We start from the raw sequence: 59,044 nt of genomic DNA on the forward strand, positions 1-59,044 counted from the left end.
GCCTCGTCAGAAATGGTCTAAGTAGAAGGGCAGGTGTCAAGGAGCCTTTATTAAAAAAGGGAAATAGAAAAAAGACTGAGGTGTGCCAAATTACACAAGCACTGGACTGAAAATCAGCAGCAACAAGTCTTATAGAGTGGTTAATTGAAATTGAAGTTTTTGGTTCAAATTGCCATCACATATGTATGGAGGAGGTCAGGAGAGAGGTGCAACAATGAGTGTTTACAGCCATATACAAAACATAGTAGATGCTATGGAGGCTATGGAACACTCAGTGGAACCCAAAGTGCCAACATCACCATTGTTGAAGCAGTGTGGGATCCTCCTGAGAGCTTTGAATGTCCTTTAAGAAGCCTGGAGAAACATTCCTGAAGACTACTTACAGACATTACAAGAAAGCTTGCCTATGGGAGTTCAGACTGTTGAAGAATAAAGGTGGTCATATCAAATATTCACTTTCAAGCTCAATAAAATTTCTCCCTTTTTGCCTTGTACACTATAATTCCATGTATGTTTGCAAGTTTCAATAAATTGCTGCACCTAGTTTACATTTTCCTAGCAAAGTATTTTTAAAAATGAGGGGTGGCTCAAACCTTTGCACAATACTTTAAGAGTTCTGCAGGTCAGAATCACTGAGGCCAGTGTGTTTTCTGAAAAAAGCATTAGAAATGATTTAATGCCTTTGCTGTAATCATCTTGACTGCAGGGGTCTATAAAGAGTACTCTGCACCTTCTGACTTGGTTATTGAAAAAAGGTCTGCATCCTATTTCTCTTTTACTCGCTGACATAGTTTCACTTTATCATTTTGGGTCATTAAATGTGGACTGATGTGAAAATGCAGATTTTTATATTAAATCTATAAAAAAAATCACAAAAAAAAAACGAAGCAGTCTGAATGTTACACAAAGGGTATTTTATACAGCCACCATTAAAACATTAACTTCCATCACAGTGTGGTTAAACAAACATGAAAAAAAAGAATTTAAAGTTATGTATATTTAATAAGAAACCTTTCAAAAGAAACAGAGTCTTCATGCTCATGGTACGAATTCACCACCGAAAAGGTTCATGGCCTCTCTAGCAGTGAAACTGTAATGCATATGCCTGCCAGCAGAGTGTGGAAAGATAAAGTTTTTTTGTAATTAACACCACATGATACTTCATCTCCATTCTCTTTTCCTCCCCTGCGACGGGAAACTGATAGTATTCAATAAGTGAAAGTAATATGACCTAAGTGAAGAGAGTGAACTGACCTATAAAGGAGACTTGGCAGGGGGGGCAAGAGAGAAGAAGAAAATGCCGCCTTTCTGATGCCTTGGAACAGAGGAGTGGAAAATGAAGAGTGAGTTACATAACGCATGAACTGAGGTGACTTTCGTCAGGAACAAACATATTCAAGCACACAGGGAAGCCGCTCACTCTGGCATAAATCTGAGTTTTAACTGCAGCTGCTTTTATTTAGTCTGAATAAGTAGTGAGAGTATTAAAGTAGGACGATCACAGATACCTTTAGTGAGACTGAGCAGTGTGAAGCATTGGTTTTATTGTCACGTCACTGCATTTATTTGCAAAACTTCCTGAACATGGTAAAAAAAAAAGAAAAGAAAAAGAAACTAAATACATGCCTTTGAGTGTAGGCCATTAGAAACCACACACACACACACACATGCAGTGTAGAGATTGCACCAAATGACTGTAACTTTCCATTTAGTCTGGCTTTCTATTTTTTTCCAGAGGGTCAGCTCCAGCCGAGCTGCGTTTTGGTGAAAATATTCCTGCTTTACTCATTTTAATTTGTGTACCAGATCTGCACATAACACTAATGAAAGGACAACAAGTCCAGCTACTTTTTCTGCACATAAACATTAATGTCCTCCTTATTTTTACAGCACTGCGTAGCAGAGACAGATCCGGTACAGCTCTAATGGGTGGAGCCAGGCACATGTCAGAAGCATGAATCACTGCTGGTTTGTGTTTGTGTGGTTGCCTACATGCCAGTGTGTGTGTTTGTGTGCATGTGTGAGTCATACAGTGTGTGGGTCTACCCTTTAAGAGGAGGCTTTCCCTCTCAGTTTGACAACAGTCTCTCCTAGGACCAAGCTGGTGACACAGACGCGATCTCTCTTCACCTAGGGCTCTAAGGTGAGTAGTGATGGGAAGCGGGGTGTGAGGGGAGTGAGTTTTGAGGAAGGAAATAAAAGGAAATGGTAGCATTCGGCCATGATACAGAGCGTTATAAACGGGAGACATCCTGAATGATACTCCAAAAAAGACAGATTTAAAGAAGCACCGTTAAGGTTGATCTAATATGGGAAAAGTATTTGCTACAACTTTAGTAAGTAGCTCTGAGGATTTTTTAACGGTGACACAGTTGACGTTTCTTCCATGTGTGTGCAAACATGAAACTTATACTGCATGCAGTTTTTAATGCCATTCTTTTTTTTATGTGTAGTTCCAACCATGGCACGTCTCGACCAGGTCATTCCAAACATTGTGGATATATTTATGCAGTATGCTGATGATGGTGAAGGCAAAAAATGCCAGCTAAACAAAGAAGAGCTCCAGAAAATGTTGGAGGAACAAATTCAAAGCCCCGAGCTGAAGGTAAACAACTGAACTTCATTTGTATGAGACATCAATTAATAGAGAAATACAAAGCTTTTCTGTTCATGAGCTTCATTGTGTTAACTGTATGTATGACTGAATGTATTCTACAGGATAAAATTAATGCAGATGATATTGAGGAAGCCATGCAGTTGCTGGACAAAAACCATGATGGCGAGGTCAACTTCCGTGAATTTTGCCGGTGTATTTGTGTCCTTGCCAAATGCTACTACCAGAAAAAGAGAGGCAGGGGTGGCAAGAGAGGCAAGGGGAAAGATGACAAAGACGAGTGCGATCAAGAAGACTGAGGCAGCTACAAATATTAATATTCATTTTGTAGCGTTATGTTTAAAAACGTCTGGTGCATGTGATGGATACAGTACATGTATATCTGCAGGCTACTGGGTTTTGACCATTGAGCTTTCTCTGTGTTTAAGTGTGCATAATTTCCAGATTTGTCATCATCATCTGTATAAACTTGATTTCAAAAACATTTCCATCGCATACTGAAAATAAATAAAACCTATTAAGTCTGAACTGGCCTTATTCATCTATGCATGCAATTACCTCATGTGTAGTGTCTGGGTGTTCAGTGTCATTGCAGGAAAGCATTGGCTCATCACACTTTAAACAGATATCCCTCACTTTGCTCTTCAGTCACATGTCACTGTCAGTCAGAGCATGTCTTATTAATTCAGAGTTAAAGCTTCATCTAATATATAATTTCTATGCAAAATAAGTGAGGGAAATGAAAATGTATGTCTGTATTCTTCTTATTTTTTATGTATTTGTTTCAAAACAGCTGTTTTAAACCATGAATGTCTCATGACAACAGACATCGCCCAGAATGATCAGAATTTAAATCCCAAATTTTTACCTTCATCTTGATGAAAAAAAATTCTTAGTACTAGTATTTACTATAAACAGAGCAAGTGAAATTTGGGGGGGACTATTTTTATGCTATTTCTCAATAGATTAATCCGTAAAGTATTTGACAGAGCTGCATCTCTTTTACCCTGCCATACATTAAGTTAAGTTACAAGTTTGAACAGCTCTCGTGAGAAAGCTGTACAGTGAAAATAGGTTAAGCAGGACTCCTGTGTTCAAAAGCCTCACGCAGTATAACTGACAACAGGAGTAGGATATCAAACATCCACGGTAAGCAGAAATATTTCAGTCACTGAAGTAAAGTTTATTTAATCTATGCATTCCCCCTGTTTGCTGCCAGGTGGAGCAAGTGTACTGCGTATGTTTGATAGATACAAGCATCCACCACCACTTTTAGTCATGCAAGCAACATCAAAGTTAAAACATGCATTAATTTCTGGATCAATTTAAGCCTCCAGATATCGAATACTTAACATATCCATGGATTATCTAGTTTACTGTATAAGTGATCCCAGACACCTGGCTGTAACTGCTGGATAACTATAAGTTGTGTAAGGAAAAACATCCCTAATCCAAAACATTTCTGAAATAAAATCAGGGTGAGATACAAAGATGTAAGCTCCGAGAGTCTGCACAAATTTGTTGAATTTATGTTTCAGAACAGTGTTTTTTTTTTTGTTTGTTTTTTTAACTATTTTCTACGAGGTTGAATAAAACTAAACACAGTTTCTGAGCAGAGAAAGTTGCATCCTTAGTGTTTATGTGGACTTTGAGATGCTGGCTCAGATAATCAATAAGTACTCTATTTGCATATACTTGTTTGAAATCTAAACTTTACCTCAAATTATGGTGCCTCAAAAATTATTATCATGCCCGCGTGCAGTCTTAAGGCATGGATATCATACTTTTGGTCCAAAGGCATTAAAATGAAAGAGGCTAGCCAGAGAATATAAATGTCATGCTGATTTCGTGTGTGAATGTAATTAATTGGCACAAAACTTGTCTCGAGCAAACCTTAACATCCTGCACATCCTGCTATCTATCTATCTAAAGACAACCCAAGTAGTTTTTAAGTGAAGATTTCATTTATAAAATTAATTACCTCCCCTAAACCCCTGGTAAAATGATGACTTAAATGTTATTAACCACATTTTTTTGAAAGATGAGCTCAATTTCACTTGCAACACCCAGACCCGTTTACTGCCAGACCTGTTAAGAAATCACTTAAACATAATCTGCTTGATGAAGCGAAGTAGGCTAAAAGATCTCAAAAAGCAACAAAACATGACATAATCTAAAGAAACTAAAGCACAGATGGGAAATAAAGACTGACATTGATCAGTCAGGAAAGGGTTATGAAGCCATTTCTGAGGCTCTGGGACTCCAGTGAATGATGGTGAGATCCATTATCTCCTTGAGAAAACTCGGAACAGTAACAGACCCTTCCCAGGATCAGCCCATCTCATGAAATAACTCCAAGAGCAGATGAGCGACATGTCCAGAAGGTCACAAAAGAACTGAAGAACTGTAGGCCTCACTCAGCTCATTTAAAATCAAAGCTTTTTATGATTCTTTAAAAAAAAAAATTATTTCAGTTGTTACAGACGGGACAGACATGACTGGGAGATAGGAAAGGAAGAAAGAAAGAAAGAAAGTGAGGGAGGGAGGGAAAGAAAAACAGAGGGGAAGAGGGACAGTGAGAAAGGGCACTTAAAAAAATTCACCTGGATCACCTGTTGAGAGAAGAAAAAAGAAAAAAAGAGAAAACAAGCAAAAAAGAGAGCAACATAATAAACACAACACCATTGCAATAATCTAGCTAAGTGTAAATAACAGTAAATACTAAATATTGAATGTTATTGTGCAGCACACAAGACCGACAGCACACAATGTGCTTTGAGGTAGCAGCCAAGAAAGGTGTAGTTTGCGTCTGTGAACACCCGTGTGCACACCTGTGTGGATGAGCACGCTTGTATTCAAAAGGTTTCTCCATGTAACAATCTGCTTGAGGGTGTGGGAGCCATAGCCCCATCCCCCAGGGCATGAAGCAGGCATAGAGGAGATCCAGGCCCCAGACATCCAGAGGCCAACAGAGTGTGAGAGCTCAAGGAGGACTGTTGGAGGGGCAACTGCTCTCTACCAAAAAATCCTGAAGGTGAATGTCCAGCCATCAATTCAATGCCCTGAAACGCAAGCTCACTTGCATCATACAGCAGGGAAATAATCTGAAACACACTAGGAGGCCCACCTCTGAATCACTGAAAAAGATAAAAGGAAGGTTTTGAAGCTACCTAATTAGTCCAAGTCCAAAATAAAATCTGAATGAGAAGCGTTGGTATGACCTTAAACAGGCCACTCACGCTTGAAAACCTTCAAATGTGCCTGAAATGAACATTTCCCCAAAGTAAAGTGGGCCAAAATGCCTCCACAGTGATGTAAAAGACAGATTGTCAGTTATCACAAATCCTTAATTGCAGTCATCATCAGGTTTCACAAAGAGCCTGGTAAGGTGGGTTGGCTTTTCTCCCATAATAAATTAAATCATCATTTAAAAATTGCATTTTGTATTTTCTCAGGACATCTTTGCCTAATATTACTATATTCTTTTGATTATATGCAATCACAGCAATATGTACATCAGATTCCCCCTTGATTCTGAGATCGGTAATACAGGAAACAAAGGAAAATGTTTTTGACAATAGGTTATGCATGCATGCATAAAGTACTGCCACTAATATCATCCAAAGTGCTGGTAGAAGCTCATATCCATCCAAGATATAAGGTGCACTTGTTCCACCTGGAAGAAGTAAAGAGATTGCATGCATAAAGTAATATCTGCAGGCAGTCAATACAGCTGGCTGCTGGCAGATTTTTAAATCAATCAGATATACACGGCACACTTGCTCCACCTGGAAGAGAGTAAGGAGAATGCAGTCAAATTATCATATCGGCAGGAATGCCTTCTACAGTATGTCACTGTTTGAGTCCATTCACACCGCCACGGTTCACTGTAAAATAACTAAACTATGAACTCACTCACATGCATTCTGGCCTTACACTTCATCTGCTGCAAATTTATATTGAATTTGCGTCTTTTACATCATTGTGGAGGCAACCTTGGTGGAAGTTAAGAGGTTAAGGATCCAGTTATAAGCTTACATATATCTCACTGTTATTTACTGTTCTATGTAAAGGCATCCAAACACTAACATAATATTTAAAATATAACCACTGGATGATTCCCTGATTGATGAGCTAAGAAATTACCCCTTGCATTGCACGTGTTGAAAAGCCAGACCATGTTTCCAAAAGCGATTTTATGCATTACATAAGCTGTTGTACAAGTTCTTTCATGATTTGTTCTTTGTGTAGAGATAAAACAAGAGAGTAAATGTAACAGCATTTATTTTGATTTGTTAATTGTCACTTCAGACAACGAACATCAGTTATACTCAAACACGGCGTATACATAATATTATGTTTAATCTCAAGAGTTGTACATTCCTTGTTAAATGAAGGAGAAATAAATAAAAAAGTAAAATGTTGAATAAACGTGTGATTAATCATTGTGTATTAGACCCAAATGTTCCAGTTAAAAGCATAAAATATTTGACAGACCTGGCTTAGCTGTTGTGAAGCACTCACTTTCTCATTGTACAGATTGCATATGTACAGCTGAAGTGTTTATCTCACAGAACCATAAATCATCTTTATGAATTCAAACACAATATCAGAATATTGATCCAGCGTGTTAAAAAGCCATCTGCCTTTCACTGTCGTGTCCCAGTTAAAGAAAGAAAAGGTTATATTGTTAAACATCAGATTTATATTTTTTTTGTGCCATTCACAGCTTTTTGTGATGGCGCTGCATTTTGGCTACTTGAGACTCACTGTAGAGCATTTCAGTCATTTCTAGATTGGTTAAAGTGTTTTTGTCTTCAGCAGACTGGAGCATAAGCACTGAACTTGAGGAACCAACCTGCCTCAGCTACACTTGGATGATTTGTTCAAAATGTTAGATTGGTGTGATGGACACATTCTTCTGTGAAGCTGCATTTAAACATTTCTCTAACAGTCTGATTCAGCTCTGCTTCCTTCAGGACACACACTGGAAATCTTTGATACATTGTGTGATACCTCTTTAAAAAAGAAACACATCTGTCTAGCAGAGGATAATCTGTTCTATCACTACACTTTACACGCTGTCTTACTGAGTCCCTTTAATGTCTTCTGACATTTACTGTGCTTGTCTTTTTACTAAATTTAGTCAGCTATTTCTATTCTGGTACAGTTTGCTTTATAGAGCTATTTTAATACATGAAGCCACTTATTGTATTACATTCAGCTGTTTCACTTTATGTACTATTCATTTATTTTCACTTTTATTGTACAGGGTGGGCCATTTATATGGATACACCGTAATAACATGGGAATGGTTGGTGATATTAAAGTCCTGTTTGTGGCACATTAGTATATGTGAGGGGGCAAACTCCTCAAGATGGGTGGTGACCATGGTGGCCATTTAGAAGTCGGCCATCTTAGATACAACTTTTGTTTTTTCAATAGGAAGAGGGCCATGTGACACATCAAACTTATTGGTAATGTCACAAGAAAAACAATGGTGTGCTTGGTTTCAACGTAACTTTATTCTTTCATGAGTTATTTACAAGTTTCTGACCACGTATAAAATGTGTTCAGTGTGCTGCCCATTGTGTTGGATTGTCAATGCAACCCTCTTCTCCCACTCTTCACACACTGATAGCAACACCGCAGGAGAAATGCCAGCACAGGCATCCAGTATCCATAGTTTCAGGTGCTGCACATCTCGTATCTTCACACCATAGACAATTGCCTTCAGATGACCTCAAAGATAAAAGTCTAAGGGGGTCAGATCGGGAGACCTTGGGGGCCATTCAACTGGCCCACGACGACCAATCCACTTTCCAGGAAACTGTTCATCTAGGAATGCTCGGACCTGGCACCCATAATGTGGTGGTGCACCATCTTGCTGGAAAGACTCAGGGAACGTGCCAGCTTCAGTGCATAAAGAGGGAAACACATCATCATGTAGCAGTTTCAAATATCCAGTGGCCTTGAGGTTTCCATTGATGAAGAATGGACCCACTATCGTTGTACCCCATATACCACACCAAACCATCACTTTTGTTGTTCCAACAGTCTTGGAGGGATCCATCCAATGTGGGTTAGTGTCAGACCAATAGCGGTGGTTTTGTTTGTTAACTTCACCATTCACATAAAAGTTTGCCTCATCACTGAACAAAATCTTCTGCGTGAACTGAGGGTCCTGTTCCAATTTTTGTTTTGCCCATTCTGCAAATTCTGTGCGCCGATCTGGGTCATCCTCGTTGAGATGCTGCAGTAGCTGGAGTTTGTAAGGATGCCATTTGTGAGTAGCTAATATCCGCCGAAGGGATGTTCGACTGATGCCACTCTCCAGTGACATGCGGCGAGTGCTACGCCGTGGGCTCTTGCTGAATGAAGCTAGAAGAGCCACTGATGTTTCTTCATTAGTGACAGTTTTCTTGCGTCCACATTTTGGCAAAGCCAACACTGAACCAGTTTCATGAAACTTAGCAAGCACTTTGCTAACTGTAGCATGGGAGATGGGTGGTCTCGTATTGAAATCTGCTGCAATGACCCGGTTACTGCGTTCACCAGATGTCAACACAATTTCGATCCGCTCCTCACGTGTTAACCTCTTCGACATGTCAATGGCTGTGAACAAAGAGAAACTTGTAAATAACTTATGTTAAGTTATGTTGAAACCAAGCACACCATTGTTTTTCTTGTGACATTACCAATAAGTTTGATGTGTCACATGGCCCTCTTCCTATTGAAAAAACAAAAGTTGTATCCAAGATGGCCGACTTCTAAATGGCCACCATGGTCACCACCCATCTTGAGGAGTTTGCCCCCTCACATATACTAATGTGCCACAAACAGGACTTTAATATCACCAACCACTCCCATTTTATTACGGTGTATCCATATAAATGGCCCACCCTGTAGTATCTAGTTAGTGAGCTCTTTATTGCAGCACATTCAGTTTTTAACAGGTGAAATACACTAATATATCGTAAGACCTATTTAAATAGTTGGAGGTTGACAGAATTACAACAAATTGTGAACAAATAAACATCTTAGCGAGTAGTGGCCTGGCTGTGATAGAGGAGGATGTGCTGTGGAGTAAGGAGGAGAAAGGAGAATAGAGGATGCAAAAGGGTGCAGGTGATGGATGATGCAGCATATAAACTGGTTCAAAGGAAGGTCAAAGAAAAAGGAGAGACAGGACAAAAGCAGTGATTTCCCAAGATGTCTTTTTTATTAATTTATTATTATTAGTTTATTATTACTGTATTTAACCAGGAAAGATCTAATGAGATTTAAAAAAAAAAACATATTTACAAGGGTAACCTGGATAAAAACAGCACTAAAAATACACCACTCATAAAATGTTATGAATTATAAAACATCAGTGATCTCCAACATATATAAACAAAAGAAAAGTCCAACAACAAGTTCAGCAGTGTAGTCAAAAAGTCCATCAAAACATTTACATGCAAATCTTTGGATATGTAAAATGTGAAGTATTTGTTTAAACTCACTCAGAGAAACAAATCCTTAAATGTGGCTCATTCTGCTGCTGATTTCATACATAAGGGGAGACGTACTTGAAGCCTTTTTTCCCCAACTCAGCGTGAATCCTTGGCATCGTCACTAAGAACAGATTGTTTGAATGAATGTAGTAAGATCCCAAACTTTTCTAGATAATATAAGATGTAAGTAATATACTATTGCATACATTAAGCTTATGTTTCACTTTCAGAATGCAGGTTCTTTGGTTTTGAAAGTCTACATGTTTGACCCTTGCAGTGCTGTGCATGCACAGCCAGTTTTCTTTTTCCCATTGGTTTAACTGTGGTTTACTGTGTTGTGTGACCTCTGGAGGAAACGTATTTTTCCCCGCACAATACGTGAAAATGTAAGCACTCTTTTTCTTTTCAAAGGAAAATGTAAAACCTTCAGCTCTTAAAAATCTAAAGAGTATTCACTTTGGAACATAATGGTATTCAGTTATCCTCAAAAAGTGTTATTCTGGTACTTGAGCAATTCTCCGTGTGTGTGTGTGTGTGTGTGTGTGTGTGTGTCTGCATGCGTCAGGGTTACACAATGTCAAAGACACTTTTCATTTTAGATGTGCTGACTTATTCCCTGACACAAAAAATTTATTTTGACAAAATAATTAAATGTTTTTAATCTTACATTCCATTGCTGGTTATCTATTATATTTGTTGCAAATATTAGCTGTTTTGAGAAATGCATTTTTATCAGAATCAGAATACTTTATTAATCCCTAAGAAGATACCCTAAGCACTCCTAAGAAAAAATGCGAGAAAACGAAAAAAGGAAAAAAAACCTCATGCAAACAGTCATGGTGTGGACACCTCTGGTATTTTATGCATGTAAATTGTACTCTCCTTAGAAATAAAACATGGATTTAAACGTGATAGACTGTCAATTAAAAATGCCCTACACTGAGGAAAAATCTGGGCACATTTGGTATCTGTGTGGCAACATATTGGGTTTGTTTAATAATCTTATAAGTATTGGTAACCATATTATAAGTGTTGTGCCAAAAAAGTGATCGTATGCCAAAAAGTGCTTTCTGGTATTTCCATGTGTGTCTATTTTGATTAACCATCTGCAGACAACACAATTTACTAAGTATTTATATTTAAATTCAAGAAATGACCTGTTTCGCAAGTATCTTTATGATAGTATTATTGTACATACTCTATGTTCTACATTATAATCAATCCAGTCTTTTTTGGCCACTGAAAATATCTTTATATAACTGTTATATTTGTTGCAATTTCTGCTGCCCTCTTGGCCAGATCTCTCTTGAAAAACCCATTTTTAATGTCAATGAGAGTTTTACAGTCATAAATAAACTATATATAAAAATATAAAAATCGCTTTGGCCAAAGACTGATTGCATCTTCTAACGTATTACAGAAATGATCTTTTTGGCGTAAAATGGCTTGATATCATTCACAAGAGATGTTTGACATACGTTGCACAGATAATAAGCCAACAAGTAATTTTCAACCATTTAAATACAGACAATGACTTTTTGGCAGATGATCACTTTTTGGCAAAAGACTTGTAAGACATGACTTAATCTCCTGACCCAGAAGGCGCCCAGGAGACATTTTTAATTTTATCTTCAAAACACTTTGAATGACTGTAGTGTCTGGGGATGATCTTGCCACCCCTATTGCCACACTAGTTTTGCAAATGACAATGTTATTTTTTAAAATAAGCAAGCATTTTAGCCTAGCTACCATTAACATTGAATATACATTCTAAAACTGAATATAGTGCTCAAATAGTGTTCAAATTTGTTCATGACAGTGCAGATCTGACATTTTTTGTCAATTTAAGCATGTAACAATTTGATTATTATTTTTCATTAAAAAAAAGAGTATGAAACTTAGACATGTATTTCTGACGATTCACCTCATGTTGTGTAGCTTTCTGGATTTTATACTTAATGGGATACATGCTTATTTACTTTTTATTATTTTATATTATTTGGGCCAAAGCCAAAAAGAAAGTTGCAGACTATGTTTATATGAAACGTGTGTATACTTACTGCATTTGATGTATTTTAACCATATGTAATACAGATGTTACAGAATGTATCACGTGTAATTGATTGTTGTTGATTTTGCCACCCCATTTTCCATCCTAATCTCATGAAACCCTAAATAAATTTCTCTAGATCCGCCCCTGTGTAGTATTTGAAAGGTGCTATATAAATAGACTTGCCTTTTGTAAATATGCCAAAAATGTACACGTTTACAAAAAGTGCTCTTTCTGTTCTACAAAAACGGGGGGGGGGGGGGGGGGGACCACTGTAACTACAAGGATTGATAGTTTAGACCATGATTTAAGCAGTGACATGTGTTCTCAACATCTCAATCTGGGATTTATCAGTGAAATATTAAACAAAAGCGAACTTAGGAGTGATGAGATTTCTTGTGGGGTCCGTGTTAAGTCTGGGAATCACATTTTAGGAGACTCAAAGTTACGGTCTGATCTCTTTCTTCACTAATTTAGTTTAAAAATTGCAGACTTTTGTTTGCTCTCGACACAATTACGTGCACTACTCAAGTAACTTAACGGTCAGTCTAAAAAAAGCGTCTCTGATGGTCGACATGGAACGCCTCCCGCGCATCCTGCTACGGTCTCGCGAATCATCGTAAGATTTCGGCTTTTTCCGGCTTACCTCATTCAGTTAGCTAGCCAAGCTGATTAGCCTGCTACTACAAGCTAATGTTTGTATGATATTTAATGTTGTAGCCGAATCTGATTGGATGATACAGTGAGTGCAGAAAAATGGCGGACGTAGCGGGGCAAGAAATTTGTTCCCCGGTCCCTCCGTCACCTCACCCTTCTTCTCGTAACGGCTCCGGCAGCGGTAACGTTACACCGGGCACCGGCGGCAGCTGCCAGACCGCAACCACCGTTACTTCAGGCCCGCGGCTGGTTCGGATAGTGAAGTCGGACTCCGGCTATGGGTTCAACGTTCGGGGGCAAGTAAGTGAAGGAGGGCAATTACGGAGCATCAACGGAGAACTGTACGCCCCACTGCAGCATGTTAGTGCGGTCCTTCCGGGGGGTGCCGCCGACAGAGCCGGCATTTCGAAAGGGGACCGGATTCTTGAGGTGTAAGTACTGTTTTTTAGCTTCTCTCCAAGCTGCTTATAACGTAAGTGATGAAAATGACCTGTTTCACTTTCCGGACGATCACGCAGTGAGCTCAAGGCAAACGTGACTTTATAGCATCATTCAGTCAAACTGGGAACACCAAGGTGCCAGTGTGTGCATGCACTGTGACACCGGTCCTGCAGAAGAGCCGTTCATCCCAATGAAAGGAGTGTCTGTGTGTGTCAGAGAGAAACGACCCGGGGATCATTAGAAATTCACGTCACACTGAAATCTATTCCTCTCATCCACTGCATGCCAGATATTTCCAACTCACTCCTGTGCACATTCACATCATCCTAAGCAGATGCAGTGTGGGTCATTTATCAATGAAACACTTTGTTTACACGAATCATGAATGGTAAACCAGCTCACATCTTTAACATCAGCATCACTGAATTAGATGTTACTTAGCACTGAGGATTATTGCACCTGGTTGATTTGGCATTGAAGTGTTCAAGTGTGTGTTGAACTGTTGTTGTGTGGAGTAACACACAGCATCAGCATCAGTACTCATGCTTCAGTGTGTCTGTGTGCATGGAATAACATGATGCAGAGAGGGAGGGATGCCTTGAGTTCAGTTCTGATTGGCTTTGTCCTCTAAAAGTCACTTTCTGATTGGCTGGCTTTTGCACACTGCTGTGTCAATGGATGGCCTGCAGTAACCTGGCAGTTTGTTGACCCCATTATTTCTGTGTGCAAGCATGTGGATGTGTGCGTGATCATTTCATTATCATATACAAGATACCCTTCTGCTAGTATTATTAGCATGGTATATAGTGGTAATGTAAAGCTACAGTAGACTTACTAAATTTACTAGCCACATAGTATCCCTCAAGACCAGAGTGTACATAGTACATTAAAAAACTAAACTTTAACAGTGTGGGACAATAATGAAAACATGAATCAAAATGCAGGATCACACAATGTAAAACTACTACTTAGAAAAACATGAAGTGAGCTCAGAAATCAAAGACTCAACAGGAACAGAATAAATCAGACTCAGGTTTAGAATAACAAAGAAATCAAAACAGGAGTCAAGAAGACTAGAATAATAAAAGCCAAACAGCAACCCAAACACAAATATATGCACTACGAATCCTAACCTTGAAAAACCACACAAAAAAAAAGAAAACTGGGACCATGGCAGTCTGAGGTTATATGAAGGTTGTAAGGTGGCACATTATGATGCTGAAACTAACCATTAGAAAAAACAGTAAAACTGTAATCACCACGTGGTCATCGAAAATCCTCGGTTGGCGACTTAAATGTTTTTTTCTCTGACCTCTGCTGTCAACAAAGCATTTCAGTTACTGGATGTCTGTTTTGAGATGCTTCTGCCTGAAATCCTGAAAGAGCTACAGTTTCTGAGTAACTCAAAACAGCCAGTCTGGCGCCAGCAGCCATGCAACATTAGTGACTTGATTTTAACCAGGTCCTCTTCATCGTGCTTAATTAACATGTGATTGGCTGGTTAAACATTTGCTAGTTTAATACAAGTAAGTAGTAAAGTGAGTCTAAGCACTCACATTCACACTGGAGTGGCTGCATACTAGCTGCAGCATCTCGAGTATTTTTATTTATTTGCACTATAAACAGCTCCTCCTCTCAGACTTAAATTCAGTTTGTGTTATTTAGCATAATTATTTCAGCATTCTGTTTTATTATAAAGGTTATATATATTGTTTAAACACTTTTCAAGGTGTCAAATGCATTTTAATTCGGCCTTTAAACTATGTGTGAGGGGTTGAACATTTATACATGGAGTACAGTACACTGCATAGTGCATAAAGTCACTTAATAAATCCTTAAGCTGCCGCAAACAAAATGAACACATACTAGTAATTTAAATTATAAAAGCAGAACTGGAAATCTGTCACATGGGAAGGGTGTCTACTGTAAAGTGTTTATCATAGTCAAAAGTGCTGATAGTGGCGGTGCAAAGGCCTCTGTGTCAGGTCCTTATTATATCATCATAAAGCTGCAGGAAGGAAAGAGCTGCCAAAATGCTTAGTCTGCATTTTTTCTTGTAGGACACGTTTGCGCTCTCTCCCACTCCACCTGCAAGATTGTTATATTTGTGTCCTCCATATTAGTCTTTTCTTACTTTTACCTACATAATCATCATTCCCAACTTTGCTATGTGTGCACTGGCTCAGAATGCCTTCTTTATGTTGAGTACATGTGTGTAGCTATTTTGTTCCACTGTAGGTATAATAGAGCTTATGTTCATCGGGCTTCAACCCTCCATCTAAATGGCAGCATGGCAAACATAACAGATATGTATTCATTCAGTTGAGGCATTTCCTGCATTTCCTGTCCTGGCTTGTTACCATCTCAGTGGTTGTCTTTAATATAAGTTAGTGAAACATTTGTGGGCTTCTCACAACATGCTTGTTTATGAAATGTGAATTAGGACACTCAAACCTTTTGCATACTATCAGGCTGCCTAAAAGATGTCACCCTGTGGTGATGTGTTTGCGTTGAGTGTTTTTTAAGTCAACTAAACCCTAGAATTGGGTTTTATTTTCTGCTCAAAGCTCAAAGTGTATTTTAACAGCATATTAACACACTTTATCCTGTATTTATCACAACATGTGTTTTCACATTAGATGATCAGAGCTCATCTATGTCTACTTAATGTGAAAATTTGCCCCCAAACCACTGACTGTGTTACATTTAGGTTATGCAAATATCATTTACAGCACTGCTGGCTTCTGTAGTCTTTAGAAAATGTTCAAATGAAGTTTGGCCTGATTCCTCATTCATTGTAATATTTCCAAGCTGTTGTTTAAGTCCTGGAATGTAAAACACAGAATTATTTATTGAATCTCATTCAGGCCTCGTTCAAATACCGCCTTTATCTGCCAGCCTACGCTGGAGCTTGTTTTAAAAGTGTGAGAAATATCCAGTGGTGTCGCTGAGAGCTTTTAGACGAGGCGACATGGTTGTTTTGGAGCAAAGTTAACTATGGGTTAGGCTGCTACAGCTCTGTCATTCACTCTGTTTGACACAACTGCCAAAGTGCACACACCCAGTGTCGCTCACTTTCAGCAGCTGGGCTTATGACATAACCAAAGGTCTCATTTCTGAAAGAGATGATGCAAAAGTTCTACAATGTGCGCACCAGTATTTCTTATTTGAACCCTTTTTTTTTTTTTTTGCTGTTTCCCATTTCATTCAGTATTTTTATATTGTTTAGCAGTTCAAATAATTCTTGTTATTTTTTGAATCTTATAATTTCATGTGTTAAACTTCTACCCTGAGAGAAAAGAAGCAAAGTACAAGGCACTGATAAATTGTGTCTGAATATAACAGCCCTGCAGTCATGAAGCACTTAGTCATTTCTCATTGGTGTTAACAGCATGCCGTCTGTGTGTTGATTCAAGTCTCTGGTAATTAAAGGCTGCTGTTTAGATTATTTGATTGCATTAATTTATAATTGCATTTTCACTATTGTATTTCCTAATTCAGTGAAAAAAAGCTACAGCTTCAAAATGTGCTCTTTTATGCTTATAAAAAATAGAAAGTTAACCTTAAGAATATTAAAAAAGAAAATGCTTGCCACTCTAGTATATAAATCTCTTTATTCAACAGCAATGGGGTGAACGTAGAAGGAGCAACACACAAGCAGGTGGTTGATCTGATCCGGGCCGGTGAGCGAGAGCTGGTGCTGGCCGTGCTGTCCGTTCCTCCCCAGGAGGCCGACTGCCTGGATCCCGGAGACGACGGGTCAGCCCAGTCCTGTTACGACTACTCCGACAAGCAGGCAGTGCCCATCTCTGTTCCCAGCTACAAACACACTGAACTCAACCATGAAAAGTTTGTGGTGGGTACACTCGTGCAAAAACACTTGGATGGATAAAAATGTTTTTGTAGTTGGACGCAGCCAGTCACAACTCAAGGCTTATGCGATTGTTACATTCATGAGATATTTATATTCAGGTCTGTGAGCAACCTAATGTTCTGGATATTATAAATACCATTCTGTTGACTAAAGATCACTGCCTTTTCATTTTCATTTTTCCACTTTAACTCTTCCAGGTGTATAATGTGTACATGGCAGGCAGACAGTTGTGCTCCAAGCGTTACCGGGAGTTTGTGATTCTACACCAAAACCTGAAGAGGGAGTTTGCTAACTTTACTTTCCCCAAGCTGCCTGGAAAATGGCCTTTTTCCCTGTCAGAGCAACAGCTGGACGCACGACGCAGAGGCCTGGAGGAATATCTAGAGAAAGGTGAGGAGAAGGAGAATCAGGCTTTCTTCATAGGGCTAGCACACAAACAGTTCACTCACTTACAGTTGCCTTCCATATTGTTTGGAACAAAGATACAGCTTTGTAGTTTTGCTTCTGAACACCACCACAGTTGATTGTAAATCAAACAATCGACATGTGATTATTAAAGGGGTTTTCCAAAACATTTGCATGACCTCTTTAAGGATTACACACATTTTTATAAAAAGGACACCATTTTCAGAGGCTCAGAGTTAATGTGACAATTGACTGCTAAGCAGTTTTATGCCCAGGTGGTGAAGTCACTGATGTCACTGTATAATGACTTTTATTTCACTTACACACACACTAAAAAAACTGGATCTAATATAATGTGTGTTTCATCTGCAGTGTGCTCTGTCCGAGTCATTGGAGAAAGTGACATCATGCAAGAGTTCCTGTCTGAATCAGATGAGGTAAAAAAATAAAAATAAACGTGCCTTTTTGCCCGTTCCCCGCCTGTGACTCACTACGCTGTGTTTGTCTTTCTGGCTGTCTTTGCTGTGACCTAGAATTATAACGGTGTGTCGGATGTGGAGTTGAGAATAGCGATGCCAGATAAAACCACACTTACTGTCAGAGTTCGCAAAAATTCAACTACAGACCAGGTCTATCAGGTAAACCCACACAAACACAGTCCTGTCCCCACTATAATCACAACATTATTTCAGTTTCTCACTCTCATTCTGTCGCAATCTCTCGCGTTCAGGCTGTTGTTATGAAGCTAGAGATGGACAGTGTAACAGCCAGCTACTTTGCTCTGTTTGAGGTCATCAACCACACCTTTGGTGAGTAAGGACAGTTAACTCAAACACAGGTTGCATTTTTGCTAAAGCATAGCACAAATGTTGCTGTAGTTGCTATCTGTGATCACTAACAAGTGACAGAAAAGAAAATATCTGTATGCAGCCACCTTTTTTATAATCATCTAGAAGCAAATACCTTATACATGAATAAGCATGCTCATAATATAGTTTGTAAGGGCATTTATAATGATGTCACATTCATTTGACAAAGGTTAGTGTGTTGTTTGTGCCTAATTTAAAAAATGAAATAAAACTACAGTAGTAGCATTTCTGTTTAATGCACAAAGTTCTCTATGACCAGTGTCTATTACAGCAAGGACAAATGCACCACAACATTAGCAATAACCAGTCATATTTGATGAGAATTAAAGTTTTGTGTAAATCCACTAAAGTTTCAATTTGTTTCTTTCTTGCAAGGAATAAATCAGCAAATTCTATCCCCAGTGATGTGAAGAAAGCCATCCCCGTTTTATTTTTAATCAGCTGAAGAGCTGATAATTACAAGTGTATGCACTTGTACTGTTCTTCCCCACCCCTTCCACACCCACACAACACCTTTTTTTTCCAAACTCTAGGAAGGAAATTGTTTAGCAGCACGAAGGAATCTTCCACAAGTAAAAAGAAGCATTTGTTTTAACATCAATCACATTTACTTCAGTGTTTGCTTTAGAATGTTGGAGTATAATGTAAAGTTACACTCCTTATGCTGTAGATGTAGATAACTCTGGCCTTATTTATTCTGTCTCAGAAGGCTCAGAAGTGTCATCTGTTTCTTGAAACAACCCTTAGCTTTGGTTTCACAGTAACATCGCTGTCTTTGGTTTTTGACCTTGCTTTGCCTTTCTTTTTTCCTTATTTGTGTTGCATTGTTTTGTATGGCTTGGTTACTGTTACAACATTCTATCACAAAGCAGAAAGTAACAAGCCTACAACCACATTAGCAGCTCTTGAAACTTCATTAATAAAACCTATTATGAAGAATTTTGTTTGTTTGTTTTTCATGCAAATTATCGTTATTTTATTAAGAACATTTCTAATGGCTCGCCAGTCCCCCCCCCCCCCCCCCGTGCTTGTATTAAATTTCATGGCGATCATTCCGGCAGTTGCTGAACAAAAGACACTTGTCAGCCTTGTGGTAATGCTAACGGATCACTTGATTTACTGCTGTACAAATGTCTGTCGAACTGACTGACACACTGACAAAGAAACTGACCTTCCTGTGCAGCTAGCCTCACAAAAATTACAGCACAGGTTATGGGATTTTATTGACATATCCAATAAAATGAAATTGTATAAACTTAAATGAATCCCTATTGATTTTTGGTTCATAGATGGTATCCATCTTTGTGGAAGAAGTACAGTTAAGTCTTAGGAGGTAGGATTTGTGCTGTTAAATGTTCTACAAATGAAAGCTTTCTTCTTTCTTTCATGTCTTCTTTCTTCTTTAGTACGTAAGCTTGCCCCCAATGAGTTCCCCCACAAACTGTATGTGCAGAACTATACCTCAGCGATCCCAGGAACCTGTCTCACCCTACGCAAGTGGCTCTTTACCACAGAAGAGGAGATTTTGCTTAATGACAACCAGCTCGCTGTCAACTATTTCTTTCACCAGGTGCGTACACACTGTGTATTTGTCTGCTCTGTTTGGTATGCTTAGTGGATTTTGTATTTAATTGTGTCTCCTGTCTGACCTCTTTGCAGGCTGTGGATGATGTAAAGAAAGGCTTCATTAAAGTTGAGCAGAAGTCTTATCAGCTACAAAAGCTGGCAGAGCAGAAGAAGATGTCCATGGTCAGCCTTTTATATACAGCACACTACTGTTTGAGAGTAACATGCACATACAGAGACACTGTATTCTCACTATATCTGTGTGTGTCGTCCACTTTGTCACACTGCTTCATTCTTATTTCACTGAGTGATTTACTACAGTGTAAAAAGGAAGTAGTCTAAGAGCGAGTGTTAGCTCTAACTGGAGTGTCACAGACACACATTCTTGCCAGCAAAATGTGCTCGCTGAAAGTGAATAAGTGAGTGAGCAACAGTGAATTACCACCAATTTGAAGAGATTAAAGCTGCTCCAGCAGGTAAATAATCACATCCCGTTTCTAAATCAGTCAGGCTACAGAGAATAACTGCACTCTGCTTTATAGCCTTAAGTGTTTTTTCACAGTTAAAAAATGCACCCTGCATCTAAACTTCATTCAGCTGCAGAGCATCCTCTTGTTTTTCAGTTTATGAAAAATATTTAGCTCACATTGCCTCTTCTCCCTCTTTTTTTTCACAGTACCTGAGTTTATTGCGAACTTGCGAAGGCTACAACGAGATCATATTCCCCCACTGTTCCTGCGACTCTCGACGTAAAGGCCACGTGATCACGGCCATCAGTATTCACCACTTCAAGCTGCACGCCTGCACAGAGGAGGGGACGCTTGAGGCAAGGCCTGCTCTTTGCTGTGTGTGTGTGTGTGTGTGTGTGTGTGTGTGTGTGTGTGTGTGTGTGTGTGTGTGTGTGTGTGTGTGTGTGTGTGTCTGCCTTTTCTATACCTCTTGTGTAACAGGGTGAGTGTACTGAAGCCTTCGTGTTGTTCCAGAATCAGGTGATTGCATTTGACTGGGGGGAGATGCAGAGGTGGGACACGGATGAAGAGGGCATGGCCTTCTGCTTTGAATATGCACGAGGAGAGAAGAAGCCACGCTGGGTCAAGATATTTACTCCTTATGTATGGATCACACACAGATCAGTGCATACATATTATGTTTATTTGTTAATACTGCTACAAATGATAATAATTTTAAAGAACTCTAAAAGAAAAAGTCCAGGATGAGGAGAGTTACTGCTATATTAAGAAGGAACAGATCATGGTAAATGGTAAATATGGTCTCTGCAGATGTTTTATTGAGTAGATTGACACCACTTGTATGCCTTTACAGTAAATAAGAGGATGACACAAGCAGCCAGTAATTTTATTTTATTTTTTAAATAGTGGTAGTAGTGAGCCTAGTTCACTTAACACATTACATCATAGCAAACTTCCCTGTTTGTATGAATCAAATCAGCCAGATACACCTGCTAATTAACCAAAAAAATGTTTGAAAAGACAGAAGCCCATATTTAATTGGAAATAGTACAAAAACATACCTGGTGCTGGCACTGAGAAGTTGTATCGAATCTTGAAAAATCATCATTTTAAATTTAAGTCCTTAAAAAAAAAGTTAGTACAGGTGCTTGTTTACTACTGTGTTACATCACATCTTCTTTCACCAGCACTTAAAGCCTTTGGGAACCAGTTACTGTTGCTTTATAAAGTGTGTTTATGCTGAGATAAGTTAACCAGTTGGTGGATGTAAGTTAAACTATATTTACAGGCAAGTACAAGAAGGTGGTATCAAAGTTCTTATCAAACTCCTTGTAAAGAAAAGAAAGAGACTTAGCACTCTCATTTCTACTACTCTTTTAGAGCAGCGATGTTAGGCTCATTTTATATGGTGGGTGACATGCAGTCACTTTGATCTCAATTGGGCCGAGCCAGTAAAAATACAGGATAGATGTGTAAAATTAGAGAAAAAGGTATAGTGGTTCACTGCACTGACTGTCGTGTAATTATAAAATATAATGGTTTTGTTAATTTACTGCTGACTAATTAATAGTTGAAAAACAGGACCATTTATGTCATTTAATTATTTATCTGTTAATTACTTTAATTTAACATGAAAGCTAATGGGGGTGGGCAGTTTGTATCAATAGGAAAAGCTGTAAAACTTATTAAATACAGTTAAAAACTTCAAATCTATGCACTCCTTCAAATTTTCTAAAGCTGTTCAGTGAGTCAGATTCTAGTCTTCGCTGGGCCCATTCTGACCCTTGGGCCTTATGTTTGACACCACTGTTTTAGAGAGAACTGTATAAATGCCAGTCTAAATCTGTGCTTCTCTTTGTCATTGTTTAGTTTAACTACATGCATGAGTGCTTTGAGAGAGTCTTCTGTGAGCTGAAATGGAGGAAGGAGGTAATGCCCATCTGCTTCTTTACAGAATAATCTGCTCTAATACAAGCCGTTTACTTCTGTCCTGTACTTACGGCAATAATGCATCTGTGCCTTCAGGTGGAAGAGGAGGCTACAGACAAGGACAATAAGAACTGCAGTAAAGATGGTATGTGTGGCAAGGTAAGGCTTTGCCTGCCTCTGTCCAGTTTAATACCAGTGATAATCCTTTTACTTTTTTGTTTTGGTGTTTTGTTCAGTTTCTTTTCCTTCTGTGTCTAAGCTTGTGGTTTTTACCCCTGGTTTCTGTTTCTATAACAGAATATTTTCCAGCTGCTGAGGCACAGAAGGGATGGGGGCACCTAGGAAGGGAGATTGTTACCTCGTAACTACATCGCCGTCACCACCTCAGCTCAGTTTTGGCCCTGACCTTCCCCCCATACCCACCAAAAATCAGCTGTTAACTACTCGGACGTCATTTAAACTCCATCAACTTCAACATGAGAAGCTCCTCCTTACATGCAAACCAACAAGCATCTGCTGATGAACACGTTGAATGAACAGACGCATAAAAAAAATAAACTAAAGACTTGTGTACCAGAACTCTTGAATCCAGCACATCACGACCATGCATTAAGCAGTGCTCCGTTGAAAAGAAACGAGCTGCCAACAGAATCAAAGTGACGGATTCATGCGAGCCTTCCTCTTATTGGCAGGGACTTGAAGTGGAATGTGACGTGCAAACGATCGGGGTTTTGAACCTCCTTTTAAGAAGTCCTACTTGAAAAAGAGAGCTGATAAGATTGGTGGACAAAGAAAGGAAAGTAAAAGTTGTTAGCTGCCTTCAGAAAGGGGACCACAAGATCACATTAATCACTGATTCGGAGGGCTGACCATAGGAAGACATTTAGCTTCTCAGTTTATGGATTAGAGCCTCAGTGTCCTGCGTCTCCATGCGTGTTATTAATACATGCAGAAAACCCCATCAGCTAAGAGAGAAGGGGCAAACCAGAGTCAAGCCCTGATAAAGTAAGTTACAGCTGAACCACATCACATACATTAATTTCCATGTGTTGCGAACTGCATTTGCATTAATAATGTGACAAATGAGAGAAGGGATGAAGAACGCAGATTTTCTTTATAGGCTGTTTGTTTGTTTTTTTCATATTTGGGTGCATATCAATCCTTAGACATATGTTGCACTTTATCCAGCAGTATTATTGACCTCCAAATGTGCATAGTATAATGTAAAAGGGCAATAGATGGAATTATAATGGAATAAGTACAGGTATACGTTTATCACTGACTATGGTGGGGTTATATACTGTGTGAGTGTGCAGAATTGTGCATTCAACTCTTAGGTATTTATAATCTTTTTAATGAACACGCCATGCAAAATGTTTAAGGCCATCGTGGAGCAGCGGTGATGCGGAGCTCCGCTCAGACATGTCACATCGTGCTTTACCCAGAAGAGGCAGCAGGGGTCCTTGTCCTCCTGCCTGCTCTTGAGCATGCAGTTATTACTTTTTTTTTCTGAGAGCTCCCACCGGATTTATAATGGGCCTGTAATTCAAATGGCCTTTCTATGCAGCACTATTTATCTGTGTAGCTGGTGCTTTGCTGTTGAATCACTTATTCTCTGCAGATTCGGGTTAAACAGGATGACAGTCTCCGAACAAAAAAGCGATGGCTTTATCCTTCGACGATTTGATAAAATAAGGATTACAGTGCGCAGCCCGTAGAGACATCCTACCAGCCGATGATTCAAAAAGGTAAAGCTCAACACTTTAATGCCATCTCTAAATGAGCCCAGTTCAAGTTCCAATTAAGAAGATGTAATCAAAACAATTATGCAGTGAGATAGAACCTAATTATTTGATGATGCAATACAGAGCCTGACAAATAAACAAAAATTACAATTCATTGCATCATTAAAACCTGGCGCTGCGATGGCTGAAATTAAACATTTATTATTGCTTAGTGCAATTTTGTGATCTTGCATCCTTATTAATGAAACTTAATTTGTTGCACTTTTTTCATTTTGAAAGTTACCAATGAGTCGGACAAATATTACATGGTTGTTTCTACGCCAGTTGCTTTTACAAGGTGAGAGAAGAGTGGCATGTTCAGTTATCATTATCTTAATAGAAGTATTTTTAAAAATCAATATATTGAAAGCTGAGATTTGTTCTTAGGTTTAAATTAAAGCTTCTTCTGAGTCAACAGCAATTTTATAAAACAATCACGTTATAGGTTGTAGAAACAGAATATGATGCCACTGGCTTAATAGCATTAATATTAAAGATATCTACAAGCCAGTAGGGAGCTTTAAATTTACATCAGTGAGTCTACCTAAGAGTCCTCATTATCATGATAGCGCTGTTAACGGAAGCATTTTGGGGTGATTAATGAGCTTCAGCACACCTTTGTGAGGGTAGAAAGGAGGTTTAATTGAATGTGTTGAGCCTTGAATTGAGAGATTGAATGTGTAGTCCTAAAGGCTGAACACATTTCCCCAGGATTCGTGTCTGCTTACTGAACCATGTCTGACACAGTCGATTGTCTGGCATCGCCTGATCTGCCCACCTTCAAGCCCGTGGGCTCACCCATCCACCCCATTCCCCCTACACACACGTGCACACACTTTCTCATGCTGACTGAAGTTAGATGTCACGTACAGTTAGATTCGATTTTAAATTCAGCTGATGAGCGTCACACTAAGAAGGGGATGGAGAATGACAACCTACAGAGCCTTTGACATGTCGAAATGTAAAATTTAAGCAAGTGTTTGGTTACATCGCTTACTGTAATAAATTGTAACATATTCTTTTAAATAAACCGATTTATTGATGCAAAGTTGGTTCTTGTTTATTTGCAACTAACGTTGTGTGTTTGGAGCTGAGTCAAGGAGTGTGGAAATCCCAAAGTAACAGACAATCCCCACAGTGGGCAGAGCCAGATTTATCCTATAAAGTTGATTTTACACCTGTACCCGTGTCTTTATTCCACTCTTCCTCTTTTCCTCTTCTCTCCTCACCAGCTTCCTCTTCTTTCCCCAACTCCAGCATCTTATAATGAGATCTGGGAGACAATTACCCAATAGGCAGCGAGATAGCCGTTACATATCGACCTGCATCAAGTGTCTGCACCCAGTAATTAATAGGTATTGATTGCTGCTGGTGAGGTGGTGACTGAAAACTATCTTGGAATGGGTGAATTTTGAAAAGCTAAAATCTTTGGGCTGAAAATCTGTCCTGAGAGACCACATGGAAGAATTCAGACCTGAGTGCTGATTAGTTTCTGAGGAAGACAGTTCACAAAAGAATTAAGCTCTATTCTAATAGTAGATCCACTGCTGATGGGAGTGTAAACTCATTTTCAGCTTCTGTGCATTTATTGCATGTGAAATTAGTTGTCAAATTTATTTAAAAACACAAAAAGACCCGAGCTCTTCTCTCTTCATCTTCCCTCCAAGGAATTGCATCTCCCTGCTTGCAACACACCACAAACGTGTTGTGAAGCTTCTTTTGATTGCTTGAAAATGCTTTTTGCACAGCTGGAGCAGTGCCAAGTGTTGTTCTCTGTTATAGAGAGCTTTTTAACGGCCTCCAGCATGAAAGATTACAGGCTGGCCTAAAATAAAAAGGTGAGCTGTTTCTGAAGGTTTGATCACCTTTTGTAAACTATTCACCAGCAGGCCTGAAAAACTTACTTTTAATGGGTAAGCACTTGTATCTCACAACCCTGATACATCCCACCCACATAATATGATGGCTCTGATGACTGGTGACATATAATGGAAAGAGTCACTTAGGTATTTAGCTAAATTGCTTAGTTTCGGTGATAATTTAAGTTCAGTTTTTTAAGTCAAAATTTCAGTGAACTAAATGACGTCTTAAAATTGGAGGATGATACGGCTGGTAGTATTTCAGAATCTGCAGATCTAGTGGAATTTTCACACACAACCAACTCTAGGGTTTACAGGGAATGGTGTGAAAAAGAGAAAATATCCAGTGAAAATGCCTTGTTGATACCAGAGGTCAGAGGAAAAGAGCCAGACTGCTTTGAGCTGATATGAAGGCAACAGTAACTAAAATAACCACTTGTTGCAACCAAGGTGTGCAGAAGAGCATCTCTGAGGACACCACATGAAGTAGATGAGCTACAGCAGCACTCATTTCGATTTTAGGGTCAGAATTTGGTGTAAATACCATGAAATCGTGAATCCACCCTACTTTGTATCCACAGTTCTGGGTGCTGCCTGTGGTGTAATGATGTGTAATGATATTTTATGACCATCTTCTCATGGCTGCTTCCAGCCGGTTCACACACAATGTCACAAAGCTCAGATCATCTCGTGTTTGTTGAACATGACAATGAGTTCATTGTCTCCACAGTCACCAGATCTCAATCTAATAGAGCACCTTTCTGATGTGTTGGAACAGGTGATTCACATCATGCATGTGCAGCTGACAAATCTGCAGCAACTGTGCGATGCTGTCACGTCGATATGGACCAAAGTCTCTGAGGAGTGTTTCCAGCACCTTGTTAATTCTATGCCGCTAAGAATTAATGCAGCTCTGAAGGTAAAAGAGGTCCAACCCAGTAAAGGCAAGGTGTACGTAATGAAGTGGCCACTAAATGTACATTCTGAATTATAGATAAATTTTGATATATAAAATTCAACACTTTAGAGCTAAAATATTAATAGATGAGCGTTGTTACAGTGGCTAAGTGATCACCCTTACTGTCTCGTTGTCTAAGTCTGTGTGTGTGTGTGTGTGTGTGTGTGTGTGTGTGTGTGTGTGTGTGTGTGTGTGTGTGTGTGTGTGTGTGTGTGTGTGCATATTGCATATTCTCGCTGCACTGGTGGGTTTCTTCAGTTTACATCTAAGTAAGAAGGAGTGAGCTTCTGTGGAAAACCTATTATGGGCTGGCAACCTGACAGCTCCTGCTTGTCATGCTGACTGTGGCAAAAGCTGATTGGCAAATGAGTGAACTATAAAAATAAGTTTCAGCTTATTTGATTTCAGCAGCTTTTTCACATTTTGATCAATTAAACTTTATTAAAATACAAGACAAAATTGTACTTCAGCGATTACGCCATCCTTTTAGATTGTCTCCCTGCCTTATTTTTCCCACATAAGCAAAAAAATTGCAAAGCGAGAGCACTGCACAAGCAGCCGTAAGTGAACAGTTTGTGTGGAAGCGATCTGAAGCAACAGAAAGAGACAGCTTCAGGACCATGCGTGGTTACTGCATTAGGTCTGCAGCAGAGCCCTTACTTTACCACTCGATGTGTGCGTGGGTTTGTGTTTGCGCTGCTCTTGGTATCTGTGGATGTGTGTGTGTGTGTGCACGCAGGTACGCGCGACAGCTGCAGCCACAGATTGCAGTGGCCCCTTGATAGACACGACGCGTCTTCTGCATCCCGCTGCATCGTGCTCGTCTGTTTGTATGACTCAGTGTGCATCTCCTCCCAATAAACAGATCTGCATGAGCTGTCGACACAAAGCAGGTGGAGGAAAGAGCCAGTGAAGGAGGAGAGTATCTCAGATTTATTACCTGCGCTGTAGTGCATCTCTCAGCCGCCCAGTCTTACAGACAAAAGGAGTTCAGTAGGCCGTTGAAATACACAGAGATTTCTCCAATAGTGAACTAGCCTACAGCACATAGAGGACAAGTCAAATTAATAGCCTCGGGGTAAAGGTGCGAGTCTGGCTGTGCCAAGACACCAATTTGCCAAATTCAATCATCATAATGTGCTTGCATTATTTCCCAGTCAATCATTTTAAACGAGAATTTTTGCCAAGATCATCACATAAATCCCAGTGAGGACATCCTCTTCCAGTTCTGAATAAACATCAAGTCACCCATAAATGCTAGACACAGTACAGTTCAGCAGCAGTATAGAGGAGAGGGAGGAGGAGGAGGGGACGTTTGTTCTTCACGTTCTTCCTTCCCCTGTCTCATTAACGAGCAATCAGTTAAAAAACTTTATTGGTCTCTTGCCGCTTTCTCAGCACATTTTTTTGCTCCCTCCTCTGTTTCTCTCAACCAAGTCATGAGACCACCTTGTTCTATTCGTCGTCTCTTTCATTCTGCATCCTTTCTGTCGGTGTCTCTCTGCAAAGCCCTCCCTTCCTGCGACGCCCTCTCTTTTTTCCTTTTGCCCTCTCTATTGCTGTGCTTCATTACCTCTATCTTCCCTTTTCCTCTTTGGCTGTTCCCCTTCTCCTTCACTCCCCCTGTCCTCTGTTCCTATGTCGCTTTGAAAACTTGGACTGGGAGGAGACGAACGAGCGAAAAGACTGAAAATTTGATGCATGTGTAGAGAATACAAAAGACAAGATTGTTTATTTCTGCTGCCATTATTTACAGCTCAGTCTGTCACAGCCCTGGTAATAAAGTGTCCAACATCATACATTACATTTAAAAATCACAATCACAGGGACTGCATTTTTCTGCATACACAACAGCGCGAGCGTGGCAATGGATGAGCGAGAGTATGTGCATGTAATTAAATAAAAGCCTTGGGAAATTTACATGACTAATCATCAATTCTTCCTTTGCAGTCTGAATTTTACTGACACCAGAGCAGATAAACTATAATATTACAAATCATGAACAAAATAAGGAGTTTTGAAACATTTCTTTTCAGTGCAGTAAGCTCTTATAGATAATCAAAAAGCATCCTCCTTAACGACAAACAGAGGGCATGTTTGAAACATCACGTCGATCCAGTGTGTAAGTTTACACAAACTAAAATGCAATAGACAGAAAATATTCCTTTGACAGTATGCGAGATATGTTTTTTAGCACTTCACTACCATCTCAAGCAAACACAGTTGCTAAAGAAGATGCAGAAGTTCATCCGTAGTGCCTCTTATTCATCACATTTTTTGCAGGCATAGACATCCTTCTAAAAGAAAACCTTGAAAGAAAATGAATTCAATTGAAACCCATACACCACCGTGATACTGTTAACACAATATGGGCACTGCAGATTTAAGAAATAAGAGTTTTCACTGATACTCATTACACAAAGCTAGGCTTAATGTAGCCCTGAACTTTTAAACTCTTACATAAGTTCTGCTTTAAAACCTCTATGTCTAGTTTCTCTTGACTGGGCAGCTTCAAGTCATTTTTTTCATGACAGCTGTAATCCTATTTTACAAATTTAATAAAGTCAGGCTGTGGGATAACTATCTTTAAGGCATCTATTTCACAAAAAGCATTTATTTCTAGACTAAATATATGTTAGTTAGTCCACAAACCATCATTAAATAATGAAACAAAGCACTATAACAGTGTTGGAGGCATGATGAGGTCTACAGTATACAGAATAAAGGACGAAACTGACATGTCACGGTCCACTCCGGATTACAAAACATGAAATACTCGCTGTTTACTTCCGACTGTCTTAGAGAGCAATTGTGCTTCCAGCACATCCATATCTGTGTCATCTCTTAACACCTCCTTGGTCTATCAAATGTCTTTTATTGCCTCTTAGAGGAAGTCTTTTGAGAGTGCTATTCCAAAGTTGGGTGCAGCCATAAGGATAGCGATGGTACAGATAATGTTGAAAACACTGAATCCAACCAGGCACAACCGGTCGATGACCGCTGCGGCAAACTGCCACTGCTCTGCCAAACTCAACTGTCGGTCCTGCTCACGAACACGTTCAACTAAGAACTGCACCTCTGCCAGAAGAGCCTGCAGCTGGTTGTCCACTGCCACAGATCGAATCATCCCACTGTGGGCATGCATCACAGCTGATCTCCCGGTCCCAGCCTCTAAGCCGCAGACTCCAGAAGCTGTGGTTGATTGGTCAGGGTCCAGGCACACTGGAAGTTCCTGTGTGGGGCTCACAAACTTAGAAGATTGGTGGTGGTGATGAAGTGGTATATCGCTGACTGGTCCCCCTCCTGCTCCCTCTCCTTCTCCTAGTTCACTGTTACCCCTACCATGACTGGTGGTTCTGTTTCTCTGGATCGGTTCCAGCTCTGCTGCGGTGTGGAAGGTCTGGAATCCCATGTAAGGCAGATGCCCATTAGGCTGGGGTTGTGGGTTGGGACTGGGATCTCTGTGAATGGGATTAGGGAGGATGATAGCCTGAGAGTTTGGACGGTGAGGCAGTGAGTGTGGCAAAGGGAGGTTGAGCTGTGCCAGGCTGGCCTGCAAGGAGTTCAGGCCCTGTGGGAGGACGGAGGGCGCTGGTGTGGGGATGGTGGTGGTGGTGGTGGTTGGAGAGGACAGGGTCTTGCTTTGGGAGTCTGCCTGACTGTTGGAAAGAGTAGGCTCCACTCCCTCACCTGGACGCTTCATTCGCAGAAACCAGGGAACCCACTGCAGCAGAACTAAATTCACCTGAAAGATACAGACACAGATACAAATTGAATGAAAGGACAGGGAGTCACACACATAAACACACTTCAGATAAATATGTATTGTATTGTGTATAATATCTCACTCACTGTCACAACTTACCCAGCGTGGCATGTGTCCACTGTCGGGGTTATGGTGATGGAACTGGAGGACGATGACTGTGGCTACCACTGACATCCCAACTATCACCATGGTGCTGGCGAAATACTGACCTGAAACACATGTGAGACTTTGCTACTAATCTGTTGGCTATAAACAGGATTATCACCCCCCAAAATCTTCAACACTGACATGCAAATGCACATGCAGTCGGAAAAAAAAAACCTGACCTATCAGTGGTACAGAATCTGAAGTGGCGGGCATAATCTCTGCAACCATCAGCATGAAGACAGTCAGAGAAAGCAGAACTGTGATGCCTGGAGGCCAACACAAGACACCGGGGAGTCGTGGGTTGCAAAAAAAAGAAAAGAAAAAAGAAAAAGCCCTTAAGAGAAGAAAATACATGAGTAAACTTAGTAGAACTGTATATTTGGTATGCTGTACTTGACTTCTCGCCATAATCATCGGGCTTACTGACACTCCCAGGAAAACTTATTCGATTTTACTGTTTTTCATCTTCCCTCTCATCTTTTCTGCCTTTGTCTTTCCTCCCTTCCACGACATCCCTCCTGACACTGTACAAAGGCTCTGACTGAAGGTTTTCCAATATTGTTAACAGAGAAAGACTGCTGGAAAAACACTGGAGTGAAATAAGCCATTGCCTTCTCAAGAGGAGTGAGGAATAATACAGTGGCTTGCAAAAGTATTTGGCCCCCTTGAACTTTTCCACATTTTGTCACATTACAGCCACAAACATGAATCAATTTTATTGGAATTCCACGTGAAAGACCAATACAAAGTGGTGTACACGTGAGAAGTGGAACGAAAATCACACATGATTCCAAACATTTTTTACAAATAAATAACTGCAAAGTGGGGTGTGCGTAATTATTCAGCCCCCTGAGTCAATACTTTGTAGAACCACCTTTTGCTACAATTACAGCTGCCAGTCTTTTAGGGTATGTCTCTACCAGCTTTGCACATCTACAGACTGAAATCCTTGCCCATTCTTCTTTGCAAAACAGCTCCACAACTGCCCTGTGACAGCCTCGGAGGTTGTCTAAGAGAATACTGGGAGCAACAACACCATGAAGTCCAAAGAACACACCAGACAGGTCAGGGATAAAGTTATTGAGAAATTTAAAGCAGGCTTAGGCTACAAAAAGATTTCCCAAGCCTTGAACATCCCACGGAGCACTGTTCAAGCCATCATTCAGAAATGGAAGGAGTATGGCACAACTGTAAACCTACCAAGACAAGGCCGTCCACCTAAACTCACAGGCCGAACAAGGAGAGCGCTGATCAGAAATGCAGCCAAGAGGCCCATGGTGACTCTGGACGAGCTGCAGAGATCTACAGCTCAGGTGGGGGAATCTGTCCATAGGACAACTATTAGTCGTGCACTGCACAAAGTTGGCCTTTATGGAAGAGTGGCAAGAAGAAAGCCATTGTTAACAGAAAACCATAAGAAGTCCTGTTTGCAGTTTGCCACAAGCCATGTGGGGGACACAGCAAACATGTGGAAGAAGGTGCTCTGGTCAGATGAGACCAAAATGGAACTTTTTGGCCAAAATGCAAAACGCTATGTGTGGCGGAAAACTAACACTGCACATCACTCTGAACACACCATCCCCACTGTCAAATATGGTGGTGGCAGCATCATGCTCTGGGGGTGCTTGTCTTCAGCAGGGACAGGGAAGCTGGTCAGAGTTGATGGGAAGATGGATGGAGCCAGATACAGGGCAATCTTGGAAGAAAACCTCTTGGAGTCTGAAAAAGACTTGAGACTGGGGCGGAGATTCACCTTCCAGCAGGACAACGACCCTAAACATAAAGCCAGGGCAACAATGGAATGGTTTAAAACAAAACATATCCATGTGTTAGAATGGCCCAGTCAAAGTCCAGATCTAAATCCAATCGAGAATCTGTGGCAAGATCTGAAAACTGCTGTTCACAAACGCTGTCCATCTAATCTGACTGAGCTGGAGCTGTTTTGCAAAGAAGAATGGGCAAGGATTTCAGTCTGTAGATGTGCAAAGCTGGTAGAGACATACCCTAAAAGACTGGCAGCTGTAATTGTAGCAAAAGGTGGTTCTACAAAGTATTGACTCAGGGGGCTGAATAATTACGCACACCCCACTTTGCAGTTATTTATTTGTAAAAAATGTTTGGAATCATGTATGATTTTCGTTCCACTTCTCACGTGTACACCACTTTGTATTGGTCTTTCACGTGGAATTCCAATAAAATTGATTCATGTTTGTGGCTGTAATGTGACAAAATGTGGAAAAGTTCAAGGGGGCCGAATACTTTTGCAAGCCACTGTATGCAGCTAGAGAACATATTTTATCTTAGAAGCAGATTCACCTCTTGTTTTTCATTATCTCCCTTGCTTATTGTCAGACTGTGCCTTGTCCCTGCTCCCCTGGTCACTTATTATTCCTCACCCAGACTGATTTTCTCCCCAGAGTTGGCAGGCAGCAGGAAGACCAGCAGGGTCATGGAAGAGAGGAGCACACAGGGGATGAGGAGGTTGAGAGCGTAGAACAGGGTCCTTCTACGTAACGTCACCACAAAAGTAACGTCGGGGTACGGCTCTACACAGCATTCATAGAAAACCTCATTACGACCTCCTGGGACCTCTGAGAAAAATTAGGAAGCATAGAGATATAGTAACTGCGTAAGCGATGAGAAAGCAGGGAAGCAAAAAATAAAGAATATCAGAAAATCAATATAACTAATGAAATGTATTTTGGTGCATCCACTGTATTATATTTGTGACTGTGTGTGGGGAAAGCTGCATGTATATCCAATACTGTGCAACAGTCTCGAGTCATTTCTTTATATTTTGCTTCCGAGAAGACAGACTTTCTTGAATTCTTTTTTAAAAATCGACATGAGCAATAGTTCTCTCCTCTCTCTGAATGTCTTTCACATTTTTTTGTTTGTTAAGCCACTTAACACAGACCTGGGAATCATTCAAGTGTAAAAAAATGTGCCTATCTCAAGGGATGAACCAGTGTTGTGTCTACACTTAACAGCAGACAAGTTAGCTAAGAATTATTTTAAATTGTATTACTTTATTAGACACTAGCGGCCTATTGCAAAAAATATTGAATTTGTTCTAATTTCTTTATTTCAATCTAGGAAACATGCCAAAGATAACACAGTTTGACAGGCATAAAATAGTGTTTTTACACCCACAAGGTGATTCCCAAAGTACTATTAGCTGAAAACTTGGCATATCTGGGCAAGGTGGGCAATGTGTCCTTAATAAATTTGAGGAAACTGGACAAGTGGAGGACAAAAAAAGAAGTGGGAGGTCTAAAAAACAATCTACCAGAGATGAACGCTATCTGAAAGTCATGTCCTTAAAAAACAGTAAAAAAAAAAAAAAAAATGCAGCAAAGACCTGACACAGTGCCTGAGATGTATCTGGCCATTCCATTGATGCATCTACTGTCATCAGAAAGCCTCAGTGGAAGGGAGGCTGTCAAGAATCCATTCTTAAGGAAGGGAGACAAGGAGAAAAAGGCTGAGGTATGCCAAACTGCACAAGAACTGGACTGAAAATCAGTGGCAACAGGATGGAAGGATGACTTCAAATTTAAGTTCAAATCATTGTCAAGGTCAGGAGAGAGGTACAACAGTAAGTTTCAACAGCCATCCTTTAAACACAGCCGAGGCTCTGTCATGGTTTGTGGCTGCATTTCAGCCAGTGGTGGTGTTAAAACTGATGGAAATATGAATGCAGAAAAGTACTATCAGAATTTGATCCATAATGCAACTCATCTAGAAAGCATCTGATAGGCAGCAACCTCAGTTTTCAGCATCAAAATGATCCAAAACACACTGTCAATGCAGTAAAAGGATACCTGGATAGAAAAACACACACGGGAACACTATCAGTCATGGATTGGCCTCCCCAGAGATTGGACCTCAACATTATTGAAGCAGTGTGTGATCATGTTGACAGAAAAGCAAATAAAAGGCAGTCATCATCCAAAGAAGAGCTTTGAATGTCCTTCAAGAAGCTTTGAGAATTACTCCTGGAGACACTTAAAGAAAGAGTTCAGGCCATGCTGATGAATAAGGGTTGACTTTGAAGCTCATTAGAATTGCACAAGCTGTGGTTTTGCCATATATACTATATTCTGGATGTTTTTTTTACACAGGTTTTAGTAAATTACTGCACATATAATTAATATTATCCTATCAAAGTATTTAAAAAATAAAGAGTAATACAAGACTTTTGCACAATACTGTAAATCAGAAATGTAAGAAAAATCTGGCACAGGACCAGCATTATAAAAACAGAGCCCTTAAGAGACTGTAGAAACCAAGGACTGATGCTATAAAAAATTATGATTCCGTGTTGCATGGGATATTTTATCACGATGTAAACGTGTATGGAAATATAAAACATCATAGCAAAAAGCATTCATGTTCTTCAGGTTCTATGGCAACAAATCAGACATGCACTCATGTATAATATGTATTCATTAAGTGAGTCTTTACAATTGCAATACTGCATGGTGTTAATGTAAGCACAGTTACTAAGCAACACAGTCTGTCATCCATGCTTTTGACAGCTGATCCTACCCAGTAGGTCCCACTCGCCATTGGGCATGTATCCTGATACATCTGCCTCCTTCATCTGGATGTCCAGCAGCCAACCATCAAATGTCCATGAGCCAAACTTCAGCTCACAGCGCTGGATGTCAAATGGAAACCATCTCACATCGACATTACATGTGCTGATAAAAATTCCTTGAAATGCATAAATAACAAGAAAAAGCAAGTAAATACTGGATAATAAAATGAATGTTGCTCAGTGGTGCAGCCATGTGGAATTAAAGGAAGACGAAGTTATTTAATTGCAGTAAACATTTTTTTTTGAATTGAAATGCTGCAGCATTAATAATAGTGCAATTATGCAGAATGATTAAAGACCGTAAAGGTCTAAATGATTTGAAGGAAAATATAAACCTCTGCTAAAACGTACCTGGAGGCAAATACTCACAGAAACCACTGGAGTTGACCAGCACATAGGTCTTAAAAGTCGCATCAAACTTATCATGAGCGCTGAAGGACAATAGCACAGTGACCAGTCAGCAATTACCAGTAGCACTGGTTGCACACACCTGTATTTGTACGTCACATACCTGTTATACAGCAATATGTCAGGCGTCCAGACCTGGTCGGGGGTAAAACGAAGGTTCTTAACTCCAGGATATTCTGACTGGTTCCACTGAAGGTAGTGGTCGTACCACTGCTGGGAGACACAATTACAACTGCATGAATGGAAAATGATATTTAAAAAATACTCTCCACAAATACATATCGTAATAGATATACAAGCAGCTTATCCTTTACAGCAGTAATGTCAAACTCGTTTTAGGTCATAGGCCACATACAGCCCAAATTGATCTTAAGTGGGCCAGGTGAGTGAAACTCCCCTTTCTGTCAGTGCAACGAGTCCTTGAGATATCTTGATATAGGAAAAAGAAGTGTGATTTCCACAGTACATCTCAGTTTTTCTGCATGATAAAAATGCTGCTGTAGTAAATGAAAGGAAACTGCCAGCAAGATTTTGGGGGCTTGTGAGAAAATGTGTAATGAAAATGTTCCCATAGCTCATTTATTTATTTATTTCACAGTGGACCTAGTTTTAAAAAATGAAATTTTGTTTTATAGCAGATATTTTAAAAAGAAGAGGAACTTTATGCGGTACTTTATTATTTTGGTATAGTATAAATTGCTTTTCTTAAAAATCCTGAACTCACACCTTCTTTAACATTTTCTAAAGCCACCCTGTGGGATTGGAATCATGCCTGGCCAATTCTGGCCCACTGGCCATCTGTTTAACACCCCTACTTTACGGTATGTCTCTCCTCTTTTACAGTTACAATTCTGAAAAGTTCCTCCCTGGTGAAGAGGGAATTCCTTATCTCAGCAGAAGATGGTAAAGTCGTCTGAGGCAAAATTTTGATATGGGTTATAAAAAATAACGCTGACATGAGACAAACAGCTTAGTCATTTGGCCCAGATTCAGCCAATTTTCAAGATACTCATAATAAGGTCATGTTTGGGGTTGAAGGAAGAAGCTGTTTCCCCAGCTGAGCAGCATATAAACTGAAACCCAACTTGCATCTAGGTTGATACTGTGCATCTGCAATGGGCTTGGGTAGACACAGATCAATATTACATTAATGTTATCCATTATACTCACCATCTGCAACCAGGCGTTTGTGGTGAGCAGCTGGTTCTTTTCATCCTTACATGGCAAAAAGAAAATGAGAGAATAAATGATTTCGTGTTTGAAAGAATGAGCTCACATGTTTCAAAATGGTCTTAAAACAACGTACACTGACTTTATATTTAAATGATTACTGGCTTTTGTAATTGTGTCCCACGTCCGTGCTTTCTTATGCTTTTCTAATATATGTGATATAAAATGTCCACAATCTTCTTTACGGGTAAAAATGTACTTTTAAAATCTTTCATACGGGATAGAAAATCATGTGGATATCTACCAAAGTAGAGATTTTTATATTATGCAAGTCATTAGTAACTTTCCTCTTTTTGTGACTGTCCCTGCACTGAAGTTAATCAAGAACATGCTGTCAGGAGAAACAGAATAAAAGTGTCTGAAATTAAATTTACATAAATGAAAGACTGAGGATTTGTGCCCCTATCTCAAAAGGAATGAAACTTTTGATTATAAAAGGGAAAAAAATGCATTATGGAAAATGAGGAAAATGTGACTCCATTTCTTGTCTGAATGTAATGCATGCATGTTTCATGCCAAACGTACCACATCCATGACCTGCATTAGTGTAAAAGAGAACTGAACAGTGAGACTGTGGGAGTCGTTGGCCACCGGTCTCTCCATGGGGTTGTAGTCCCGCAGCAGCTCTTTGAGCAGAAAGCGTTGGTAAGGACCCTGCATTGATACTGAACATGGGAGGGGAGGGAGTGTAAGGGAGGGGAGAAGGGCGGAAAGAAAATTGAAAAAGAGATAAATAAAGACATAAGAGCACAAGGTAAAAGTCAGACACAAAAAGAAAGCTGTGTCAAAGAAGGCAGGGAGCAAGCACTTTAGAAAAACGGTGCGATTACAATGATAGAGTTTAGAGTAGAGTGCTGTAGAAATTATATAGGTGGCTAGAAGTGAAGAAGAGGCACACTAACAGAGGGGCAGATGACAAGCTCAAATTGAGGTGAAATGGAGCGCAAAGCTATACGAGAGAGGATGTAAGACGATAACATAGGCGACAAAGAGAAACGGGTGGGAGAGCACAGAGAAGGAAGCCTACTCTTTCTAATCACTTACATCGCTGATTGATCGCCAGCATACTGTCAGAGTTTTCTACTGCTGTAAAAATGTCAGCTTTACAGCAGTAAAGCTGACATTTTTTATCTATCTATCTATCTATCTCAGCATCTAAAAAATCTAAACCTCAGCCAAACCTATGGGATCTGCAGTGGAGATGATTACATCGTGGTGTTGCAGGCTCATCATAAAAATAAATCCATTTTTCTGTACGGCTGTGCACAAGTGGCCACTCTCTTTGTCTAAATCAGCTGCTTTGTCCCCAGTTACTATGATCCGCTACCTTTACATGCAACAGCACATACAGAACAGGAAACACACACTTGTTCGAGCACAGTCTCGCTCAAAGCGCAGTGAAAGTCACTCACCCCGGAGCAGAGTCGCAAGTATCAACAGCCACAGAGCCACAGTTTGCTTCATTCTGCATTCCTCTGTATCGGCAGAGAAAGAGTGGTAAAAGGAGAAATAGAGGGAGAGAAGGTGAAGATGAAGGAAGATTAAACAAGTAAAGTGAGGAAAAACGGGGATGTGAAGAGAAAGAGAGGCTGTAGAAAACAAGTGGAGAGAGCTCAACACCAGCAGCGGCAGAGCAGGGAAAGGAGAAGAAAGGGGGAGGAAGAGAGAGACTGAGAGAGTGGGTGAAAAATGCAGCGAAATGACTACTCCTCTAAAGACGGAGAAGCTGTTTGTTGGAGTCGGTCAGGTTTGGAGACATGGGGTTGCCCTGACCTGTGCTAAAACTCATCATCCACGCCTCCCTTCTCAATATACCCTGCAGACTTTATGATATGCGGTTATCTGTGACTACATGTCAGTCATCCTCTATCATTTTATGATGGATTCATTCAGTTTTTCTGGATTGGTGGACATAAAGAGCAGCTTTATTTTTGGAGGAGATATAATACGCAGAGCTGTCTGGGTGATGGGATTTTTAGTAGCTATTATCCAGCTGTCTTTAACAGTTATTAAATCATTTAAAATCACAGGAAATATTTATATATATATATATATATATATATATATATATATATATATATATATATATATATATATATATATATGTGTGTGTGTGTGTGTGTGTGTGTGTGTGTGTGTGTGTGTTTTGGGGGTTTTTTCACTTTCTAATTTATACCAGGAAGCAATATTTAAAATCTGTCTTGCTTTTGAACTAGTCTGATCTGACAGACTATTCACAGAGTAGTGGTGACACCCAATGGCTATGTCAGTAAAATGCAATATGCACATTAACACACTGAGCAAATTTCGATAGATTGTTTATTCTTATCAAGTGCAAATGCTGTTAAAAAGCATCTCCCAGATTTCTTTACGGCTTGTTAAGGACATTGTAAACAATTTAAAATAATGTTTAAAAGCAAATAAACAATTATAAGGCAGAGATCAATATTAGCTGTAAAAGACACTGCTACAGTAACAGTGAGAACAAAGGGGGAAATACATAGAAATACTGTTTATAAATGCAGCCACGTACTGTTGTTAGCCTGCAAAAAAGTCTAAACCTTGTGTGTCAATTAATAAATCACTTCCACCAAAATTGCAAAAAAAAAAAAAAAAAATCCACCTTGTTAAACAAAGGTGATCAAAACATTTTGTTGCTTTGTCAGAACAGCAGTGGACTTCAGAAGTGCGTTCATCATCATCTTCTTCCAAAAGTGTTTTGCAGTGTGACAGGTGGAGAACCGTCACCTGTCACCAGGTGATTTCTCTTTATTTACAGATCGCATTATCTGTGGTGTGTGGCAAGATTTGAAATTCAGTCTGATTTTGCCTCTACTTGATAATATTTTGAAAACTCACCAAGATACCTGTGGCACACAGATATATGCCTCATGATAAATACCTTGGGATAGTCTCAGTAATGTTAAACATTGAAAAATGTTCAGCGACTCAATACCACAAAATTGGAATTCCTATTATTCACTAAACATCACTGAGCCTGTTGCCAAAAACCCATTGGTATTCAGGTATTAATTTCTATCCAGCCCTTAGCTTTACCCCTCACATTAAAACGACTGGACTATTGTAACTCCATCCTCTCTGGCTGCTCTCTAATGGAAAACTACTGTCTCACTTCCAACTGGTTGTGAATTCAGCAGCTCAGCTTCTTACTGGTTTTAGCAGACAGAATCACATCACCCCTCTCTTGGCTTGTCTCCACTGGCTTCCTGAACATTTTACAATAGATTTTAAGATTTTACTCATCACTTTTTAAAGCTTGTCTGAGTCTGGTTCCTGACTGTAGCTCTAGGTCTGCTCACAGCTTTTCCATCAGGGGCCCTCAGCTTTGTAATAGCCTGCCTGAAGAGATCTGAGCCCTGTCCAAAGAGCCAACTAAAAATACCCCAAATATCTTTCTGTTTTCTGGATTCACTTAGTCTAACACAAAGCTGGCTATCAAGTTGTTGAGTTAAGCCAGGTTTTCCTTTTTTAAGTTCTCAGGAAAGGAATGGTGTTGGCAGCATCTGACCAATTATGTATACATCCAGTGGCACCTGGGTGGATGATTTTGAAAAGGAAGCTGAAACTATGCTATGGGAAAAATATGACGAGATTAAGCAGCTGCTGCAGACAAACTCAGAGAAAAAGCACTGTACAATAGTTTAGTATTAAAGGCATGTACACTTTAAACGCTTTGGTTAGTAAGACTGGAAATGAGCAAATAAATTAAAATATTGAGCCTATTTCAAGCCAGGAAAGAACAGATTTATCAATATCACATCTCTGTTATTAAAAGAAGGGAGAATCTCATGGGTTACAGCCACATTTTTGATTCATTAATATATAAAATACAGTCTTAGTTTTTATTCTTTCAGCTGCAGCCTCAGTTAAATAATGCTTTGAAAGTAAAGGATAAATGTAAAAACAGAATCCAAATATCGGCGTTGTCTACATGCAAATTCGATATAGCACGTAGTTGCTCTGTTTTCAAATCACATGCTCAAGCTTACAAAACAATAAAATTAAAAAAACTGCAGCAATTAAAAAAAAGGAATAAAGTTGTGTCTACGAATATATCATCAACAGGGAAACACAAAGACATGAGATGCTATTAAAAACTTTAGATCCTCTTTCTGTCTGGATCTTCCAGGAGTGCTGACAATGTTTTCCAGAAAATTGATTGGTCAGTAGATGGTGATTTCATACTTGCTGATCTCTAGTATGGAATTTTGCAGTAAGTTACCATGGTGATATATCAATCCTTTCTAATAAAGAAAAAACAGGCTTAACCCTACAGTTACCTGGATAAGATGAAAACCTGCTTTGTAGGACAGGCCTGTACAATCCTGGTCACTCCCAGTGAAAACTGAGCATCTTCAAGTCTTCCTCCTGTCTTTTTGTCAGTACTACTGTGTCCAAACTATACATCATAGTAGGTCTCACTACTATCTTGTAAACCTTCCCTTTCAGTCATGCTGCTATCCTTCATTCACAAATTATCCCACACAGTTGTCTCCATCCACTCCTGCCTCTCCTTCGCTTCTTTTGTGCACAGCCTGTAGCTTTGGCAGTGCTACATATTTAACTCATCCACCTCCTTGCACCTCCCTCTCATTCACATGCATGTATTCTTTCTTGGTTCCACAGATTTTCATTCTTCTTCTCCTCAGAGCATACCTTCACCTCTGCAGGTTCTCTTACAGCCACTCCCTAATCTCATCATGGATCACAATGTCATCTGCAAACATCACAGTCCACAGAGACTCCTGCATGACCTCATCTGCCAGTCTGTCCATCACCACTGCAAACAAGAAGGGGCTTGGAGCAGATACCTGATGTAATCCCACCCCCATCTGGCACTCCTATCACACACCTCACCACTGTCCCATGTCCTCATACATGCCCTGCACCACTGTCACATACTTTTCTGCCACTCCTCACTTCTTTATACAGTGCTACAGTTCCTCTTGTCCCCCCTATCATATTATTTGTTTAAATTCACAAAGACACAGTTAAGCACTGTCTCACCTTCTCTATACTCTCTATACTCGATGAACACTCTAAAAGCAAATGTAGTGTCTTCCTCACAAATTGAATTATGTTGCGCCTAGCTTTTATGTACTATTATTGTATTCTAACATATGTTTAACAATGCTCACACACGACTCACACTTGTAGACTCAGCTTTGAGATAATCTATTATGAAAATTATGTGTTGTGATCACAGAAAGAATGAAATGTCTTTTCCAGTTTATTGTAGGCCTACAATGCTTATTCTAATGTCCTGTGATACGTTTTTGTGATGAAGACCTATGTTCACATACAGCTTTTATAGAATGATGAATGAAAAGTACAACTAAGTTCTAGGTTATACCTACTTTCAGTTATATTGTTTTTGGTACGTTTGAACCGATGACTGTTTTCTACAGTCATTGAAACTTTAGCAAGGTTCTACGTCATTTGCTTGCGACGTATAATCGTCAGTCGCAGCCTCTGCGTCACTATTCCCCGCATCAGTTCTTTGATTGTTTCTTTCACCGCATTAAAACATCACACACCAGCAACCACGCACTACCAGGAAACACGGCGAAGTGAGGTAACTGCTAAAGGCTTTGGCTTGTCCTGAAGTCATTTTGTAGGCTTCGTGTGAGGCGTTTATCGCTGTTTGACTGTAGCAGATAACGAGCCTGCTGCGATGCAGGCGACAGTTAGAAATGGTGCAGTGCCAGTGCGGAGCTAGCAGGCTAACCTCAGTTAGCCGGAGGAGGAACGATGCTCAGTTAGCTGCTGTCAACTGGTCATTTCATCCCCTGATACTGTCTTTTCACCGATTTATTAATTGATAATAGTGAGAGCTGTTGTGTCTGGAACAAAAATATGAAAATCAAGTTCGTCTAACCTGTAGCTCCTAACGTTTAAACCTCATGTTTCTCTAATTATTAACCTTGTCTTGTTTGTCAGACCTCCAGTTTTAAAGTAACTGAATTTAATGCTAACCTTTATGGAAGTGATAAGAGAGACAGATAATATTCGTTTGCTTTGATTAACAAAAAAGTTTGTAAGTTTCCATTTTATTTTTATAAACCCCCCTTTGACGCTGTGTAGCTGTTTTCCACATTAACTGTTTGGATTCAAGCATTTTCTTTTGTAGATAAAGCTACAACAGCACATTGCCAGTATAATTTATTATTTAAAAAATATTTCAGGCAATTTGAAATCAGGTGGGGTCCAGAGTTTAGATTTAGTATGCCATCTAAATTCATAGCAACATTTTGACGCTTTGGTACAATATTTGAGTCTCCCAAACTGTATTACATTCCTTTCAGCCGCTTCTTTCGTTTTCCTTTTTAAAGCGAGAAATTGATCCGAGCGAGTGTTGTCTCCTACAGCGAGCACCGAGGAGACTATGCCCTGGTTTGTTGTGGAGCCGCAAGGACGTCGCTATAGCTTTTTTTTTTTTTTTTTAATCTGACCTCTTCGAACAGAGATGAGGAAGCTTAACTTTTAAACAGTTCCGGTGTGCCTCGTGGTCACGTGACTGGCGACAGAAACCTAAGTTTTCTTCAGAAATGAAATCGAAACTTAACTCTTTTTGTGGAGGGCAGTTTCATTTTTATTACATTAACAACCCCGTGGATTTTCCCTTCATCATCGCCGTGTAACAGTGTAGTAACGCATCTTGCAGCAGGCTTTATAAGGGCGCAAACCTCTCCGGTGTTTATCTTTGTGCTGCGGGCAGGACCTGATCACCCAAAACCGGAAGACCCTGCATTTTGGACAACACCTTCAGCACTACATAGATTTGTGATTTTTTCCCCCCCATTCTACCACGGGTTCCGTCTTTATTCTTACATTAATCTGTAACGTTTATTTTATTATTATAATTATTATTACCTTATTTACATGGGATCGAGTCTTGGATTAGTCGCCTTTATGAATCTGCAAAAGTAAGGGCGCTTTTTACTACTTCTATTTACTTTTTCAGCGCTGCCACTTTCATTTGAACTACTGTAGGTGAGAACTGTTAAAATCAGTGTGTTATAATGCCTCTGATGATGCTGTAAGACTCCACGGGCCCTTTCCTGCTTGTAAATATAGCATATTGCGTGCACATGTGGAGGCGTATGCGCTAAATCTAGAGACTTCATTTCTGACATATTCAGGAAACAGAGGGCACAAAGGTTAGTGATGATAGAAGAGGGTGACTCTCAATGTCAGGCTGTGCGCTGGAGGTGTTTTGTCTTTAATGTGTTTTTTGGTTTGTTTTTTGTTTTAAATAGTGTTCTCAATCAGTTGTCAGATGCACAGTCTTGTCTACATCTCTGTCTAGGCTAACAACAAAGGAGAGTGTAGTGAAAGCAGATTCTGAAAAACACAGTTGTTATTTTGGCTGTCAAATGTTGCCTTGCATCAGGGTCAAGATGAGTCAGCTTCAGTACTGTTTGGCCCCTCAGCTGCTGGCCCTGTCGGCCCTTATTACAGCGATGAACCAACACTATGGTGTTCTCTGTTAATGCGGTATGTTCAGTCCGCTCAGCTCTCAGCGACATGCCGTTGATGCTGACTGTGCCAGAGGTGATGAAACCTGACTCAGTATTGGGTGTCTCCTTGTTGTCATTCTGCCTGATATAGACATTATTGAGTGTTGTCAGATATGACACCTGAGGAGGAATCAATGTTTGTTTCTCCCACAGAAGGATTTTAAAGTTCTGGGACAATTTAGGTCAAAATTTCTATTTCAGATTGCTGATTTTTTTTTATGTTTTATTTTCATGCATGCTCTATCTAGCTCTATGAAAAATAACATTATAACCAGAATTGCTAGCTAACCGCTGCAGGTTTTTCCCCTGTCTGCAGTTTGTTACTGATGACTTTTTAGCCCATGTCCCTCTGTGCCCTTGTCCGTTCTCCTTGTCTGCATCAGTCTCACTTTCCCTCTCTGCTTCGGCTTCAGATCCAGCGATAATTTCTAAGGCCAGAAATAATACAGAATAGTTGCAACAAGGTCTGAATTATTTATCAGCTTCCTTTTTAACTGGGATTTGGTTTCAGTGTGACTGGAAGAGATAGTATGTCACCCTGCAGTATCCTTGTAGACTGAATAGTTATGATAATCTGATGATATATGCAGCACTCCCAGCTTGTCGTCTCCACATTTCCTCCAACCTTCCATATTGACCACATTTTTGATGATCCTCTGTGTTGTTTGCTGCTGTATTTTAAGAAAGCAGTGGCATAGACAGTTGCTTAAAACCTTGCTCTTGGAGTTGTTATAGATTTACTGACTTATCCAAGGACACTTGAGCAGGTTGGAGGGTTGCCAGCACAGTCTGAACTTGTGGTATTGGCTGGAATGACAGTTTTTTCTTAACCTCCCGACTGCTCCTTAATTTTTTAAAAGTTTTTTTTTTTTTTTTTTTACAATTGAGTTATCTTGCTGTTATTTGTCTCAATTTATTGGTATTCTCCTAACTTTGCCCTTTGTTTTTATTTCAGGGTCTCTCAGCATGCAACTGGCCTGCCCTGACTCCTGATCAGGGTATTCTATTTGCGCTAGAGGACATACACTAATACAGAAGCTGCACAGCCGGCAGCATCGGCCCCCTTCACGCTCAACCCCTGCGCTATGAGCAGAGGTAGAGGAGGGCCTTCCAAAGAACATTACTACAGGCATCCACAACCCCGCGTGCAGGAAAGGGATAACTTCTATAGACCTGGCCCAGGTGTATTCTATCCCAGAGCTGGGCCACAGCAGATCGCACATCCAAGTTACTACGACGGTCCTGCCCACCCTGAAGCACACATACAGCCCTCATCTCCCCTCATCCCTTCTACCCCCCCTACACCAAGCCACATTAAAGTGGTCCCAAACTCTGTCACCCATAATAGCTTGTACAGCCCGAATCACGGTGCAGGTCCAAGCCCTAATTCCTTTCATGACAAACAAAGAGAGTTCCTGACAGGACAGATCTCTGAGGCTCCACAGTTTAGAGCCACTGTGAGTGGAGGAGGAGGAGGAGGATTTGTACCCAACAGGTCACATAGTACTATATACCAGCCTCAGTCAGGATACTGTAGATATCCAAACAGCAGCCCTAGGGGTAGAGGGGCTAGCCAAGACCGGAGAACATACCGACCTGGTGCAGGAGCTTCAAGAGGTAACCTAGCACCTCGACACTTGAATCAAAACCAGTTCCAAGGTAAAAACCATAACCAACACTCCAGTAGACAATGGCGCACCCAAACAGATTCACTCTGTGACCAATTTCAGGGTTTGTTGCTCAAAGACAGGCCCAACAGAGGAGGAGAAAGGTTTGACAAACATTCTTCATCCAGCAGCACAGGAAATTTAAGTTTTTGTAAACCTAACATCACTCTCACAACTCAAATACAGGGCGAGGTACATGAGGCTTTGGCTGCGTTGAAGCCAAGTGAAAGTATTTCTGCTAAAGTGTTAGCCAGAAAACTGCATCTTCCCAAAAAGGTAGTCAACAAGGCTCTGTACTCTTTGGAACGCTTACAGAAAGCTTCCAAGCAAGGATTAACCCCTCCTGAGTGGACACTATACAGAGAACCTCTCAGAGTCGAGGAAGACCAAAGCACAAAGTATCACGTACAAAATCAACCTCCTTATTCGTTAGCCAGTTCAGAACCCCCACAAAAACCTGAAGAAAAGGTTGAAACAGAAACCGAAGAGGAAGTCCAGGCCAAAGAAGAGGATTCTGACACAGAATCGAGTTCTTCATATTCCTCCTCTTTAGATTTTTCTGACTCTGAAGATTCCCAGTCATCAGCAAAAGGTCAACATCACGAGAAGCAACATCCCAGCACTTCCAGCTCTCCTGATCAGGATATTAAAGGTGCTGTGATGGCAGAACAGAAGGAACAAATTTTTAAATACCTTCTTCAATCAAAGGAGGCAACAGCTCTTAACATAGCGAAAAATATTGGACTCAAGACTGCTAAGCAGGTCAATTCTACTCTGTACGCCCTAGAAAAGCAAGGTGAAGTCGTTAGGAATGTTGAAGTCAACCCTCCTACGTGGGAGCTCTCCACCCACCGCCGAGAGAGAATGGAGAGGAGTCTCAAAGCTGCACAGAGCAACCCGACTGTCCTGGTTAAAATGGAAGTAGAAGAGGAGGAAGTGAGTGCCATCTTTTCCCCATCACCGCTACCACCATTACCAGGCCTTGAGGTACTTACGGGGGGTTGGATACCAGACCAAATTCTTAGTGAAGCGGTAGGTATAGTTAGAGTTTTTGCTTTATACATTTTGATTTGTTTAAATATAAATGGCTTTGGGTTTTCACTCAGCTGCAGGAGAAGAAGTGAGGCAGAGTAGTTCAGGGGGCAGTGTGAGGTGGAGTGTCCAGCACACCTGCCTTGATTTTGCCAATCAGCCAGCTGTGACCAGATGGCACAAACCAGCCACCCTTCTTATTTCCCCTAAAATTTTATTTATTTTGTGCATCTCTGTCACACCAGAGATTCGAGCGGAGGAGGCAAGGCAACAGGCGTTTAATCAGATTTGAAATCTTTGCCTCAGAGCCTCTTTCCAAAACAAGATTGGTTAAATTTGATGTTGGACTCAACTTGTATTCTTATTCTACCTGAATCTCTGCTGTATTTTATGATCTCAGATTTAGGGCCACATTTAATTAAATTCACAGCATGGCGCACTGTGACAAGCCATACTCTTTTCTAATCACACACAAAGAAACAGTGAAGAGCACAAAGTTTGATCATCTAACTGGAACAAATTGTGAAGAAAAAGGACAAGTTGTGTAAAGAGTCCTCCTTCTAATGTTGCTTGTGTTTTTCAGCTACGCCTCTTTTATACACTGAAGGTAAAAACACTTGATCCAAACCTGTGCATCCTCCATTAGAGCTCTTCTGGCAAGCCTCTTCTTTCCTCTGTCCTCCAGTTGGGTTTTGGGAATTGTGACACCCTTCAGCATAGTGTGCTGAGATTGATTTCCAGGTCACCGTCGAGAGGACAGAGAAGACGAGAAGGAACAAATTAGTGAAATAAGAAAAGCCTTAGGACTCCACAGCTGGGTTGTGGACTGAGCCAGACTTTTTCTCCGAGTTATTGTTTGGAGTTCAGTGTGATTCACCCTGCCGGGCAGGCTCCACCTGAGTGCACAGAGTTTTGATTTATTCTGCATGTGTCCGTGCAAAGTGACAATAAAAGTGTGTTTGCAGCTCAGCATGGTCCCTGGCTTTGCCTGCACTAAGGTGAATCCATCTGTAGTGTAGGTCTCTGCTACATATAGAACAATACCCTAAAATAACAATTCATGCACCTTATTACAGTGGCAAAGATTCCTTGAAATGTGGCGGCTAAATGAAAATCAAACCATAACTTAAAAATAATAAATTGGAAACTCTTTCAGCTAAATAGGTCAAGCTGAATGGATAACAAATTCTAGGTATTAAAGATATTTCCCCAGTATAACACAGCATGCATTCTGAAAAGATTAAAATAGTAGCTTGACATTTTGAGACATAAGCTTATTCGCTCATTTCCCCGTTTCCAGCCTTTATGCTAAGCCAAATCAACCATCTGTGGATTTATCCAACAAACATAAAAGCAGTGTCAATCTTTCTTTCTAATTCTCTTCCAAATGTTGAACTATTGCTCTGAGAGACACTTTGCTGAAAATGTGAACTTTTTATTAATCGCATTTAGATAAGACTTGAAGCTCTACCTTGCCTATATTAATCAATTTTTCCCTTTCCATCTCGTTCCTCCTTTTAGCCCCTTTCCTCTGCCTCATGTAAAAGCGAAAACGCCAATGAAGGACAGTGGTCCACTGATGACATCCCTGAATTCCTCAATGCTATTCGCAGAGAGACGGATGCTGAAAAAAAGGCAGCCGAGAAAACCAATGCCATGGGGACTGTAGCTGTCTCAGTGGCTGCCCCGCCTCCCCAGAATCTGTGGGCTAAATTACAAGAGGTAAGGTTGAAGAACCCTGTGAGCGGTCTCATGGAGTATGCCCAGTATCTGGGCCAGAACTGCGAGTTCCTGCTGCTGGACCAGTCAGGACCCTCCCACGATCCTAGGTTAGTAAAATGATCCACATACACCAGGCTTTGTAAATGCTATTACGGCACTTACTGGTTTGTTACGGCTAATCACTGACTCAGGTTTTAGTGCCACAATAATTAGTTTACCAAGTTTAACTCATAAAATATCACAATTAATAGTGACAGTCCTGCTGTGTTACGACCTGATTTATCCAACATTTTCACGAGCTCATGAATTCAGTTAGGTTCAGTTTTGTTTATATGGCACGAAATCACAACAACAGTCACAACAAGGCGCTTTATATTGTAAGTTAGTGACTCTTCAGTAATACAGAGAAAACCCCAACAATAAAATGTCCCTTTTTAACGAGCACTTGTCGACAGTGGGAAGGATAAACTCCCTTTTAACAGGAGGAAACCTCAAGAGCACAACCACGCTTAGGGAGGGGGAGTCATCAGCTGCAACCCCTTGGGGGTGATGGGAGGAAGACAGAACAAAAGACATGCTGTGGAAGAGAGCCAGAAATTAATAATAACTAGTGATTAAATGCAAGGAGGTGTATAAACACGTAGTGAGTAAAAAAGAAGAATGAACAAAAAAAAAAAAACACTCAGTGCATCATGGGAAACCCCAAGAAGCCTAGACCTATTGCAGTGCCACTAAGGGAGGAGTCAGGGTCTCGTGATCCAGCCCAAACTATATGCTTTATCAAAAAGGAAATGAAATGAGAAATATGCTCTCTTTCTTTCATTTTCTTTTGTACGGAAATTGTTCTACACAGATAAGACTTAACCGATATAGAGGGTAAATCCTATCCTTTTTTTCATTATGTGATAGTTTTGTTTTTACACCTACACAGATCTGTGTAGTCAGAGTCTATAAGAAATAAATCTGCCGAAGTGAAATCAAACTAAAAATGTAAATTACTTTGCTTGTTAGTCAACATAGGAATCTTGGTAAAATTTTTTCTTGAATTAATCATATTTGCAGATAGTTGTGTCTCATCTGTATTTTCTTTTTTTGCTTCTGTTAGATTTCGTATGCAGGTGATGCTCAACGGGAGGCTGTTTCCTGTCGCGGAAGCTTCTAGTAAGAAAGTTGCAAAAAAGGATGCTGCTGCAGCCACACTGCAAATCCTTGTCAAAGAGATGCAGGGGGGGACGTGCACCGCCGATGAGGAAAATACTGGCAATGTGGACCAGGTGATGGAGCTACTTCCAGACACCAGTGTAAGTTCTTTTCTAATCTGTGAAAATACGACCCCTTATGCATTTTAAGAAATGAAATCACATTTAGTCACAGCACGCTTTAACTAATTGCCTGTGACTGGTCAGACTTTCGTCAATTGAGAGTGTTGAATTTATTCACCAGGGCATGAACTGTAAACAGAAGTCTAATTACCTGTGCTGGCTAAAACTGTGTCCGTAGCAGTTATCTAATGTTGGAGACCAATTAAAAACTGTGTCTGAGAGATGCTGTAAATTATAGTTGGCATTTTTGTTTACTCTCTCCACAAGGGGCCTGGTGAAAGCACAGGGGGGATTTTTGGGTCTGGCGGTGTGGAAGGGACGGCAGAGGGACCTCGCCAACCCCTGTCCCGCTCTCTGCCTGGTGGCAAGAATCCGGTGTCGGTCCTTATGGAGTACAGCCAGCGCAGTGGGAAGCCCATCGAGTTCATCAACACTGGGCAGGCGGGTCCACCGCATGATCCAAGGTACTGACTCATTCACCTCCCTTTGAATCTGTCGCTTTGGATGTTCTTCTCCACACTGCATGCTCATAGGTTGAGTTTCTCTCTGTGGTCATACTTTTCTGCCTCAGAGCAGCAGCTGTTCAATATCTCTTCAGTACTGTAGTCATCTGACAAAGGCACAAAAACGTCTTTGTTCAGTCGATGGCCGGGTCAGACAAACAGTATAAACTTGTGTTTTCTTGCCATCACTTTCTAGAAAACGTGATCACTAGTCTTGATCATGATCTTGGTACAGGCTCCAGTTTCATTGTGATCATGGCGCATCTGCTCAGGCTTTGTAAATGTGAAGTTATGAATCTGATCTCAGTTACAATCCAATAAAATCCTGTCCCTTTCGTTTCCCTTTCTCTGTTCTGGGCTCAGGTTCATGTACAGGGTGAAGGTGGGAGAGAGCTTGTTTGCAGAGGCCTCAGCTCCAAACAAGAAGGCAGCTCGCCAGCTGGCAGCAGAGGAGGCTGTCAAAGAATTAATGGCTGATGGGAAACTGCAGCTCAACAAGGTGTTTAATGAGAAACCAAGAATAGATGGGGATTGCATATTCCTAAAATTAAAGGGATAATTGATTTCTTGGGCATAAAGAAATTATTTTTGTCATATATGTCACAAAGCTCTTTTCTTTACTGTTCACATCTTTCTTTTGCACCACCGCCTCACCCATCTGTCTTCTCCAGCCTCAGTTGCCCCTGGGTCCTTCCAGTGGCAGTGACGAGAGTTTTTCTGGGGCAACATGCCCCAGTTTACCTCCACTTACTGCAGATGAGTTGCGAGCAGCCCACGAGGCAGGGGTCGGGGACCTCATCAACCACCTGAACAACAATGCAGTGTCGGGTCTTCTGGAGTATGCCAGAGCCCGGGGCTTTGCTGCCGAGATCCGCCTTGTGGGCCAGTCTGGACCGCCACATGACCCTAAGTATGTTAGACCATGATGCAACCAAACCCACAGACCAGTCTGGGCTGCCACGTACTTGTAAAAGGAATATTTTATGTAGATTTTCGAATAATTTAAAGATTTCTTTTTTGCCTTGCTTTACAGGATCTTTGGTGTGTTGCAATAACAACTCATGCTATGAGGGAATTATTAGAATAGATATTTGTGTTTATCTCTTTGTTAAAACAGCTGGGGTTTCCATGCAATCACGTGAGGGGGGGGGGGGGGGGGGGGGGGGGGGGGGAAACCAAGCAAAATCCTCTGCTTATCTTACTTTTTGCCCCGTCTTCTCAGGTTCACCTACCAGGCCAAGCTCGGCGGACGCTGGTTCCCTCCCGTCTGTGCGTCCAACAAGAAGCAGGGAAAGCAGGAAGCAGCTGATGCTGCACTGCGCGTTCTGATTGGAGAAGCTGAGAGAGCAGCCCGCACTGGGGAGCTTACACCAGCTGAGGTACTGACTATTCAATGAATTCAGGCATTTCATCTTAAAAGTTAAAAGTGCACCAGCTTTAAAAGAGCTTTCTGTGGCTCAGCGTGGGATTACAGCTGAACATAATGGAATGAAAGAGTAGAGCATAGCAACAGGTTCTGCTTAGCTTGATTACTTGTGCTGAAAGATTAAGCTCAAAGTAATCTAAAGTAAATGCTTGAAGGATAATCAACTAACCACTTCACTTACTCTCCTGAGAAAATAATATCAGAAAATGTCTTTATGTACATTTGAAATGTATAACCTCTTTCAAGACAAAAGCAGTCTAAGGTAAACTCTTTCATAATAAAGAACACAACACAAGGGTGTAAGGAAGTGACACGTCTGTATAGACAGCATACTAAAACATGCAGTTTGTTATATTCTCCTGTTTTAGTTTCACATTTTTGTCCAATTCATATTCAGAGAATCCTGAATATTGAATAATAATGTTTTAAATAATGCTTCCTGTCTTTCTTTCCTTTGCATGTTTTTGTACTCCCTTCTCCTAGTTACCAGTGAGCGGCAGCACACTGCATGATCAGATAGCAATGTTGAGTCACCAGCGCTTCAACGCTCTGACCACACGGATCCAGCACTGCCTTCTGGGACGCAAGATTCTGGCCACGATCATCATGAGGAGGGGGGAGGGCCTGGGGACTGTTGTCAGCCTTGGAACTGGTACATCCATTACCTTTAGCGTATAACATATGAAATGACCAAAGTGGTAAAAATGTAAGGAATTGTGGAGCACTGTGGGGGTGGATGGGGGGATTGCCCCTGCGTTTTTTCCATGATGTTTAGTTTTGTGGATTTCTGCGCTTAGAGGTATGTACTGTCACAAAGCTGAAGCAACTAGGTCACCGCTGAACCGAGAGGCGCTGCATTGTCGTGTTTTTTGACATTGAATTTGTCTTTTTTTCTCTCCCTCTCTCTCATTCTTGTTGTCAGGAAATCGCTGTGTTAAAGGGGAGGAGCTGAGCCTTAAAGGAGAGACTGTTAATGACTGCCATGCAGAAATCATCTCCAGGAGAGGATTTATTCGGTAGAAATTGATATCTTGCTTCTTTATCAGTGTTTCTCCTACACTTCTAAAAATACCCCCCTCTCCCTGAAACGGCGTCTGTGGGACATTATAAGTCTAGCTCACCTTCTCCTTTCCTCTCAGGTTTCTGTACAGTGAGCTGCTCAAGCACTATGAAGGTGCAGACGATAGTATATTTGAACCGGCGGAGAATAACAAACTACGGATCAAATCTGACATCACCTTTCACCTCTACATTAGGTGGGAGAATGAGATGTTTTCTTTCTCTTTCTTCACTACCCCCCAAGCCTTCACTTTCACACATCAGTGTTTCCTGTTTAGCTCTGTGAGGTCTCATCTCCTAAACTGCAGGTTGCTTTGCTGTGCATCATAGCAATACCTTATCTCTCTCCTTTTTCTCTCATCCTTAGTACGGCACCGTGTGGGGATGGTGCTCTGTTTGATAAGTCATGCAGTGAGGCGGGGGATGAAGCTCAAGGCCACCAGCCTCTATTTGAGAATGCTAAGCAGGGCAAGCTTCGCACTAAAGTGGAGAATGGTGAAGCACGATACTAAAAGAGAAATTGGCTTTTATGTACATGATCTGTCATGAAATGTAGATGAAAACAAATGATACCACATCCTGGTTTGTAAGCAAGAGTGTGCCGTTGGTCTTTGCCAGGTGAGGGCACCATCCCTGTGGAGTCAAGTGCCATTGTACCCACCTGGGATGGCATCCAGCACGGTGAAAGGCTGAGGACAATGAGCTGCAGTGATAAGATCCTGCGCTGGAATGTGATAGGCCTACAGGGGGCACTGCTTACCCATTTCCTGGATCCCATCTACCTGAAGTCCATCACACTTGGTAAAATATGAAGATTTCTTTGTGCAGATTAGAGTCAGTGAAAAATGATGGACTCCCATTGCATTGGTTCTGGACTTGGATACCAGTCTTACAGCATGTCTTTGCGTCTCTTATCCAACAGGCTATTTGTACAGCCACGGTCACCTGACACGCGCCGTTTGCTGTCGGTTGGCCAGAGACGGTGAGGCTTTCACGCAAAGTCTCCCCACTCCCTTCAAGCTGAACCACCCTGAGGTAACCGCACAGGTTTTTGGCAAGGTCACACTTGGAACATTAATCATGAACATTAAGTTTATTCTCACTAAATCCATCAAGCTGCCAACAATCCTATTTGTGCCTGCACAGCTTCTTCTTTTTTTTTATTGCTCATATTATTTTAAATTTGGCTCATCCATCAATTAACAAAAAGCCAGCAGGTTGCTGTTGTAACACCAAGAGAAAAGGAAGAAATATAGCAGCTGGCACACTTTCAGTTTTTTCTTTTTTTTGAGCCTTTTTTTTTCCTTAACATTTTCTTGGTTTGTCATTTAGTTTGACACTAATCAACACAGTATGACGCCTCTGACACATCAGTGATGCACGTGTTACTCATCTAATTAAAGAACTGCTAATTTACAAAATGTGCTCTCTCTCCCCATCCCTTCTCCCACACCACCTGGTTGGACTTGTAGGTCGGCAGGGTGAGTGTGTATGACTCCACACGTCACACAGGCAAGACCAAGGAGTCCAGTGTGAACTGGAGCTTTCCAGACCAGCACAGTGTTGAAGTGCTTGACGGGACCAAAGGAAAAGTAGATGGGTATGTAGCATGTAGGGACTGACATGTATTATCTTTACTGAATTTTTGTTTTGTTTTTTTATTATTAATAGTAAGGATTGTGAGTTGATTTGAAATCTACAATTGACATTACATTCAACAGCTTCAAGACTTATTGTATTATCCTTTTCGATCTTTATTTTCTTTAGTATTGATTATGTTTGTACATATAGCTCAGACTCACGAGAGTAAAACTAGAACAGCAACCTCTTTGCAACTAGTAAATTCAGTGGTTGCACTAAATTTGTATGCTGTTGGTGACAAAATGCAAGTAGTTGCAGCAACCAACTCATTGCCTAGTGGTTTAGGATTTTGCATACTCAACCTCTGGGCAATCAGTTTACTCACAAGGTGTTTGTACAGGTTGTATGATGGGAGGAAGCATGTCACAGTCTTGGACTGACTGCAGTCAGTCTCAGACAAACCAGTGAAAGCATGCAAATTATTGCTGTCTAACTGATCCAACACACTGCATCAATTGGAGTCAGACTGCGTTGAGTCAACTTGTCTTTAAAGCATCACTTTGCAACTGTTCAGGTTACATTCCAGTATAAAAGCAATCAGAGCACCTGTGTCATTTTACAGTTAAATGGTCGTCCTACAGCAACTGCGTCACTATTTGTGGAGGAATTTCTGGATTTCTGTTCCATGTGTAAGATTTGCACTCTGAGTATAAGTAGATAATGTCAATTTCTGAATACATAGAAACAACAGATTTGCAGTTTTTGCTGATTTATCACAGTTAATCATCATGGTATTACAAACAGAGTTCATGCAGTTGCCAACTTGACCACATTCAGTCACAGACTGATAGCAGACTGACTCAGTCTTCCTTAACCACAGTCGCTTGAAGACAGCAGGTGATGGCGAGGAGTCGCAGACCTGGTCCCTGTCATTAAAGAAACAGTTTTAAATGCACGAGGAGTCCAACATTGTTGCACATGGTTGCAGTAATGTTGGTCACCCTGAGGTGTACAGCCACTGCTTTTCCTAGTGTGACTTTTGCATAACAAGGAAAAAGAAGTCAGACATTCTGATTTTAAAAATGCTTTGTTGCTATCTTGAGCTGTTGTTCAGTGTGAGCCACATAAAGCTTTGAAAAGAAGTGTCTTGATGCATGCTCAATAATTCAGATAAAGAAATCCAACCAAGTTAATTCGGTTCATGTGGACCAACATTTTCAGTGGCAGAAATGTTTTATCGCTCATCCAGGTAACCACTACAGTCTCAGGAAATGTCTGGTGAGACTTCTTCAGCCTCACTGGACGTTTGTGACATCGCTCATCCAAGTGACAGGAAGTCACTTGGATGAGCGATGAAACGTTTCTCCCACTGAAAACGTTGCATCCAGATGAACTGAATTAACTTTAGGGGATTTGAATGGATGCTGACACCCACTCTGGGGGAAACACTGAAGCAGGTTGTGATAATTCAGTTTCAGTTTGTGGAGTTTTTTCCCCTTATTTATCTTTATAACGTCTTCTCACACCCTCCTATACCACATTAGTAATAAAAACTCTTTACAAAACACCATAAACTGAAAGCTGTTTGCAGATTTTTTGCTTCATTTAATTTTAATTAAGTGAGTCAAAACAGAGCAGCAGGGAGCGAAGTAAGCTAAATAAGAAACACTGCATGATCTGAGGAAACACTTTGTCATGCCAGCCTGCCAGACAAACCATAATGCTTTTCCTGTCACACTTGTTTTGCATTTTTTTTTTAAACACTTTGCTAATGTCTTTTTTGTCCAGGACCAAACTGGCCGTGTCCCGCGTGTCCAAGTCCAATCTATTCCATCTTTTCCGCTCCCTGTGCCAGCGAAGCGGTCGCACTGACCTCCTCTCCCTGCCCTCCTACGCTCAGGCAAAGATGTCTGCTGTGTCCTTCCAGCAAGCCAAGCAACAGTTTTTCCAAGCTCTCAGCGCCCACGGCTACGGAGCCTGGATCGGAAAACCCCTGGAAGAAAAGAGCTTCGAGGCTGGGGAGGGAAACGGGAACAATGGGGCACCTGTGGGAAACAGCAACAATGTAGGAGCAGTGGAGGCATAGAACTGTTGTGTCGAGTGCTTTATAAAATAATACCACTGGGTGCAGGGAGAAAAGCTCAAAGTGCAAACGGGTTAAAGACAAAAGGATAATCAAACAATGTGACGACGCTAGTGCCCAAAACTTTGGAAAGACTAAAGAGAGAGTGAAAGAAAGGGACACAAGAAGTGAGTGGAATGGGTCAAGGAGGGCAAACCCTAAAGGATGAGCGAGTCCACAGCTGACAAGACAGAGCTCCGCGGGGTGTACAGAATATTGTAGACACTACATGCAAAAGAATTAGTCTGAAGTCAGTAAACCAACATGGCAGGCACTGCTCGGAAGCTCAGACAGTTTCAGTTTTTCTTTGTCACCGTTTGGCATTTGTGGTTCTTGCTTTCCTATTGTACTACTTGATGTTCACACTTATATGTGCAGATTCCCGTTGCAAATGTCTGCACCCAAATCACTTGTTCTCTTTGCAGAGGAGAAAAACTGCTTATTGGAATTCAGCCTGGTGTGACCAGTGCCATGTAGCAGTGTTTGTAATTGTGATTAATTTACTTTGCAGTGGAATGCTTCTATCATGAAGTATCCCCCCCCCCCCCCGTTCATTATGCTTTTATTGTGTTAATGTGTTTTTTAGGACAAAGAGAAATAATGGGACACCCTCAGCGGGAACTTTCGGGTTGGATTTTTGAAACTGCATTGATTTAATTTTGATGTCAAAAGGAAAATTGCAAGAATGTACATAAGAAAATCATTAATTAATGTTCATTGTTCAACATTTCAGTCTTTAATTCCCGTACATGCTTTAAAGTCTTCAGTCAGACTTCTTTTTAGTTAAACATGCTGATCGTACGTCTGCTGGCTGTTGTTGCAGCTTTTTGTCTTTTTTCCTTGCGTTTTGAGTATTTCTCTTCCTCCTGAACCCCCGACCCTCTTCTGTCAAAGTGTTCATCAGTAGCTGGGTATGTTTTTAAATCCTGGGAAGCCTCACGTGTCCTGCCTGTGGGGAAAGCCACCTTATATTTTTCAAAATATAAATCTAAATACACAAAGGTTTCAAGTTCTGGTAAACTGGGTAGTTTTTGAAAACTGCGGCTTAAGTTTTGTCTTTGATTTGAGTGTATGATGCAATATATAAATATATACAGATATATATATGGTATATACAAATACATGAACACAAAGATGTACAGTGGGTTCCAAAAGTTTAAGCCTGGTTACAGAAGCTTTTATTTTAATGTGTGGCTGTTTTGTTTTGGGTTTTTATGTTTGTTTGTTTTTTGAAAATTTGAAATACACTTCTAGAAAGATGAGCAGTTTTAAGATTTGAACGAGCTGCTGTTTCCATTAAACAGACCTCAGAGTTTTGGGAAGAATTTGAACGCGTCGCCGCATGTCAGAGATGTAATGTGACGCAGGATGTCTCTCTCAGATGTTTGTGCTTAATGTCTGATAACTACAGAGGTAAAGCTATGCAAGTCAGCTCTCTGATCCTTCAAACGGTTTGGGGTAGCTTTGATGCATGTATAGAGCCATTGTTTTACTGGAAAATAAATCTCTTTTTTTGTCATTGGTTTTGAAGTTGTCTCTGTAAAAACAAGAGCAGCACCTCCAGTGAATTCTTGTCTTCAGCAGTGAGTTATGCAGCTGTGTATACTTTTTTTTTTAAACTCTTGGTAAATTCTCATCTATATTCGCTGCACTGAGCTCTACATGTATGTCAATCACTTAGCTTAAAAACTCAGACTTGTGGGCCCTCACTATGATAAATTGGGCTTTTTGGTTTAACGGTGTATAGACGGTGTGTCTGTGTGTGTATGTATATGTGCAGGATTAATGTATATAAATCATTCTCAGTTGCTTTTCTATATTTTTCCTGATATTTTAATTAACTGACAGTGAAATTTATTCATTTTTTTAACAATGACTTTTGAAAAAGTTAAAAATAATAAAAAAAAGTAGCAGTCTGTCATATTTTCATATTTTTCATCTTA

The 59,044-nt window shown here is 40.5% G+C and overlaps 3 protein-coding genes across 8 annotated transcripts; 2 read left to right on the top strand and 1 right to left on the bottom strand.

Annotated features, from left to right (window-relative positions):
• Positions 1-12,811: 12,811 nt before the first annotated feature.
• On the top strand, positions 12,812-25,193 carry snx27b (sorting nexin 27b). 2 transcript variants are annotated; one of them, XM_063487839.1, is made up of 13 exons: positions 12,812-13,248; positions 16,883-17,114; positions 17,330-17,522; positions 17,910-17,974; positions 18,071-18,175; positions 18,268-18,346; positions 19,813-19,976; positions 20,066-20,155; positions 20,649-20,798; positions 20,956-21,084; positions 22,312-22,371; positions 22,468-22,530; positions 22,669-25,193. In XM_063487839.1, the coding sequence occupies exons 1-13, from the start codon at positions 12,917-12,919 to the stop codon at positions 22,711-22,713; spliced, it is 1,707 nt and encodes a 568-aa protein (XP_063343909.1). In that variant the 5' UTR covers positions 12,812-12,916; the 3' UTR covers positions 22,714-25,193. The 2 variants fall into 2 exon arrangements, with proteins under 2 accessions (XP_063343909.1, XP_063343908.1); XM_063487838.1 differs by having other exon boundaries at positions 22,468-22,516.
• A 3,448-nt stretch (positions 25,194-28,641) lies between these two features.
• LOC134636428 (neuronal acetylcholine receptor subunit alpha-7-like) lies at positions 28,642-38,789 on the bottom strand. 2 transcript variants are annotated; one of them, XM_063486405.1, is made up of 10 exons: positions 38,539-38,789; positions 37,652-37,791; positions 37,067-37,111; positions 36,000-36,106; positions 35,840-35,919; positions 35,437-35,604; positions 33,282-33,476; positions 31,060-31,151; positions 30,838-30,942; positions 28,642-30,717 (listed from the first exon to the last, which is right to left on the bottom strand). In XM_063486405.1, exons 1-10 carry the CDS (start codon positions 38,588-38,590, stop codon positions 29,857-29,859), a joined length of 1,845 nt encoding a protein of 614 aa, XP_063342475.1. In that variant the 5' UTR covers positions 38,591-38,789; the 3' UTR covers positions 28,642-29,856. The 2 variants fall into 2 exon arrangements, with proteins under 2 accessions (XP_063342475.1, XP_063342474.1); XM_063486404.1 differs by having other exon boundaries at positions 36,000-36,109.
• A 3,828-nt stretch (positions 38,790-42,617) lies between these two features.
• adar (adenosine deaminase RNA specific) lies at positions 42,618-58,620 on the top strand. Of its 4 annotated transcripts, none has more exons than XM_063485317.1 (16): positions 42,618-42,722; positions 45,623-47,366; positions 48,888-49,195; positions 50,194-50,389; positions 50,678-50,874; positions 51,277-51,412; positions 51,585-51,823; positions 52,136-52,292; positions 52,823-52,991; positions 53,262-53,355; positions 53,479-53,595; positions 53,766-53,893; positions 54,017-54,199; positions 54,321-54,433; positions 54,871-54,998; positions 56,768-58,620. In XM_063485317.1, exons 2-16 carry the CDS (start codon positions 45,753-45,755, stop codon positions 57,063-57,065), a joined length of 4,077 nt encoding a protein of 1,358 aa, XP_063341387.1. In that variant the 5' UTR covers positions 42,618-42,722; positions 45,623-45,752; the 3' UTR covers positions 57,066-58,620. The 4 variants fall into 4 exon arrangements, with proteins under 4 accessions (XP_063341387.1, XP_065327809.1, XP_065327810.1 ...); XM_065471737.1 differs by having other exon boundaries at positions 45,623-47,321; XM_065471738.1 differs by having other exon boundaries at positions 45,623-47,270.
• The last annotated feature ends 424 nt before the right edge of the window (positions 58,621-59,044 follow it).

Source organism: Pelmatolapia mariae, linkage group LG10_11, assembly GCF_036321145.2.
Source record: "Pelmatolapia mariae isolate MD_Pm_ZW linkage group LG10_11, Pm_UMD_F_2, whole genome shotgun sequence".
In the NCBI taxonomy this organism is placed as follows: domain Eukaryota; kingdom Metazoa; phylum Chordata; class Actinopteri; order Cichliformes; family Cichlidae; genus Pelmatolapia; species Pelmatolapia mariae.

Excerpts from the sequence above, each read along its gene's own strand:
- snx27b (XM_063487838.1), top strand. The coding sequence starts at position 12,917 with ATGGCGGACGTAGCGGGGCAAGAAATTTGTTCCCCGGTCCCTCCGTCA. Across the intron at positions 13,249-16,882 it reads GGGGACCGGATTCTTGAGGT|CAATGGGGTGAACGTAGAAG; the intron begins GTAAGTACTGTT and ends TTTATTCAACAG. Across the intron at positions 22,517-22,668 it reads TAAGAACTGCAGTAAAGATG|AATATTTTCCAGCTGCTGAG; the intron begins GTATGTGTGGCA and ends TTTCTATAACAG.
- LOC134636428 (XM_063486404.1), bottom strand. The coding sequence starts at position 38,590 with ATGAAGCAAACTGTGGCTCTGTGGCTGTTGATACTTGCGACTCTGCTC. Across the intron at positions 33,477-35,436 it reads TGGCGAGTGGGACCTACTGG|AGGTCCCAGGAGGTCGTAAT; the intron begins GTAGGATCAGCT and ends AATTTTTCTCAG. Across the intron at positions 31,152-33,281 it reads TGGGGAGAAAATCAGTCTGG|GCATCACAGTTCTGCTTTCT; the intron begins GTGAGGAATAAT and ends GTTGGCCTCCAG.
- adar (XM_063485317.1), top strand. The coding sequence starts at position 45,753 with ATGAGCAGAGGTAGAGGAGGGCCTTCCAAAGAACATTACTACAGGCAT. Across the intron at positions 50,390-50,677 it reads AGCTACTTCCAGACACCAGT|GGGCCTGGTGAAAGCACAGG; the intron begins GTAAGTTCTTTT and ends TCTCTCCACAAG. Across the intron at positions 54,434-54,870 it reads TCAAGCTGAACCACCCTGAG|GTCGGCAGGGTGAGTGTGTA; the intron begins GTAACCGCACAG and ends TTGGACTTGTAG.